This window comes from Capra hircus, chromosome 25 (genome assembly GCF_001704415.2).
Source record: "Capra hircus breed San Clemente chromosome 25, ASM170441v1, whole genome shotgun sequence".
NCBI classification, from domain to species: domain Eukaryota; kingdom Metazoa; phylum Chordata; class Mammalia; order Artiodactyla; family Bovidae; genus Capra; species Capra hircus.
The window spans coordinates 10,115,123-10,185,991 of record NC_030832.1 but is presented as its reverse complement, the minus strand read 5'-3'; the positions used below and the strand labels follow the sequence as shown (position 1 = coordinate 10,185,991).

The 70,869-nt window shown below is 48.0% G+C and overlaps 1 protein-coding gene across 3 annotated transcripts; it reads left to right on the top strand.

Moving 5' to 3' along the window:
• Window positions 32,745–68,495, top strand: LITAF (lipopolysaccharide induced TNF factor). Of its 3 annotated transcripts, none has more exons than XM_018040819.1 (4): window positions 32,745–32,837; window positions 59,043–59,267; window positions 62,860–63,016; window positions 67,036–68,495. In XM_018040819.1, exons 2-4 carry the CDS (start codon window positions 59,048–59,050, stop codon window positions 67,142–67,144), a joined length of 486 nt encoding a protein of 161 aa, XP_017896308.1. In that variant the 5' UTR covers window positions 32,745–32,837; window positions 59,043–59,047; the 3' UTR covers window positions 67,145–68,495. The 3 variants fall into 3 exon arrangements, with proteins under 3 accessions (XP_017896308.1, XP_017896309.1, XP_017896310.1); XM_018040820.1 differs by lacking the exon at window positions 32,745–32,837 and adding an exon at window positions 32,886–32,939 and having other exon boundaries at window positions 67,036–67,287; XM_018040821.1 differs by lacking the exon at window positions 32,745–32,837 and adding an exon at window positions 40,828–40,906 and having other exon boundaries at window positions 67,036–67,287.

Genomic DNA, 70,869 nt, shown 5'->3' with positions numbered 1-70,869 from the left:
GTTTTGGAAATTAATCCTTTGTCAGTTGCTTCATTTGCTGTTATTTTCTCCCATTCCGAGGGTTGTCTTTTCACCTTGTTTTGATTTTCTTATAGATGAGACCTGTCCCTCTGCCTAAATCACCTTCAAAAATAGGAGAGTAAAAAGCTAAGAATGCCCCATGTTTATAGGTACAGTCTGCTCACCTCTCCTGTTTCTGTGACTGGCCTGGTCCCTGATGGAGGCTGTGTTAGCAGCCTCGCACCCACAGAGCAAAGCCCTATCATTCATGTGGTGAGCAGAGCCCTTGGAGCATTGGCTTTCACCTGCTAACACCTTAGAACTCCTTCCTCTGAGCCCAGGGTGGTGGCCGGCTCTCAGCCCACATCCTCTCACCCATCCTCACAAGAGCCCTGCCCCCTCCCCCCCAGAAATACCCCATCTCTCGGGAAGCACAGGCATCACCCATGTTTACTACCAGCAACAAAGTTATCTTGCTGTGAGCCCATCCATGCAACAAAGCCCAGAGGAACCCCTCAAACACACTGGTTCTCCCATTTCAACTGAATGTCCTGCAATTCAATTCTTTTTTTTTTTTTCATATTTATTTATTTGCCTGCACAGTGTCTTTGTTGGGGCACGCAGGCTTTCTCTAGTTTCAGCGATCGGGGCCACCCTCTAGTTGCAGGGCACAGGCTTCTCTTTGTGCTGGCTTCTCTGGTTGTGGAGCATAGGCTCTAGGTGCATGGGCTTCAGTACTTGCAGGGTGCAGGCTCAGTAGTTGTGGCGCACAGGTTTAGTTGCCCCAGCAGCCTATGAGATCTTCCTGGACCAGGGATCCAACCTCCGTCCCCTGTGTTGGCAGGAGGATCCTTTACCACCAGGAAGTCCCAGCAATTCAGTTCTGACACTAACTAGTGCCACTAATTAGACTCCACAACTAGAATTAGACCCCCACAGGTTAAGGGCTCAGGCCCACAAGACAGTCCCCGCTTCAGACCCCAGCCATAAATGGGGTCCCCAGGTTACCTGCACTTCTGTCCCACCTCCTAGAGATTTGAGGGGTCTCTCAATGCCCCCCATTCAGTTTGATCACTTGCTAGAAGGGCTCGCAGAAGGCAGGAAAGAGCTGTCCTTACTATCACCAATTACCGTTTATCATAAGGAGACAGGTGAACCGGCCGATGAAGATGATGTGAGACACAGGGTCTGAAGGGTCCTGAGAACAGGGACCTCTGACCCCTTGGAGCTGGGGGTGTGCCACCCTCCCGGCACATGGATGTGTTTGCCAACCCAGAAGCCCCCAGAACCCCATTATTTAGGGTATTTTTAAAATTGAGGTTTGAGTACACAGGCACAAGTGATTAAATCGTCAGTTGCTGGTGACTGAACTCAATCTTCAGCTTTTTCCCCAGTAGATGGGACTGAAAGTTCCCATTCTCTAGGCACTTGGCTGTTTTTTCTGGCTACCAGCTCCCCTCCTGAAGCTTTTTAGCCCCAGTCCCTGGAGTTCCCATTAACAAACAAAAGACACTCTTATCACTCAGGAAATTCCAAGGATTTTAGGGGCTCTGTGCCAGGAATGGGGCAAAGACCAAATAGATATATTTGGTATCTATAAAAATAGATATACATACATATATTTTATTATACCACACACACACATCTCTACTTATCGACTGAGTTGCTGCCCAGGCCATTCAGACGGCAGGGCAGAATGGGGATCCCAGAGTTGCTTCTCTTTCTGGGATCCCTGTTCCTTCCTTCTCCCAGCAAGTATGTTTACTGAGCATCCACTTTGTGCCAGGGCTGAGCTGCCTGGGTGGGGGTGGGGGTGGGGGTTGGGCCTGGCCCCAACTGGTACCACTCTATGAGGTCCTGGAAGCCAAGCGTCCACTGGCATAAAGTAGCCACTGAAGTCCCTGCTGTGTCTAGACTAGGGAACTCCATAGAGACTAATGGCCAAGTCAGTGGTGGCCAAGGGCTGGGGAGAGAGGGGAGTGATTGCTAATTGGTTGTTGACTAAAACAGCCGGTTTCTGGGTTTTGTTTTTAACCAGCAAATGGGTTTATCGAGGAATAGCAAAGAATTGCAATTCAGGACAAGCATGTTACAGCTTGTAACCTATAACCAAAACTATAACCAAGTCCAGAGACACAAAGACAGGACCATTCTTTATTTATAGGCGAGAAAGGAGAGTTGGGCTGGGCTATTATAAACAAAGAGCTCATTGGAGGAAGCTGGGAGTTCTAAGTGTAGTGGCTTTTCATTGGCTGAGTTGTTGCAGCTTCTCATTGGCTGGGCAGTTGCCGGGCAAGGAGAAAATCTTCTTTCTTCTTCGTCCTGGGGTAGTAAGGTAACAACTTTCTTTCTGTTGGAGATGCAAGGTACATCTCTTCCTGTTTGGAGTCTGCAGGTGGCAACCTGTGAGAGGGTGTGAGAGCTCCCCCTTCTTGCCATCCTGAATCCAACATAAAGGAGGTTTCATCTATTCATCAGGGTACTTGGGGTGATAGAAATGTTCCAGAACTAGGTAGTGGTGATGGTTGCATAATACGGTGAATGTACCAAAAGCCAGTGAATTGTTTAATTTAAAATGGTTGATTTTATGATGCCTGAATTTTACTGCAATTTAAAACAATAAAATGATGAACCTAATATGAATAATGTATATTTTAACCCAATCTATCCAAAATGTTATTTTATTTATTTATTTATTAGAAAGATTTATTTTATATGTTTATTTTGACTGCAGTAGGATTTTGTTGCTATGCACAGACTCTCTAGTTATGGGGAGCAGGAGCTACTCATTACGGTGGCTTCTCTTGTTGCAGCTTGTGGGCTCTGTGTTTGTGGCCTTCAGGATTAGTTGCTTCCACAGCATGTGGAATCTTCCCGGACCAGGAATCAAACACGTGTCCCCTGCATTGGTAGATGGATTCTTAACCACTAGACCACCAGGGAAGCCCCCTAAAATGTTATTGTTAGAACATGTAATCAATATAAGAAGTTATGAATGAGATATGTTATATTCCTTTTTCCATGTAAAGTCTTTGGATTCTGGCATGTGTTGGGCACTGCACAACGGCTCCATTTGGACTGGCCACATCTCAAGTTTTAGCAGCCAAGTGGGGTTGGCTACTCCCTCGTCAGACAGTGAGGCTCTAGAAGGAAGCAAGCCTTCAGAGGAGCCACCAGAAAGTAAACTTCTCACTGAAAAGCCCCTCCCTGTGTGTGTGTGATTTGCTCATGGAGCCTCTGGAGTCTTGTCTGCTCTGGTCAGTCCTCCCTACCAGAGATGGGGAGAGTGGAGGGGGCTGAATGGAGCCCTTTCTCCCAAAGAGATCCCTGCCCAGAACCTGTGAGTGGGATCTTTGCAGATGTAATTAAGACCCTTGAGGGAATTGCCTGGGGGTCCAGTGGTAAAGGACTTGGTGCTTTCCCTGTCGTGGCCTGGGTTCAATCTCTGATCAGGAAACTGAGATCCTGCAAGCTGCGTACTTGCAGAAAAAGAAAAAAAAAAATCGTAAAAAAAAAAAAAAAGATTCTCAAGAGCATCCTGGATTATACAGGTGGGGGCCCCAAATCCAATGACAAGCATCCTTATAAGATGAAGAGAGGATGCAGATACAAAGATGATGGAGGCAGAGATTAGAGAGATGCAGCCACAAGCCAAGAACACTCCAGGACTGCCAGGTAAGAAGGAAAAAGTTTCTCTCGACCCTCTTAGGGTCCCTGGCTGGGTGTGGAAGTTGAACTGACAAAGATGAACAGGAGAGAAGGACTCATGTTTGATTGAATTTTTGCTTGTATAGAGGAGTCTTTACAAGAGAATACAGACCAGAAGTGGTCAAAACAGGAAGATTTTGTACCTTTGAGACAAAGAAACAAGTGAATTTGTGAAGAACGGGGAAGACGAAGGGGTTTGGGTTTGGGGTGGGAAGTGGAGAAATAACTAGGAAAAGGTGAGGTGAACAAACCTTGTTCAGATTTCGCGACCCCCAGTTCCCTGCCCCTGGTGATAAGAAAGCCCCCCCCTTCCTCCTGGTACAGGGAGGCCACCTCTCCGATGGGAATTGTTTTCTCCTGTTTCAGGGAAGAAGGACAAGGTCAGGGCGATCTTTCTGCTTCTGCTTGCGGTATTCAGCGTGCTGGGGTACAGTATTTTGGGGTATAGTGTCCTGAGCTCCATCAATTGGAAGACCCCAGAAGCTGGGAGAGGGGCAGGGAGAAGGTTTTCTCCACTGCCAGGCCTCTAGAAGGGACCAACCCTGCCAGCACTTTGATTTCAGACTTCTGGGCTCCAAGACTGAGAGAAAATAAATAAATGTCCGATTTTTAAAATTTTATTTATTTATTTTTGGCTTTGCTGGGTCTTCGTTGCTGAGTGTGGGGTTTCCCTAATTGCAACAAGTGGGGGCTACTCTGGAGAGGTGGTGTGTGGGCCTCTCACTGCAGCGGCTTCTCTTGTTGGGGAGCATGGTTTCTAGAGCGAGTGGGCTTCAGTCTTGGTGGCACGGGGGCTTAGTTGCCCTGAGGCGTGTTGGATCCTCCTGGGCCAGGGATCAAACTTGTGCCCCCTGCATCTCAAGGTGGATTCTTAACCACTGGACCACCAGGGAAGCCCCATTTTTTTTTTCAAAGCCACTCAGTTTGTGCTAACTGCTATGGCCATCCCAGGGAGGGAAAAAGAAAGTGAGAGACAACTGTGTTCACGTTCCAAGCAGCATCCCTCCTGCTCCTTCCTAGGGTCAGTGCAAGCCTGGGTTTCAAATCCTGGGATCTGGGTTCAAATCCTGAACCTTGGAACCTAGGACCTCTTTCTGAACGTTTGTAAGCCTCAACCACCTCGTCTGTACAATGGAGATAAAGGTGCCCCCTGTTTTCTAGGGGTGTCACGGGAATGAGTGAGATGTACAGGTAAATGCAGACCCCAGGGCCTGGCAGAGAGCGAAGGGACCACCCCAGAGCGGCGATGTTCATCACTGCCATTGTTTCCATCTTGTTCAGTCGCTCAGTCGTGTCCAACTCTTTGCCACCCCTTGGGCTGCAGCACACCAGGCTTCCCTGTCCTTCACCATCTCCCACAGTTTGCTCAGACTCATGTCCATTGAGTTGATGATGCCAAACCAACCATCTCATCTGTCGTCCCCTTCTCCTCCTGCCCTCAATCTTTCCCAGCGTTAGAGTCTTAGAGATGAAGAAACTGAGGTTTAGCAAGTGACGTGGCTTTGCCCAGTCATCAGGCACCAGGAGTCAGGGAAAGGCTGGCTGTCTTGAGTCTGAATCCTGCTTTCTAGGACACTCTCTCTGTTCAGCCGTTCCTCCAGCTCCCCATTCCCCACCGCATGCTCTGGTTCCACCAGCCAAAGCTGCCCAGGGTTACCTATCTGCTCAGTCTGTCTGTACCACACCTTCCATCTCACTTTTTCTGGAAGACAGGGTCCTTCCTGCTCCTCCCTGCAGCAAACTCTGGCTTCAACCAGTGCTGCTTCCTCCAGGAAGCCTTCCCTGACTGCCTGCTCCCTCTGAGGGCTCTCCAAGGAGTCCATCCATGCTGAATCAGCAGGGTCCCTGCCCTCCAGGGGTTGGTAGTTGGAAGGGAGAATGTTACTCCACCTTTGCAATGCGTGCATGCGTGGTTAGTCACGTCTGACTCTTTGTGACCCCGCAAATCTAAATAGGCAGGACAATAGGGTCTGACCCCTCGAACCTAACTGTGACCAAATTACCCAGAAGAATGCAGCCCTGGGGACCTGCATCTGGCTGCATTGGGAGTTTTCCTGGTGACAGAGCGGCTCTGGCCTCTGCCCTTGTGAGCACCTTTCCTCTTTCCACCCCACAAGGATCAGAAGCGGAAACAAAAACAAGAGTCAAGAATTCGGTTGGGGATTTCCCTGGTGATCCAGTGGCTAAGACTCTGCACTCCCAATGAGGAGGGCCTGGGTTCGATGCCTGGTCAAGGATCTAGATCCCACATGCTGCAGCTAAGACCCGATACAACCAAATAAATAAATAAAAATATTAAAAATAAGAAAAGAGAACTCGTTTGGCTGGCCCTCTCATGGGAAGAAGGCATCTCTGCCCTAGTTATGCCACCACACAGGGCAGCTTTTGCAATAACCAAGTTCCTCTGTGCCTCTCCAGGGAACAGGATTCTAGGATGATGGAGAGGGACTCTTAAAAGTCTCTGGGAGCCACAGGGAGGCTCCCAAATTGTGTCTGAAGACCTCTGCGCTAGGAAGGTGGAAGTGAAAGTGTTAGTCGCTCAGTCGTGTCTGACTCTTTGTGGCCCCTTGGACTGTAGCCCACCAGGCTCCTCTGTTCATGGGATTTCCCAGTCAAAAATACTGGAGTGGGTTGCCATTTCCTTCTCTAGGGGATGATCCTTAGGGATCAAACCTACATCTGCTGCATTGGCAGGCGAATTCTTTACCGCTGAACCACCAGGGAATCCGCAGGTGATCCGCGGTCCAAAGACAGTTCTCAAGAGAGATCTTGATTGACGCTGATTCTCATAGGAAAGACATCGGTGCTTTTCTGTTTCTCTTTTAATACTACTTTTTTGTGAGTAGGCACGTTGCTGTGCTGTGCTTAGTTGCTCATTCATGTCTGATTCTTTGTGACCCCATGGACTATAGCCTGACAGGCTCCTCTGTCCATGGGGATTCTCCGGGCAAGAATACTGGAGTGGGTTTCCATGTCCTCTTCCAGGGAATCTTCCCATCCCAGGGATCAAACCCACATCTCCCCCATTGCAGGTGGATTCTTTACCGTCTGAGCCACCAGGGAGGGTGGAATTGCTCCCAAACAGGGCTGACTCATCCCTGGGGCATTTTAGCTCCTCCTCACCTCCCCACCCTTCCCAGGGCCTCAGACAGACAGAGGAGTGGGGAGCACGGGTGGAGAAGTTGGTCACCAGTTCTGAGCTGGAGGGGGAAATGGGAAGCTGGGGAGACCCTTCTGTTACTTGCTAGGGCTCTTCTGGGTTCCCGATCCAGGTCTGTCCTGCCTGGGCCTTGGGTAACTTTCTGTCCAGGTTTCCTGTGCCCATGAGAGCCCTGCCAGCTGGGTTAGTGCCACCACGCACCGGGCACGTGTATTCAGTTCTGACCACAGGTGGCCCCACAAAAGGTTAGCCAGCTCTTCCCATAGAAACCTCCTGGGGGTTGCCTATGGCCCTACCTCCCTCATTCTCTACCTGCCTTGCAGAAAACGCAAGGGGATGGCTAGGGAGGAGCCTCCCCACTGACCTGAGCACCGCCCCCTGCTAGGCTGACCCCTGGGCAACCCCAGCTCCAAAGAATGAGAGGACACCAGAGTCCAAGGCCACCCAGTTCCCAGAGTCACAGCGTCTGACTTACCGTGCTGGCCTTGTGCAAGATACACTCTTCCAGTTTCGGCTGTGTGGGCAGTGCTCTGAGATCCTCAGGCTCCAAGGCTGGGTTTCTGTCCTCCCCACAGCCATGTGGCCGTGCTGGACACCCACCGGCAGAGAAATCTCTTACCCAGGCCAGGTGGCGATTTCAGAGCTCCCAGGAGACAAAGAGGCCTTTGCGATGATACCAACACGTGTGTGTGTGTGTGTGTAGGAGCAGGGGGAGTGCTCTCTTACTTCCCATTCTGCTCAGCAGACAAAAGGCCTGGGGGAAGTTTGGTCCTGATTAGTTGCTAGTTTAATAGCTGTTTCCAGGCAATGGTGGGTGGCAAAAAGCTTTTACAGACATGCCCTCTGAGGGCAGGATTGCTAGAGTTAGCAAGGAAAAATAGAGATGCCTAATTAAATTTGACTGACGGAGAACTAACAGGTGATTTCTTTAGTGTAGGTATATCCCATGCAATGTTTGGGGGCATGCTTATGCTAAAAAGATTTCATTGTTTGTTTCTTTGTTTGATCTTAGCCCTGGGGATATTTTTTATTCATTGTTTATCTGATGTTCAAATTTAACTGGGTATCCCCTATTTGTTTCTGGCGATCATATCTGGGAGGTAGGAGAGCCCACAAATTTGGGAGCTCTTACTCTCTTGACTTCTCCTTCCTCCCCGACCCTGTTAGATTTAGTTATCTGTATGGGGAGTGTCTAAGTGTTTCAATCAGGACTGACATTGTAATGAGGTCTTGCTGTGTCCCCCACATACAAACTGGCCACTGATTCCCATCCCCCCAGCTCCATCCAAGAATAAGGCCCTGGCCACCTGAGCCAGGTGGTTCTCCTTCTGGTACATAATGGGTGACCCCAAATGGGTATACACACAGCATGACTCTGAGGAGAAGCTCCTCAGCAGTTGTGCAGTGCGCAGCCTGCACAACCGTCTGCAGCAACCCTGTTCCCACTTCTAGATTTTCACCACCAGCAATTTTCTTTTTCTCATTTACTTCTCACATGGGTGGCCCAAAGACATCATCCCTTTCCCCCCTCTATCCAACTCCCTCTATCCAAAGAAAACTCAAACCATCCGGGAAGGCAGTGCAGCAATGTTGAAAAACGGTTGAGCGCCCAGGCTGTGCACAGAAGGGCTTTTGATTCTTGGGACCGATCTAGCATCTGCTGAAGGGGCACTCCCTTCCCGCTGCCCAGGGTGCCAGCCGGGGCTCAAGGCACTGGATTAGAGGTTTCCTGCCTGCCTGCCCGCCTACCACATCCTTTCCCGCTCCTAGCCCTGGCCCCGCCCCACCCTCCCCAGACCTAGGCGTAATTTTAGAAATGTAATAGATGCTGCTGTGCACATTCTTGGCCTGGAGCCTGTGGGGGCAGGTCTGAAAAGAGTACGGACTTTTTTCCCCAGGCCATGTTGATCGAGATCCTCTGTTTTCCCCCAGGGACAGGTTTCTGAGGGGCCATTGTACAGGGATAAGCCCCCCACACACACTTGCTTCTTTGGGGAGTCCCCTCACCCCATCCCACCCAGGCTGGATTATTTGCAGGGTCAGTGCCAGCTTCTCTTTGACTTTCCTGAGGTCCTCAAAGCCACCAGGAGCAGTGGGGACTACAGGGAGTGGAGCACAGGTTCGAGGGTCCCAGGTGATGGGGGCCATGAGGACCTCTTTGCAGAGCACTGGGGTCATTTGGTCTCCTGGAGCTATAAGTGATAGACTGGGCCCTCTGGGTCTAGGGAAAGAAGGCTGGCCCAATTTTAGGACTGGGGGCCAGGACAACTGTGAGCACTTTTGCTTTTCCCAGGTCAGGAAAGCCTACTTGATTTTGATTCCAAAGAATTGTCCCATTCCTGGAATGGATGCTCTCGAGGTTTCTGGAATGAATGAGAAGTGGCTTGCGGGGGAGACACACCCAGAGTCTAATGTCCAGTGACTAACGTTTATAGTGCTCTCAAATGGCAGGCTCTGGGCTGCATGCTTTAGCTTCTTCAACTTCCCTTGAACCCTAGCAGATGGGCGAGGACTGTGGATGTACCCATTTAACAGGTAAGGAAACTGAGGCTCTGGGAGGTGAAGTGATTTGTCCATGGTCATGTAGCCAAGCAGTAGCACAGCCCACACTACTAAAGCCTGAATCCTCTGCCTTGGGAGTATCCCTCGACTCGGTCTTTATTTTCTAAGAGTTTTATTGAGACATCATTCACATACCAAGCAACACCCCATGTATTTATTTATTTGGCTGCCCTGGGTCTTCACTGCTTGCTTTCTCTAGTTGTGGTGAGTGGGGGCTACTCTTCATTGCAGAGCACAGACTCTAAGCATGCAGGCTTCAGTAGTTGTGGCTCATGGACTCTAGAGCGCAGGGTCAGTAGTGTGGCACACGAGCTTAGCTGCCCTGTGGCACGTGGGATCTTCCCAGACCAGGGACCAAACCTGTGTCCCCTGAATTAGGAGGCGGATTCTTAACCATTGGACCACCAGGGAAGTCTCGATTCACCCATTTAAAGCATACAGTTCAATGACTTTTAGTACACAGAGAGTTGTGCAACCATCACAGTTTTAGAACATTTTCATCATCTGCGGAGGACACCCTGCCCCCTTTAGCTATTACCCCCCACTTCCCCCACCCCCTACCCCCTACCCCTCAGCAACCACAACTCTACTTTATGTCTCCAGCTTTGCTGATTTTGGACATTTCATGTCAACAGAATCATACATTATGTGACCTTTCGCGTTTGGCTGTTTTCACTGCCCATGATGTTTTCAAGATTCATTCATGTTGTAGCATGAAGCAGCCTTCATTGCTTTTAGGGCTGAATAATATTCCATTTGTGTGAGTAGACCGTGTTTCTCCCCTTGTTTGTGGATGGCTATGTGGGTTGTTTCCACCTTTTGATTATTGTGAACAATGCTATTACAAACATCCACATAAGCGTTTTCAGTTCTCTCAGGAGTCCCCCAATCTTAAGTAAGCTGTTCAGATGCCCACCTATGGGCATTTTCATGCTCAGATTCCCCAACCTGGGATCCCAGCTGCCTAGTCCAGCCTGAGTGCAAAACCCAGCTTACGGTCCAATGTCTTGCAGTGACCACTCCCTGCCCCTCTCTGTCTTGTCGCCCGTGTGCTGTGTGACCTTGGTCCACGTGCTCAGCCTCTCTGGACCCCAGGGCCTTCATCTGTAAAGTGGGGATCTAATTATGGCTCTATGGGGCTGCCATGAGGATTGAGATGGTAAGAGCTCTAGGGGCAGAAAGCCTGGAGGAGGTGGTGGGGTGGGTGTTTGTTCATCCCTTACGCCAACTCTTCTCACCCTGCCAGCTACCGCCCTGAAGAAGTCCCTGGCTGCTGTCGTAAACAATCTCATCCTACTTTTAAGGAGTGCAAGCTAGAGCAGAAGTTCTTAACTGGGTGAGCTTGCCCCCTGGGGACATCTTACAGTGAACACCTTTGGTTGTCAGAATGCTGAGGGGCTGGGGGGTTGATGGGGGGAAGCCAAGGATACTGCTAAACACAGGATGGCCCCCCACGACAATGCATGAGCCAGCTCCAAATATTAATATCGTCAAGGCTGAGAAACCCTGATCTCATGATATTATTGTCACTCATTCATTTTTCATGTGTGTATGTATTTACCTGTAACCTTGCCTCTTCCCAAAATGAATGAGAAGTAACTAACAAGGATATCAACAGAGCAATGAAATTTTTTTCTAATGTGGAAACTTAAAAAAAAAAAAAAAAAGGAGGGAAAGAAAATTAAAAAAAAAACACTCATGTTGAAGTAACCTTCCAGAGCTGGGATGTATATTTGGTCTGAGTTTCCTAGCAGCCAAAGCAAAGAGGGGAAATGATAGGATCAATTTCAAGATTCTCACTGTTTCAAAGCAGGGGAAGTCTGGCTGAAAACAAGAGTTTAAGAGGAGTCTGGCTTTCCTGGGCCTGAAGAACCCAGAGCTTTTCTTTTTATCTAGGGCACACAGCAGCATGCTGGGGCTGACAGCACTGTCCTCAACAACAGCCCCAAGGGGAACACAATTGTTGTTGCTGTTGAGTCGCTGAGTCATCGATCCCATGGACTGTGGCCCACCAGGTTCCTCCATCCATGGGATTTCCCAGGCAAGAATATTAGAGTGGGTAGCAATTTTTTTCTCCAGGGGATCTTCCAGAGCCAAGGACCGAACCCACATCTCCTGCGTTGGCAGGTGGATTCTTTGTCACTGAGCCATCCGGGAAGGCCCTAGGGAACGCAGTGGTGACTATCGTATTCTCCAAAGCAGGCGGTGATGTAAAGCTGAGGCCAGTTGGGCGAAGGCAGCCTTTCCTGTCCTAGTGTGGTGGTGTACTTTTCCAAATTGAAGGCAGAAACCAGGGCCAATGCTTTAGGCAGTTACAGGGATGGCAACAGGGGCTCTGGAGTCAGACTGCCTGGGCTCTGGAGTGACTCCCAAGTAGCTGTGTGGCTGATGGCCATTCTCTAAACCTCTCTGAGCTCACTTTCCTTATTCATAAAATGGGGCCCAAATGTACTGACCTTATAGAGCTGTTGGGAGAATGAAGTGAGATAGTATATAACGAAGGCTGACCCCAGGCCTGGCAGAAGTAAACAATTAGTTCAACTATTATTTCTGTGCCCCGGATGGTGCTGAGTAAATATTTTGAAACAGCTTCATTTTTTTTTTTTTTTAATAAGTAATGAAAGATTCAGCCTTGGGAGTGGGAATTACGTGTTTGGGCTTCAGTCCTGCTCTGGAAGGCAGTGAAAGGGTGAAAGGTCTTGGCTAGGGAAATCCTACAGCCAGATACAGTCAGGTCCGATCCCACTGTTTTTCTGCTTAAAATTTCTGACTCCTCATCACTTAAGGGTGGCCTTCAGAGGCTTAGTCCCAGAGCCTGGGGGCCCATCCCTGACTTACAACCAATCTCTTTTCTACAGACCGCCTCCATCCTACGTCCCAGTAATTCTGAACCCCAGGCGATTGTCAGCCTGCCAGGCCTTTGCCTGTGCAGTGCCCTCCACCTGGAATGCTCTCCCTCCCTGTCTCCCTCACTCATATGCTAAGATTTGACTTGATCATCAGCACCTTTAAGAGGCCCTTGTTGGATTTCCTACCCCCCAGGGAACAGTAATTCTTCTTTGTATCCACCTCCCTCCCCAGCCACTCCAGAGTCAGCATTCAGAACACAGATGCCTTCACTCACTCACTCACTCATGACTCAGTTACTCACTCATTCATAAATTTGCTCACTCATTCGCTGATTCAATCACTCATTCATTCATTCCTCAGTTACTCACTGATTGACTGATTCATTAATTGTTTCATTCATTCAGTCATAAATCAACCATTGAAAGCTTACTGTTGACCAACCCCTTTTCTGGGCACTGGGGTTAAAGCAGCGAACAAATCAGACGAAAAGTCCCACCCTTGGGTCTTTGTGACTCCAACCCTTAATAAATTGCCCCAACATAGAGTTCTCAGACTCTGTGTTCTGACTTCTCCGATCCCGGGGTTCGATCCTTGGGTCAGGAAGATCCCCTGGAAGAGGAAATGGCAACCCACTCCAGTATTCTTGCCTGGGAAATCCCATGGGCATGGAAGCCTTGGAGGGTTACAGTCCATGAGGTCGCAACACGTCAGACAGGGCTTGGCAACTGAGCATGCATGCACTGTGTAACACAGGGAACTATACTCAGTATCTTATAATAACCTATAACGGTAAAGAATCTGAAAAAGAATACCAGTTCAGTTCATTTCACTCAGTCATGTCTGACTCTTTGCAACCCCATGGACTGCAGCACGCCAGGCTTCCCTGAGCTTGGCTCTGGGAGTTGGCTCCATCACCGACTCCTGGAGCTAGCTCAAACTCATGTCCATCGAGTTGGTGATGCCATCCAGCCATCTCATCCTTTGTCGTCCCCTTTTCCTCCTGCCTTCAATCTTAACATAAAATATATGAAAAGAATAAATATAAGTATAGTATAAATATAATTATGTAACTGAATCAGTTTGCTGTAACTTGAAACATTGTAAATCAACTATACTTCAATTAAAAAAAATAATACCACCAAGTTCAGAATAAACTGCATCAATACCAAAGGGGGGAAAAAAAAAGAATTTTGCCACTAGCTTCAGGAGTTTACATTCATCAGCCTTGGTCTCACCTCCTTCAGGAAGCCCTCCCTTACCACCCTACCCAGATGCACCTGGAGCTTCTACATCCTTTCCATATGCCCCTTTTCCATTGACTATAATAAAAGTATTTGGTGTTCTCCTTTAAGGTCTGTCTTCCCACTGGACTTAAACTTGATCTTGGGCATTGTTCTCCTGGGCCTGCCACAATGGCTGGCAGCTGGCAATGATCAATAAATATTTGTTGAATGACCAAACAGGGTCGGGGCAACCTGAGATGACTTGGCTTCTCCCTCTGGGGCCCAGAGGAGGTCCTCCTGAAGGAGGGAAAGTGGGTCAGGAGTCCCTCTGCAGGGCACCGATGGGGTGAGTGTGGAGAGGGGATTAACTCTTAGCCTGGGAAACTGTGCCAAGTGCCCGTCTGTCTTCATGCTGCTAGGGGACAGTTGGGTGTGTGTGAGGCTGACCTTGCCCAGCAATTTCAGTGTAGCACCCGGTGCAGTTTGCTAGTGACCCATGCCGGCTTCACTGGTTTATCCTTGCTGTGTGGCCTCAGAAAAGTCACTTGACCCCTCTGTGTCTCGTTTTTGTCCTTTGTAAAACGGGACAACAAAAGACATCACCTCTTGGCGTTGCTACCAGGGTTAGCAGGATGAGAACATCCGTGGGGCCCAGCTTGAGAAATACTCTACCAATGTGTGTTGTTGTTTTGATTATTTTTTCCCCCACATCTGGCCACCCAGCAAGTGTTTACTGAGCACCTACTATGTGCCAGATGAGCTGAGTGCCAGCTGCTGGAGACTGTGAACAGGATCCTGTTTCGAACAAATCAGATTCCTTTAAAAACATTTATGAGACTGTCAGGGAAATATAAACCCAGACTGGATGACATGGAATGAAATTCAAAAGTTCATTTTGCGAGAGGCACATTGTAGTTTTGTGGTTATCCTTTTCAAAAGAGACCTCATCTTTTAGACACTCAACCTGGGGTGTTTACAGATGACATGTGATGTCAGGGATTTGCTTTGAAACAATCCAGTCTGTAAAACTAATCTTTTTAAATGTATCTCTGTGTTTTTTATTTTTATGAACTGTATCATGTGGCTTGCGGGATCTTAGATCCCCAACCAGGGATCAAGCCTGGACCCTTGGCAGTGAAAGTACAGAGTCCTAACCACTGGACGGTCAGGTAATTCCCTAAAATGATTCTTTTTTGAAAGCTTATTTTTTAAAAAATCCAGTGGTGGAGGGAGGTCGTTGCTGTGGGGTTACATAGACAGTATCGGATGGACTGCAAGTCGATGATGAGGAAGGTGTTTGTAATGGTCCATGAGTTTCACAAAATGGCATCTGTTAACCCCATGGATAATTACACACCCTGGGTTGATCCAGATGAGCCGGAGACAACCACAGATGACCTTAGCTCCCCGACCAGGGCTGGAACCCACACCCCCTGAAATGGAAGGCAAAGTCCTAACCACTGGACGGCCAAGGAAGTCCCAAGAGTGTGGTCTTGATCCTAAGTGGGCAGCCAGTGATGGGTTTCGGTGGGGACCGTGGCGCCGCTGGCCCGGTGCAGTTGTGAGAAAACTAAGTAACTTGCTGAAGGGCTCAGAATAAGCACACCGCTGGCGACTCCAACAGGCCCTTCTTTTTTTCTCTTTCTTGTCCTCAATCCCCCCTGTCCAACACGGGACTGGGGAGGGCTCCATACCCCAGGAAGGGGGTGGGCACAGGGCGAACACCCGCCAAGCCTTAAAGAAGGCATGCAAGGGTCTTGCCTAGAAGCAGGAAGCCACAGCTTTTCAGCTACAAGGAACTCCAGGCCTTATGAGGGCTTTGGGGGCCCCTGAAGGCAGAGCCGACACAAGTCCGTATCCCCATTCATCCATCTGCCCCGTCTGGACAAACCACAGGCCTTGTCTTCCCTGCTCAGCATTTCCCCAGGACTGAAGGTTTGTGTCCCCTTCAAATTCACATGTTGATGGGAATTCCCCGGTGGTCCAGTGGTTATGACTCTGCTTTCAGTGCCCAGGATGCTGGGTTCAATCCCAGGTGGGGGAACTGAAGTCCCACAAGCCATGCCGTGCTGCCAGAAAGAAAAAAACTTAAAAAAAAATTCATATGTTGAAGCCTAACCTCCAATGTGAGAGAGTGTTAGGAAGAAGGGCCTTTGAGAGGTGAGTAGGTCATCATGATGATGAAGCCTGCCAATGCTGGAGACACAGGTTCGATGCCTTATCCGGGAAGATTCCACATGGCTCTGCGCAACTAAGTCCGTGTGCCACAACTATTGAGCCTGTGCACACAAGAGTCTGTACTGCTTAACAGGAGAAGCCACCACACTGTGAAGTGTGTGCAATTCGCCGCAACTAGGGAAAATCTTGCACAGCAACAAAGACCCAGCACAGCCAATAAAAAATTAAATTATTTAAAAATGAATAAGAGAGACCCCAGGGAGCTTCCCTGACCCTCCCACCGTGTGAGAACGCTGAGAGAAGACAGCTGTCTATGACCCAGGAGATGGGCTCTCCGCAGACATCAGCTCTACTAGCACCTACCAGAACGGTGAGAACCACACGTGGGTTGTTTGTAAACCATCTCGTCTGCAGTATTCTCCTGAGAGCCCGACCTGACTAAGCCTCCAGCAGAACGCGGTCGGGACCACATCGCCCATGGTCACAGCCTACCGATACAGTCCATCCTCCCAGCCCTGGGATGCTGAGGGTCTGGGTTCCACGTTTCCACTGGGGGAGGAGACAAAAGGATGCCCACCCTGCCCTTCGAGTCCTCCAAGGGCCAGCCCGCTCCGCTGTGGCTCAGGCCCTGGCCGGTTCCCAAAGAGGAAGAGGAAGTCTCTCTTTCCTACAGGGCTCTCTCTTCCTGACACAGGGCGCCTGGAGCACAGATGTATCACGTCAGAAGCCAGAGGTGGTAGTGACTTAATCACCCAAGCCTGCAGTTCCTTAAAAAGGTGTGGGTGTCAGCCTTTTCAGAAAGCAGTTTGGCAGAGGGTTTTTCAGGGGCCTGGAAAGATCTATGCTTTCTTTACCAGCGATCACACGTCTGGGAAATTGCTCAAAGGAACCGATTGTAAAACAAGGAAAGAGAGACCGAGTGCCCGGTGATATCTACTGCCACGAGATTTGTCATAGATGTCAACATGTATGTTGACACCCCTTGTGGATTCTTAAGTAGGCGTTTAGAAGGAGTTATGGGAGCTCTTCATAAAAAACATAGAAAATGCTTGGATGATACAACACTGAACTGAGAACACAATATGAGGATGGTGGGTGAGGCTGGTGGTGGAGGGGGGTTCTGTTGATTTTCCTAATGGTCTGTGATATTGCCCTATTGCTCTAAATGGCAGGAAAACCAGCCTGCATGTGGCGAGGGGGTTTCCAGCCCCGCTCCCCAATTGGCAGCCCCATCCCCAGGGCTCTGCCCGCCAATCCAGCCTTAAAACTGGTGCGCCTGATCCATTTTCGAAAATGAGACTGACATCGTAAGGCGTGTTTCCTTTTTGGATGATCCTGTGGCTTTGTGGAGCAAGATAGGTGGAAAAAAGCCAGAGAGGCCCTTGTAGCCCACTGGGAGGCAGAGCCCTTCGGGGCAGGGTTTTGGTCTTTTTCACATCAAAAAACTTGTTGACAACTCAAACTGCACAGCCTCTTTCCTGGAGACTGAGGCAGGAATGTTTATTTTTACTGAAAAGGTTTAAAAAGGTCTTTATTTTATTGCAAAAGCAATGCACGCTCATTGTTTAAAAAAGAAAGAACCAAATAGTATAGAATTGTATAAAACAAAGCCCCCCGCCAACCCCCCTCTTCCCTTCCCAGGGAAACCCCTCTTGGCTGTTTGTGTCTTTCCTTTTAGATAGGTTCCATATCCGGGGTTTTCAAACTATATTTAGCTACAAGCCACAGTGAAAAAATAGATTTTGCATTGTAACACAGTACCCAGGGACACTGGACAATCGCTAGAAGTCTGATGAAACGATACTTGTTAAGAGGAATGCTAGCGGGGTTGTCTTCTGTTCCGTGTTATTCTAGACAGTCTACTCCATTCTATCCCATTTCCTTTAGAAAAGAAAGGTGGCTGTTCTTAACCCAGTCCCATGGTTTCATATCCCGCCGCTAGGTGCAAAAGTACTGCTGTAGACGTCACTGACGCACAGCATCATTATTCTCGGCTCCCCATTCTACTACTTGCTTTTTGCACTTAAGGGTACTGCAACCCGCTTTCCATAAATGGACACACAGAGCTGTTTTCTTCCTTCTTAATGGCAGCAGAGGAAAACACATCAGTGGTTTTTGGTGTTTGTCCATCTCTTTCTTAACGGCCATTTTCGTTGTTTCCACACTGGGCTGACACCAGGGAGGTTTGGGGGTTGGGGGAAACGCCCAGCTATGGGGCCATCGGGGCGGTGATTCCCAGCATGGGATCCGCAGGGCGGGGAGCAAGCATGATGGTTGCTGATAATAACCTGGGGTGGGGGCGGGTACGTTGAGTTGTGCATCTAGGGGCACAGAGGACCTCTACACCCAATGACCACACAGGATTTTGTTCATGTCACACCCTGCTTACCATGTTGAGAAATACACATGTGGGTTTTAGAATGAGATGGATCCCAAGTCACTTCTTCTTTCTCTTCCTTTGTTTCCTCTTTTGTCCCTTGACAGCTTTGGAGGAGGGGACCCTCCTCAACCCTGATTTCAAAGGTCTTCCTTGTCAATGGCCTTTCGGTCTGAAGTCCTTGAGCCTTCTCTGTTGTGTGACGTGGTGGGTTATTTCCCAGGGGGGTCAAAACTGGCTCCGTGCACTTGTGAATACGAGCTGGACTGGGACCCCACAGCTGCAATGAATTAGAATGGGCACTTTCTCAGGTGGTGCTAGAGGTTAAGAACCCACCTGCCAAGGCAGGAGATGGAAGAGACACAGGTTCGATCCCTGTGTTGGGAAGATCCCCTGGCCAAGGGCACGGCAACCCACTCCAGTATTCTTGCCTGGAGAATCTCATGGACAGAGCTGCCTGGTGGGCTACAGTCCATAGGGCCACAAAGAGTCGGACACGACTGAAGCAACTTAGCACTTTATTTGTAGTTCTATCTTAGGTTCAGATCCTGGTTCTGACACTTACAAGTGGGAGAAACCTTGGGTCTTGGCTGCTTCATCATTTATAAAATGGTGTTTAGAACTTCTGCTCAGGGAAACAAGATAGAATAATGGGTAAGCACATGAATTTTATTTATTTATTTTGCCCACGGCCGCATGGCAGGCAGCATCTTAGTTGCCTGACCAGGGGTGGAAATTGTGCCCCCTGCAATGGAAACATGGAGTCTTAACCACTGGATCTCCAGGGACTTTAGAAAGAACCTGTCTGGATTTTTATCATGGCTTCACACTAACCCGCTGTGTGACCTTGGGCAAGCTATATAACCTCTCTGTGTCTCAATTTCCTCATATGTGAAATGGGGAGAATAATAATGCCTACGTCCTAGGGTTCTGGTGAGGATTAAATGAGTTAGGCTGATGCCTGGCTCTGCATTTATTATTATTGTTATTATTAAGAAAGATGGGTTGTTGTAAAGATTAAACAAGATGACCGATGTACAAGTGCTCCTATTGGATCTGGCATGTAGTAAATGATCAAAATTTAAAAAAAAAAAAAAAAAGAGTTTTAAACAGAGGATACTTTTGGTTCAGAGTGCAGAAGGTCTGGTAATGAACGTTTAGCCCTGGCTCTTGATGAGCTAAGGCGGGAGAAGAAATCTTAGAGGCTGGGGGTGGGGCAGAGGGGTTTGCAAATGTTTGCTCCATGTTTCAATATCTCCTTTCAGTGGCTCAAGAAGGTGGAGGAGGGGATGGTGGCCTGGGAAGTGCGGGGTTAGTGGTGGGCGGGGAGACAACCTCCGTCTCTAAGAGTGGGTAGGTAGAAGGGGAAGTAGTGTGATTCGTCTTTTTTCTGGAAATGCTCCTGATGATATTCCCAGGTTAGGGCTTCAGGGTTGCGTGTGCTTGAGGCCCAGGGTACAGAAAGGGGAAGTCGGGGGTGTCAGGGACGTCGAGGTGCTCCCTACTTCCCCTCCAGATTGCCTTCTCTTCATTCCAGTGCGAGGCTTGCGCTAGACATGTGAGAGACATCCATGAACTGCACACAGTCAGATGTGGAATAGTAAATGTTGCTGTTGTTTAGCCACTGAGTCATGTCCGACTCTTTGTGACCCCATGGACTGTAGCCCGCCAGACTCCTCTGTCCATGGGATTTCCCAGGCAAGAACACTGGAGTGGGTTGCCATTTTCCTCCTCCAAGGGATCGTCCCGATCCTGGGATCAAACCTGTGTCTCCTGCATTGGTGGGTGGATTCTTTACCTCTGAGTCATCAAGGAAGCCCCAGAATAATAAAACGATGTCATTAATTAGAAGCTAGTAAGTGTTACGGATGGAGAAGGGAACGACAGTCCACTCCAGTTGTCTTGCCTAGAGAATCCCACGGACAAAGAAGCCTGGCGGGCTACAATCTGTCGAGTCACAAAGAGTCGGATACAACTGAGTGACTAACACAAGTGTTACAGAAAAGAGGGGGTGGGGTTAAGAGGGTGAAGGAAGGGCTGTAATTTCAGAGAGGGCGGCCAGAGTTGCCTGGTTGAGAAAGTAACACTTAGGCAAACACTTGAATGAGAGAGCAAGCCATGTTGATACCTGGGGTGCCAGTGGTCCCAGCAGAGAGAAACAGCCAGTGCAAAGGCCCTGAGGCAGGGTGATGCTGGAACAGCAGGTGTGTGACTAGAGTGGAGTGAGTGAGACTGAGAGTGTTTGGAGAGGAGGGCAGAGAAGAAGGGAGGGTTAGATCATGTGGGGCCCTGGAGGCCTTCGGGAGGGCCGGACACCTCTCTGGACTGTGGGGAAACTGAGTCAGGAACTCAGGATAGGTCGTGAGTATATTGCTTGGGTGACATTACTTTCTTTTCACTTTTTTCTAGCGGATCAAAAGTGTAAGTCCAGAAACAAAGGGCTCATAGGCTTTGTGGGTACTTGGTTTTTGTGGAAGGGGAGCCTAAAAACAACAGCGACAAGTTTAAGATTAGTGGATGCAAACTATTGTGTATAGCAGAGATAAACAAGGTGCTGCTGTATATACAGGGAACTATATTCAACATCCTGTGATAAACCATAACGGAGAAGAATATGCAAGAGTGAATATACGTGTGTCACCGAAGCACTTTGCTGTACAGCAAAAATTAACACGACATTGTAAATCAACTAGACTTCAATTAAAAACAGCAGCAGCAGCAACTCAGTGATGATAGCATATGAACGTCTGGAGCCTTCCTATGTGCCAGGCATGGTGCCAGCCACGCTGTTTCTTTTCACAAGTTCAGCTCTGCCGTAGCCTCACTGGGCGATGTTGGGACAGTGGAGAAAACAGAGTCTGGAAGGGGGAGGGGTTGCCTGAGGTCCTGCTGCTCAGAGGGAGCCAAGAAGGGGACTGGAGCCCAGGCCTCGGACTTCACATCTGGATGACTTCAAGGCGCCATCCATTTCCTCAAACAGAGGGGGCCCGACTGCCCACTTCCCACCTCCAAGCCCTGGTCTGACCCTCTGGCGGTTGGGCAATTCCAAGTTTCGTGGACCCACGGTCACAGCCCCCAACCTACGCTTCTCCTTCCAGCCGAAAGAGAAACCAGCCTTGAACCGATGGACAAACACTCACGTTCAGGTTCAAATTCCAGAAAATGCAGGATCAGTCCAAGCTGTGGTGTGCCCAGGAGTCAACCCCAAGTGAGTGAGATTCTGCAAGTTGAGTGCAAAGGTGGCACTGGTGTTGGGGCACCCGGGAAGACGGGGGAAAGACGAGAATCGGAAGATCTCATTCACACGTCGAATTTGAAGGAAAAAAAATCACCAAACTCAGAGAAACAGGGAAGGGATGGATGGTTGCCAGAAGGTGGGGCTGGGGTGTGCGTGAAATGAGATGATGGTCATTCGAAGGTGCTCAAAAGGTACAAACTTCCAGTTATAAAATAAATAGGTCCTGGGGAGGTCATGTATAGCATGGTGACTATAGTTAGCAATAGATACAGTATCAGATATTTGACAATTGCTAGGACAGTAGATCTTAAAAGCTCTCATCACAATGAAGAAGAGACACGTAATTATACATGGTGACAGATGTTAACTAGACTTACTGTGGCGAGCACTTTGCAATGTGCACGACTATGGAATCGTTATGTTGCGCACCTGAAACTAATATAATGTTATTTGTCAATTATATCTCCATTCAGGAAAATGAAGGGAAAGTGGCAGAGGGCTCCAAGGGAGCAGAGGAACTTTCATGGGGACCTTGGCTGGGGGTTGTGTGGGGAGTAGGGGAAATTAGCTATTCCCTTTCTGACGGGGGAGAGCCGGGTTTTGCTTCAACCCACACAGAACTGCTTATTTCTCTTTTGTGGGTTGCATCTCTATGGGAGGCTACAGTGGAGGGAAAGTCTCTGAGGTTCAACAGCCTAAAAGATACAGGTCTGGGTGATCTAGAAGGCTGTAAGCTCCAAGAAGCTCTCCGTGGCGAGGTGACTAAACAGGGACATGGAGCCAGGCAGCCTGGATTCAACTTGCCGCTGCTACCATTGCTGTGTGACTTTTGGCGACTTGCTTTGTGTCTCTGAGCCTCGTCTGTAAAGTGAAGATGATCACCCTCATCCTCACATGATAAGACTGCCCTCACAGGGCTGTTGGGCATACCATCTTTAAATAAAGATGATTCCGGGATTCGTGCTCTACCCGCACCGCCCCTTCTCCCCCCGCAGGGCTGTTGGAACGGATCCCAGAGAACGAAGCTCTTTTGTGCCATGAAGACATTTGTTTCCTGGAAGCTGCAACAATTAGAAAGCGCCAGGGATGACTGCAGAGTCACAGGGTACTCATTATTGATTTATCATCTATCTCCTGCTCCCAGCCAGAACTCCAGGGGAGCTGGGACCTTGCCTTCGGCTTTGTGATCCCAGCTCGAGGCCCCTGCGACAGTCCTGGCACCCAGATCACAGCAGCTGAGGGAGTGAGAAGGCTGTGTGACAGCCTCTGGAGTCTGCTGGACTTGGTTCAAATCCCATCTCCAGGCACCTTCTTGCTGTGTGACTTGGGGCTTGTTACTTAATCTCTCTGGGCCTCCGATGCCTCATCTGTAACACAGGAGAGTTTTTGTAAAGAGGAAAGGAGATAGGGACTTCCCTGCTGGTCCAGTGGCCGAGAATCCGCCTGCCAAGGCAGGGGACTCGGATTTGATCCCTGGTCTGGGAGGATCCCACCTGGCCGGGGCCCTGTGCCACAGCTGCTGAAGCCCTAAGCGTGCCCTGGAGCCCATGGTCTGCAGTGGGAGAGCCATCGCGGTGAGACGCCCGAGCGCCGCAGCTAGAGAGTAGCCCCCTACTCGCCGCAACTAGAGAAAGCCCACGTGCAGCAACCAAGATCCAGCGCAGTCAAAAATGAATTTTTTTTTTTTAAAGAGAGAGAAAAGGAGATAATGGATGCAAAAAGGTCCAGTGTCCAGGACCCCGTGGGGGTAGAGTTAGTGTCTATCCTCTTCCTCCTTAGGCACTGGGGGTTCATTCCACATTCTTGAGCCATTGCTGTGGTCCAGGTGCTGTTGTTTAGTCGCTAAGTCGTGTCTGGCTGTTTGCAACACCATGGACTGTAGCCTGCCAAGCTCCTCTGTCCATGGAATTCTCCAGGCAAGAATACTGGAGTGGGTTGCCATTGCCTCCTCCAGGGGATCTTTCCCACCCAGGGATCGAACCCCTGTCTCTTGCATTGACAGGCAGACTCTTTAGCACTGAGCCACCTGGGATGCCCACACAGTGAGGGGGTGTCTTGTTAAATAGAACCTCAGGCATACAGCATGTCATTCAGGTAATGTTATTGGGGGGATCGGGCCTCTCCTCCTGAGGACCCTCTTTCCCCTGCATTTAATCATCCCCCCACACCCCCCACCAAGGAGGTCACCAAGGTCTGCCTCTCGACAGACCAGAAAAGGCCCCACCTGCTGCTTCTCCGGGGCCTGGTGGAGACAGAGGCCTGGCTAGCTCGGGCTAGTTCCCACACCTTGAGGGCAAAGGCTGACCCACGTAATTATGGGGTTGGGTTAACTCAGCCCGGCCTCCATGTTGGCCACTGTCTGTAGGTGCCATCGCTTTGGCTAAAGGCCTACCGACCAGGCAGACCGAATAGAGAACGCCCAGTTAAATGTGAATTTCAGACAAACAATGAGTAATTTTTTTTTTTTTAGCTTAAGTATGTCTTGGGCAAGGCTGATAATATATCACAAGTCTGCAACATTGGAGATATTACTTGCTATTTATCTGAAATTCACATTTAACTGGGCATCTTGTGTTTTTATTTGCTACAGCTGGCAACTCCACCAAGGCCTCTCTCTGCCCCTGAATTCACCCCATTTCAGCTCCATCTTGGCAGCAGCAGAAGCAAAGAGCATATCCAGGGCCAGAGCCCAGCCAAGGGCAGAGAGCCAGGCTCTGGGCACAAGGAAGGCCTCTCATGTCCCCAGCCTCGGTTTCCCCATCTTTGTAACTCAGCAGGAAAAATCTTGGCTGCTCACGCCTTTTGCAAGAATGAATTGTGTGATGTGTGTGTGTGGGAAACATGTTTTAAAAGTGAAAAAGGTGTTGTGGAAACACTAGTTACCATAATTCCTTGTTATGAATAACACAGGTCAGGCAGTGGAGGCGGTTTCTGGCAGCTGGGTTCTTTTTTTGAAAATTCGTTTTTCGAAACCAGCAATTGCTGTTTGTTCTTAAAAACGTTAGAAAATGGGAAGTAGCAAAATGAGAAGAAAAATCCCTAATTATTCTCCTCACTTAGAGACAACTATTTATCTTGTCCTTTTTTTTTTTTTTTTTTTTTTTTTAATTTCGCTCTTTGGCAGGATCTTAGTTCCATGACCAGGGATTGAACCATGCCCCGTGCACTGGAAGTGCAGAATGTTAACCACTGGACTGCCAGGGAAATCCTTAGCACAGCGTTTTGTGTGTATGTGCTTTTATTAGTTAGTGATAAAATTAATCAGAATTATTTATCATGCAGGGATGTATGGTTATTTGGTTAAAATCCCAGACAATTTAATCATAGGATCTAGGTTTATCCCATCTCCCATCCAGATAATCTCATTCTTGTATGGGCAGGCATTTGGATAAGAAAGCAAAAGACAAAATTAAATCAATAACCAAAAACCATAAACAAAGGACATCTTGCGCTACAATCTCTGGCATTTTTAACTTTAGATTTCCAATGCATTCATGTTAGTTACATGCCATTCCTGCCATGTCACAGCGTTTTTTCATCCTTGAAAAAGTGTGAAGATTTTTTTCCCAGGTGTATGTGTGTGTAGTTTTTTTTCTTTTTAAACACAAAATAGGATTATATCCTACATTCTTTTAGGCAACCCGTTTTTCTCCCCTGGCTGTTGAAATTTCAGAAAACACCCACAGGAAGTCTCTGCACCTCTGTCCAGTTCATGTGATACCTGGGGTGTTGGCTTGTATGTGTCTACTTCCCAGATCTTGCTCTGGGCCCTTTTGGGTTAGAACTGCAAAGTCTTCAATGGGAAGAGAAACAGTCACAGAAATGTGTATAAACGTGAACCCTGCCTCTGCTATGTCCTAACAGAGCATACGTGAGATGCCTGGTTTACTTTTTAAAAATTGCTATAAATTCATATAAGATTTAACATTCTCACCATTTTAAACTCTACAATTCAGAATATCCCATTGGAGAGGGGAATGGCTACTCACTCCAGTATTCTTGCCCAGAGAATTCCACGGACAGAGGAGCCTGGCAGGCTACAGTCCTGGGGTCACAAAGTGTCGGACACCACTGAGTAACTAACACTTTCACAAACTCTACAATTCAGTAAACTTCACAATTCAGCATGTTGTGCAACCATTACCATGATTAGCTTCCAGAATATTTTTAGCCCCTCCCAAAAGAAATCGCATACCTATCTCCCCGCTCCTTCCTGCCCTTGGCAACCACTAATCAGTTTTCTGTATCTATAGAGTCTTCTGTTCTTGAAACTTGATATGAATGGAATCATATACCATGTGACCTTTCGCATCTGGCTTCTTTCACGTAGCATTGGGTTTTCAGGGTCTGTCCAAACTATAGCAAATGTTAGCGTTTCATTCCCTTTTATGATCAAATACTATTCCATCATAAGGATATACCACTTTTTGTTTATCTGCATCAGTTAATGGACATTTAGGTTATTTCCATCTTTTGATTATTTGGAATAATGCTATGAACATTCCTGCACAAAGTTTTGTTTGGAAACCTGTTTTCAATCCTTTTGTGTATATACCTATGGGGTAGAACAGTGGTTGCACCATTTTATAGTCCTGCCAGCAATGTGTGAAAGTTTCCATTTCTTCACTTGCTCCCCAACACTTGTGTATTTTCCATTAAAAAAACATTTTTTTTTTTTTATGACCACCATAGTGGGTATGAAGTGGTTTCTCGCTGTAGTTTTGATTTGCGTTTCCACGATGACTAATGGTGTTGAGCATCTTTTCATGTGCTTGTTGGCATTTGTATATCTTCTTTGTAGAATTGGCTATTCAAATCTTTTGCCAGTGTTTTGTTTAACTTAAATTTGTGTGTGGTAAAATATACATAATGTAAAATTTATCATTTCAACCATTTTCAAGGGTACAGTTCAGTGGCATTAAGTGCGTTCACAATATTGTGCAGCTATCATCACTCTCCATCTCCAAAGCTCAAAAAAAAAAAAAAAAAAGGATATTTTTAAAAAGCAGTTTTAGGGGCTTCCCTGGTGGCTCAGTGGTAAGGAATCTGCCTGCCAACGCAGGAGACACAAGTTTGATCCCTGATCTGGGAAGATCTCACATACTGTGGAGCAACTAAGCCCGTGCACCACTATTGAACCTGTGCTCTGGAGCCCAGGAGCCAACACTACTGAGCCCACGTGTTGCTCAGCAGTTGAGCAACTACTGAAACCAGCAAGCCCTGGAGCCTGTGCTACCCAGCAAGAAGCCGCTGCAATGAGAAGCCCCTACAGAGCAATGAAGAGAAGCCACAGCTAGAGAAAAACCTGCACAGTAACGAAGACCAAAACAGCAGTTTTAGTTGGATTTGTAGAAACTTAGGAAGTTATGGGAAGTTCCCGTATTCTCCTTGTCTCCACAAATACATAGCCTCCCCCATTATCAACATTCCCCACTAGAGTGGTGCTGAGACAGGGCTGGGCCCTGGGCCCTGGGACCCTTTGCTGCAGTGCTTGCCTCTGGACAAACTCTCCTTGAGCAACAAAATACAAAGAAACTATATGAGACTAAAAATAGCTAAATGCCTGTACACTTGGGGCAAATTTTGGACAAGATAAAGAAAAGATCAAAAACATCCAACTACCACATCAGAAAGTGAAAGTCGCTCAGTTGCATCCGACTCTTTGCAACCCCATCGACTGTAGCCTGCCAGGCTCCTCTATCCGTGGAATTCTCCAGGCCAGGATATTGGAGTGGGTTACTGTTTCCTTCTCCAGGGGATCTTTCCAACCCAGGGATGAACCCAGGTCTCCCATATTGCAGGCAGATTCTTTACCATCTGAGCCACCAGGGTTCTGAAGAGTTGGGATTAAAAACAGGGTATTGTGCATACGCCGAGTATACAACACCACCTAAGGGTGTGCAAACCACCTAAATCACCCTCCAGCCTGACCTCTGGGCTTACTCCTACCCTCCCTCCGTTTCAGGAACCAGCTCCCCTTGGGGAGGAGCAAGGGAACCTATTACTTGTATTCCATCCCTCCTGCTGTAGCAGAAGCCCTGAAAAAGCCTTGCCTGAAGTTCTCATCTGGCCTCTTAATCAATTTCTATTGACTAGGGAAGTCCAAGGACCCTGGTTGATAACAGTGCATTTGTTACAATTGATGAACTTGCACTGACATCTCATCATCACCCAAATCTATAGTTTATATTAGGGCTCACTTTAATATATATATATGTATTATTATTTTTTAACATTTTTAAAATCTATTTTATTGTTGCCTGTGAGGTCTTTGTTGCTGAGCTCGGGCTTTCTCTAGCTGTGGCACGCCAGGTTGCTCTCTAGTTGTGGTGCACAGGTTCTCATTGTGGTGGCGTCTCCTGTTGCAGAGCACCAGCTCCACAGTGAATGGGCTTCAGCAGTTGTGGCGGACAGGCTCAGTAGTTACAGCTTGTGGGCTCTAGTGCATGGGTATGCATGTAGTTGTGGTACACGGGCTTAGTTGCCCTGTGGCAAGTGGAATCTTCCAGGACCAGGGATGGAACCTGGGTCCCCTGCATTGGCAGGCAGATTCTCAACCACCGGACCACCAGGGAAGTCCTTAATATCTTTATTTATTTATGTATTTGGCTGTGTCAGGTCTTAGTCGAGGTACGCAGGGATCTTTTGTTGTGGCTCGAGGGCTCAGTAGCTGTGGCACACAAGCTTCGCTGCTCTGAGGCACGTGGGAATATACATATACACACACACATCGTAGAGAAGGGAATGGGAACCCACTCCAGTATTCTGGCCTGGAGAATCCTCATGGATAGAGGAGCCTGACTGACTATAGTCCGTGGGGTCGCACAGAGTCAGACATGACTAAGCACAACATAGCATATATACACATAAATATGTGTGTGTGTATGTCGCTCAGTCGCTCAGTTGTGTCAGACTCTTTGCAGCCCCACTGGACTGGCAACCTATGTTGCCCGCCAGGCTCCTCTGTCCATGGGGAGTCTCTAGGCCAGAATGCTGGAGTGGGTTGCCATGTCCTCCTCCAGGGGATCTTCCCAACCCAGGGAATCTAACCCAGGTCTCCCACATTGCAGGTGGATTCTTTACCATCTGAGCCACCAGGAAAGCCCATATATATATAATTTTATCTTATTCATTTTTGGCTGTGCCGGGACTTCATTGCCGCTCAGGCTTTTCTCTAGCTGTGACGAGTCGGGGCTACCCTTTCTTGCAGTGTGTAGGGCTTCTCATTGGGGTGGTTTCTCTTGCTGCAGAGCACAGGCTCTGGGGCACGGGGGTTTCAGTAGTTGCGGCGTGGCTCCTGGGCTCCAGAGCACAGGCTCAGTAGTTGTGGTGCACAGACTCAGTGGCTCTGCGGCATGTGGGATCGTCCCAGATCAGGGATGGAACCTGCGTTTCCTGCGCTGGCAGGTGGATTCTTAACCACTGAGTCACCAGGGACCCCCAGTGTCCCCTCTTGCTATTATACATGCTAAGTGAAGTCACTCAGTCATGTCCGACTTTGTGACCCCTTGGACTATAGCCTGCCAGGCTCCTCCGTCCATGGAATTTTCCAGGCAAGGATACTGGAGTGGGTTGCAATTTCCTCCTCCAGGGGGTACATTCTAAGGGTTTGGACAAATATAATGACATATATCCACAAATATAATGACATAAATCCACAAATATAAGAACATGGATCCACAGATATCCTCAAATATAATGACATATATCCACAGAAAGTCAGACACAACTGAGCGACTGGGCACACGTGCCCGCATCCATCATAATATCATATAGAGTATTTTCACTGCCCTAAAATTTCTCTGTGCTGTGCGTATTCATAGTTTTGCATTTCTCTGGGACTTTTCCACCATCCCAATGCCTAATTAAAAAACTGAGTTGATGTCTCTTTGTTGTTGATGTGTAAGGTTGCTTTACAAAATATGGATCCTAGATCCTGATTAAATGATTTGGAAATATTTTCTCCCATTCTGTGGATTGTCTTTTCACTCTCTTGATATAAGCATACCTTGTTTTGTGTTGTTTTGCTTTGTAAAGTGCAAATACTTTATTGCACTTTGCAGACACAGCAAGTTATTTTTTAGAAATTTAAGGTTGGTGACAACTTTGCTAAGCAAGTCTATTGAAGTCATTTTCTCAACAGCATTTGCTTACTTTGCGTCTATCTCTCTGTCACATCTTGGTAATTCCTTAAATCTTTCAAACTTTTTCATTACTATTATATTTGTTATGGTGATCTGTGATCTTTGATATTACTACTAAGACTCTCTGAAGACTCAAAGGATGGTTAGAAATTTTTAGCAATAAAGTATTTTGAAAATTAAGATATGTACTTTTTAAAAGACATAATGCTATTGCACACAATAGACTATAGTACAGTGTTAGTATATATTTAATATTCACTGGGAAGCTAAAAAATTTGTGTGTGGCTTTATTACAATTTTCACTTTCTTGCGGTGACCTGAAGCTGAACCCTTAATAAACCCAAAGTATACCAGTAGTGTCCTTTCATGCCCAAAAACTTTTCAATTTTGATGAAGTTAAATTTATCTTTTTTTTTCTTTTTGTACCTTAAGCTTTTGATGTCATATTTAAGAAACCATTGCCTAATCCAAGATCACAGAATTCACACTTTTGTTTCCTTCTAAGAATTTATGCTTTTGAACTGTGGTGTTGGAGAAGACTATTGAGAGTCCCTTGGACTGCAAGGAGATCCAGCCAGTCCATTCTGAAGGAGATCAGCCCTGGGATTTCTTTGGAAGGAATGATGCTAAAGCTGAAACTCCAGTACTTTGGCCACCTCATGAGAAGAGTTGACTCATTGGAAAAGACTCTGATGCTGGGAGGGATTGGGGGCAGGAGGAGAAGGGGATGACCGAGGATGAGATGGCTGGATGGCATCACTGACTCGATGGATGGAAGTCTGACTGAACTCCGGGAGTTGGTGATGGACAGGGAGGCCTGGCGTGCTGTGATTCACGGGGTCGCAAAGAGTTGGACACGACTGAGCGACTGAACTGAACTGAAGAGTTTTATAGTTTTTCCATCTTGAATTCATTTTTTGATATGGTGTGAGGCAGGGATCCAGCTTCACTCTCTTGCGTGTGAATATGCAGTTGCCCCAGCACCGCTTGCTCTAAAGACTCTCTTACCATGAAATGGTCTCAGTATCTTTCTCAAAAACCCGTTGCCCACATATGTGTGAGTTTATATCTGTTTGCTTATTTTTGATTTTGTTTTTGTTGCATAGCATGTAGGATCCTAGTTCCCTGACCAGGGATCGAACCTGCGCCCCCAGGATTGTAAGTGCAGAGTCCCAACGACCACTGGGCTGCCAGGGAAGTCCCTCTATAGTTTTTATTATTATTACTTTATGTTATGTGTATATATTTTTTTCCTCTAGAGTTTTAAAACAAGAAAAGATTAGCATCACTAATAACATCTTATCTGGCAATTTCTCATGCTGAAGGATTGAATTACCCTCCTTTAACTGAGTAATATGTCCATGGCTGCTAGTATTTGGGTCCACTTGGTGAAAGGTGGTAAGACCTTTGGTCAGGGAAGAAGGGGGACAGTTTGCTGTAAGACCCTGGACAAGTTACTCTCTGCCTGGATCTCAGCGTGAAGTTGGGGGGTGGTGAGAGGTTCCACCTCCAGAAGAGTTCTGGAATCCAAGTCTATGAATCCACAGGGGGCGCTTAGGCTTTCTGCCCCGACAGCATTTCTCTAGGTAGCCACAATAGGGTTCCACCCATTCTGCAGGACTCTGTATTTGGCGCTTCCCTGGTCCTCAAATGGTAAAGAATCTGCCTGCAACATGGGAGACCTGGGTTCAATCCCTGGGTCAGGAAGATCTCCTGGAGAAGGGAATGGCAACCCACTCCAGTATTTTTGCTTAGAGAATCCCATGGACAGAGGATTCTCACCTCAAAGCCACACCATCATCAATGCCCTGTAATGACTTTCCAGGGGGCCTTGCTAGCAGGATCAGGGCTGCTGTTATTACTGTAGCAGGATAATAGAGGCTCTTGTCAGAGATGCAGCATCTATTGAGGGGCAGTGAGTTGATGGATGTTGATATAGTGGGGGCAGGAGGAGAAGGGGACGACAGAGGATGAGATGGCTGGATGGCATCACCGACTCGATGGACCTGAGTTTGAGTGAACTCCGGGAGTTGGGGATGGACAGGGAGGCCTGGTGTGCTGCAATTCATGGGGTCGCAAAAAGTCGGACACGACTGAGCGACTGAACTGAACTGAACTGAACTGAACTGAAATAATAGTTACTCATTTCCAGAGCTTTCAGTGATTGAGTGAGAAAGTAGCAGGGGCCACAGGACACCCTGGGCGCATGCAAAGTATTGGGTTGGCCAAAAAATTCATGTGGGTTTTTCTGTTTCATCTTAGGGAAAACCTGAATGAACTTTTTGACCAGTCCAATAGTTAGCAGCTGCTGCTGCTGCTAAGTTGCTTCAGTTGTGTCCGACTCTGTGAGACCCCAGAGACGGCAGCCCACCAGGCTCCACCATCCCTGGGATTCTCCAGGCAAGAACACTGGAGCGGGTTGCCATTTCCTTCTCCAATGCATGAAAGTGAAAAGTGAAAGTGAAGTCCCTCAGTCGTGTCTGACTCTTAGCGACCCCGTGGACTGCAGCCTGCCAGGCTCCTCCGTCCATGGGATTTTTCCAGGCAAGAGTACTGGAGTGGGGTGCCATTGCCTTCTGCGAGTTAGCAGCTAGGATAGGTTTAATTTAGCACAATCTGTGCTGAACGCTTTGCTTGCATTGTTCAGCTAAATCTCTGTGGATCTTACGAGACAGGTACTGTTATGCCCATGTTACAGACAGGAGACTGAGGCCAGAGCAAGTGGGCACATGGCCAAAGGCACATGGGTTTTCTTGGGTTGCCTGGATGCATCTGAATGCACAGAATTGAGGTATGGGGAGAAAAGGGCCGACTTCCGGAGGGCAGGGAGCGCTGGATGCCTTGGCAAGGGATCTGGAGGTGATCAGCATTGTCTGAGAACCGGGAAGGAGAGCAAATGCCGAAGATGGGGACCCAGGGGCGCAGGGGAGAGCAGAGTGGGAATGGAAATCAGGAGGGGAGTTCAAGGTTGTGCGGGCACGTGGCGCGGATCCACGAGCAGGAGCAGAACCCGAAAGGGGAGACACTCTCCGAGAGTGGGGTCTGGGCTGAAACTAGGGGGTTCCAGGGAGTGAGCGGGGTCTAGGGGTGTCAAGGGGGTGTTCCGAGGGTAGCGGGAGATCGGAGCGGTGGAGGGGAAGGGTAGAAGCCAGAGAGTCGCAGGTCCCTGGTGGGGTTTCTAGCTTGGGGGAGGCGGCCCCCCGCGAGTGGGAAGGATCGGGTCCAGGCGGCGCATAGAGGCGGGGACAAGCCGGAAGCGGGAGCCGGAGCGCCCCGCCCCGGCCGGTCCAGCTCCCGCCCCCCGCCTTCAGGCGCTCCTCCCCGCCGTCTTCCAGCCAGTCCGCCCCCCAGCTCCGTCTGCTCAGACCTCCCGGCTCGACTGGCGGCGCGCGCGGCGGTGAGTGAGGAGCGCGTTGGCTGCCGGCGGGGGCGCGGGCTGGGGTCGCCGACGGGAGGAGGCAGCGACCGGGGTGCTGATCCGCGGAGCGTCGAGCTGGTGGTGGGTGGAGAGCGGGGTCGGTGCGGCGCCAGCACCCGCTCCGGACTCCGCGGGAGTGGTGGCGGTGTCCCGGAACCCTGGCGGGTCCCCGGGGTTCGAGGTGGTTGGAGGGCGTCGGAGTCCCGCCGCGATCTTCCACGCGGGGCCGGGGAGGCCGGGCTTCCAGTCACTTGGCGCTTGTTCCCGCCGCAGTCCAGGCTGGGTCCGGTTCCTGATCCCCGAAGTGAGCCGATCGCCCGCGGATCGCGCGCGGTGGGGTCATCCCGCCCTCACCTGAAAGCGCGCCCCGTGTTGCTCGCTGGGGTCTCCTCCTCGGGAGAGGATACCCCGAAGCTTTTCAAGAAAGTTTTGTCTCGCTTGGTGGCTGCTCTCTCAAAGTTGAAGTTTCCAGACTCATTATCGCCCGGCTATTCAGAAACAAAACCAACCAACCAAACAAAAAAAGCCCAACAGATTTCCGACGCCGATCCCAGAAATTCGACTTCTGGGGTCCACGATATCTGCTTTTCCCCGCCATCCCCCGCTCCAGAGGGTTCCCCATAGTATTCAGGACCGCTCTCAGCGGACACCGGCGGGCCTAGGGAGCCCACGAGAGATGAAAATTCCTGATACAGAGCAAACGGAGCCAGGGCCCTGGCTAGACCCCTCGCGGGGAGGGCGTGTGGGGGGCGGGTAAGGTAGGCACAGGGGTCGGCCGGGACCCGGTCCACTGCCGCTGCCAGATACATGCCAATGGCACAGGCCGGCGAGGTGGACATTGGCCCTCCACGCCCAGCTAGGTAGGTGGCCTCTTTCTCTTTGGTTTCCAGGTCACTGTGATCTGGGCAGTGGAGTCATTGTTGTGCCAGAAACCCTTCATCAAGGTCAGGACAGGAGGTGATGGGGAAATGGGGAATTCTGGACCGGCTGTGCATTCCAGGGATCAGGCCAGCTGGTCTTTGATTAGTTTTCTGGTGGCTTTTGTGCTTCCGATAAGTGGGGCTGATGTCATTGCATGTCGGACTGAGCTTTGGTGGCTGGGAAATCCAGTTTCTGGAAGGTACAGGGCCTTCCCATCTTAGTGCATCAGAGTAAGACTCGCCCACCCATCTTCCCAAGGGGAATAAACCCTTGGCTGGGTGAGCTGGTGCTGGTTCAAGGGCTGTCTGGAACGCAGGTTGGCCCTGCAGTTCCCCTGGGGCCCTTTTAAGGAAAGATGTGGTTTGCATTAGTGTGTGCTTGACTGCCTCCCTTATCTTCTTACCCCCCACCCCACCCCCTGGCCCTGCCCAAGCCATCTCTGATTGACTCTTACAGTGAGACTCACCTGGATGCGGTGTCCAGCGTGAGCTGGTATCTGGGACTCCACCAGACTGTGTGGTTTTATCGAAGTTGACTTGGAGGCCTGCAAGCAGGACTGGCTCTACCTGGCGTAGAATAATACCCATGCTGCTCCTGGCTTACCTCAACCAGGCCTGGCACTGGGGTTTAAAGGTGCCCCAGACTCTCTAAGAAACGTCTGTTGTAGATCTACGATGGGAGGGGCCCATCTTCCCCCTTTCCTGTTACTTGAAGGCATGAATAATAGATGCTTTTATTCACATTTGTGAAAGTATCCTCATTGTAATGTTTTTGTGGATTAAGTGACTCACTGATTGATCTGAGATGGAGGATCAATTTCCTAAGTCTCTAAATACTAGATTGAAGTCATTTCACTGTCTCTGGTGAGTAAACTTTCCTTTGTTCCTTTAGTCCCTTTTACTGGATGGTTGTGGGGAAATAAAATGCTACTCTAGCCTTGTAAAGAACACAGAAGAACTGTCTCTAGGTTCTGAGGGGTTTATGCTGCAGTGGAAAGTGGAAAAAAACACAGGTGGATAGTGCTCAGCAATGCCCTTTACTCTGGAAGGATTGAAAGAAATGGAAAGGAGTGAGCTACAAGTCAGGGAAAATTTCATAGGAAAGCAGAGACCTGAGAATACACGCCATAGAAGGTACGTGTATTCCAAATGAGCAGAAGAGGCTCAGCAAAGCTTTGGAGGAAGTGCAGGCTAGCCCATAGTTGAGGACAGTGGAAGAGAAGCCGCTGAGAGCAAAGGAACTGGAAGGCATTTCCAGCCCAAGTTCATTTTAAAGGAGATAGACAGGGTGTGCTTCCTTGCTTTTACCCACCACTGGCAGTGCTATGGTGCCACTCTGAGAATGGGAGTATGCCCATCAAGGACTTAAAATTCTCCCGCTGAAAATGAATCAACCCCAGCTACAGTGATGGTGGAAAAAAATGAGTTCCATGACTCGAAGTCTTAGAGTTTTGACACTGTGACCTGTCTTCTATTTGTTTGTGCTTTCACTGCAATGAAAATAGCTCCCTGGGCAATGTGGTCTGTCTCACCAAGCAAGTAGCCTTCCTTAACTCATCGGGGTTATTTGAGCTCTAAGTGGTCCTTTCCTGGGTCCTCACAATTTCATCTTACTGTTTGCACCTGCACTGGAGCTCAGGGCAGTCGGGATAACACTTTTGTGGCCAATGAATTTGTCTTTTGACTGCAGATTATTTCTGTAGAAGAACTGTGTGTACTTTCATAAGACTTAGGGCCTGGACAGAAGAAAGTAAATATCACGGGTGTCTCAGTGGCAATTCCCTGTTTACCTAGTAGGTAGGAAGTTAATTCACCAAGATCGGAAAAGTCAGAGGCACTTTCTTCTTCGTGGGTGTTAACGTCAGGGAAAATAATGGTGAAGAATTTAAGCTATTTAGCTCATGGGGGTTTCTTCTTTTCTTTAAAAAAAAAAAATTTATTTATTTTGGGAGATCTAACCCATGCCCCCTGCAGTGAAAGCAAGGAGGAAATCCTGACCACTGGACTGCCAGGGAATTTCCTCTCATGGAGTTTTAGAATTGACAATGTTCCTGAGGTAAATGTAAGAGCTTAGCATTGACTCACCCTATCCTTGAGTCCAGGGAGCTTATTCATAAAGGCTGCATTGGTATTTTTTAAAGTTATGTAAAAAATAACAATATTACAGAAAGCATGAAAGATAACGAAGCGTATCCGGTATAATCTCAGCCTGTGAATGAAACAGCTAGCATCAGTTTTCCTTATTTGGCGGCTTCTTGTCATGGTGCCTGCTTCTTTATGAAGTTGTAATCAGGGTACGTATAATTTTGTCTCCTGATGCAGCCCTATTAATGTTCTCATTGTGCTGTTTCATCAAAAACCGTCATTCATGTGGAAACTGGGGATGTGGTTTCACCAGGAATCCAGGGGGGGAATTGTTTCCCTTTGATTCTGGGGGCGCAGCCCAGCTCCCCAGTGGAAGCATTTTCCATTCCACAGATCACTGTAATTTGTACTTAAGCCATATTTGAACCTGACTCTCAGATTGTGGTCACTTTATCTCTGCCTGGCGAAAGAAACTGAATTCGGAAGATGGAATGTGAAAACATGTCTCTGAAATCTTTTCCCTGTGAGCTTCTGTATTTTTAACGGAGGTAGGCTGAATTTATTTGGGGTTCATTGGCCTAAGAACCTTAGTGTAATTTCTCACTTCCTCTCCCGAAGAGAGTTGGAGATCCCAGTTTCCCTTTTTGTCTAAATTCTTCCTCCTAATAGATTGTAAAGAATAGTTTTCTCCGGAGACCGTGAAAGACCAGCTCTCTTTGACCTCCTCAGCTGGTTCTCCACCTTGTGTACAAACTAGGCTATTTTCTTAGGAGGCCCGACAATTTGCATGTGTGTGTGTCCCTCTTTTTTGCTCAGGAATGTCTTTTTCCCTGGGGTCATTTCTCTAATGCCTGTATTCTTTTCTGGGGCCTGGACTGTGGGGGCAGGGAATGGAATGGAATAATCTTCCTCTTTCTGTTCCTGAAAGAACTGATTTTAGAGGATTAAGTGGGTGGTGAAAAAGCTGCCTTATCTTCTCTCTGAAGGCCTTGCCCTTTTGTGTGTTGATCTAATACCTAAATCCAGAAAACTGTTCTATACACATCAGGAGGATGTATTTTTAGAAGTTTATCACCTACCTGTGGCCACCTAACCTATTTGTGCTGAGATATATAAAAAGGAAATGGCAACCCACTCCAGTATTCTTGCCTGGAAAATCCCATGGACAGAGGGGCCTGGTAGGCTACAGTCCATGGGGCCGCAAAGAGTTGGACACGACTGAGTGACTTCAATCAATCAATATATATATATATAATATATATATAATATATATATAGTTTATCACCTATTTGTGGCCAGGCATCAGTGTGCAAATGCTGGGAGGAGATTCATTAAACTTTAAGGCTTATTCACTTAAAATGGGGGTATCTGTGTATCTGTCTGTCTGCCTATCTACCTGTGTATCTATCTAGTAATTGGTAATCATCTATCTATCTACCTGTGAACCTATCTAGTAATGGGTCAGAGAGAAATACTAGAAACCCTGATCATCACCCTGGCCTCCACTTAAGCCTTCCCATTTAACCAAAATACCTGAGGGGAAATAAAACTTTCTTTAAAAAAAAAAAAGTAAATTAAACCTTAAACTTCTTTTTAATGGCAGCTTGATTTTTTTTTAAATTAAAAAAAGACTTATTTATTTGTTTTTGGCTGTGCTGGGTCTTTGTTGCTGGGCAGACTTCTCTCTAGTTGCAGCGAGCGGGAGCTACTCTTCAGTTGCGTACGTGGGCTTCTCATTGCGGTAGCTTTTCTTACTGTGGAGCATGGGCTCTAGGCAGGCGTGCAGGTTTCTGTAGTTGTGGCGCAAGAACTTGTCCTGAGGAACGTGGGATCTACCCGGACCAGGTATTGAACCTGTGTCCCTTGCATTGGCATTCAGATTCTTAACCACTGGATTACCCCGGAAGCCCTGTTTTGTCTTTAAAAACCAAACTTGTGTGCTTTTGGGTAAGGCCTGCCCTGCTTCAGTTCATCTTAAAGTTGGTTTTTTTTTTGTTTTTGTTTTTTTAATATTTATTTATTTGGCTGTGTGGGATCTTAGTTATCGCATGCGGGATCTAGTTCCCTGACCTTGGGCCCTCTGCTTCGGGAGTCTTGGCCAGTGAACCGCCAGGGAAACCTCCATCTGATAGTTTAATTTTGGATTTGCCAGAAAGTAGAATCCCAGGGACGGGGGAGCCTGGTGGGCTGCCATCTGTGGGGTCACACAGAGTCGGACACGACTAAAGTGACTTAGCAGCAGCAGCAGCAGTTAGTGCAAGGAGTGTTCCATCCACCTCTCCCCTAGTTTCCCCGCTGTGAACGTCTTCCCTCATCTGTGAACATCTTACATCATCACTACAGGACTTGTGTGAAACTAGGAAATGAGCTCTGGCACCTCACTGTCGCTCACCCTCCAGACATTGTTTGACGTTTCTGCTAAAGTCTCTTTTTCTGTTCCCAGAGCCCATCCAGGGTACCACACTGCATTTAATCACACCATCACCAACTCTCCTCCTGTCTCCTCAGTCTTTCCTTGTTTCTCATGGCTGTTTCTAAGCTGTAATGGGCAAAGATTTCGTAGAATTTCCCTCACATTGGGTTGGTCTGATGTTTGTCTTGTGATTCTACTGGGGTTACCGGTTTTGCGGGAGAAGGCCACAGAGATGAAGGGCTCTTCACTTCACGACGGGGTACAACATGATACCCAGAAGACATCGCTGCTGCCAGCTTTCCCCGTAGCAGAGTTCCTCTTTTTCCTCTTCTCATAGACCATTAGCCTTTCCTTCCTCCAGGGGATCTTCCCAACCCAGGGATCAAAAGCAGGCCTCCCGCATTGCAGGCAGATTCTTTACCAGCTGAGCCACCAGGGAAGCCCAAGAATACTAGAGTGGGTAGCCTTAATCCTTCTCCAGTGGATCTTCCAGACCCAGGAATCGAACTGAGGTCCCCTGCATTGCAGGCAGATTCTTTACCAACTGAGCTATCGGAGAAGGCCTCACCCAGGAGAGGAAGGGTCAAGATTAAGCTCTACTTCTTAGAGGGAGAAGAAACTTCCCTGTAGCTCAAACGGTAAAGAATCTGCATGCAATGCAGGAGACCAGGATTCGATCCCTGGGTTGAGAAGATCCTCTGGAGAAGGGAATGGCAATCCACTCCAGTATTCTTGCCCGGAAAACTCCATAGACAGAGGAGCCTGGTGGGCTGCAGTCCGTGGGGAGCTAAGATCCAACATGCCTTGCGGAGCATATTAAAAAGCAGAGACATTACTTTGCTGACAAAGTAGATGGACAAATGTCCATCTAGTCAATCCTATGGTTTTGGGTTTCCCTGGTGGCTCAGATGGTAGAGCATCTATCTACAATTCGGGAGACCTGAGTTTGATCCCTGAGTCAGGAAGATCCCCTGGAGAAGGAAATGGCAACCCACTCCAGTACTCTTGCCTGGAAAATCCCATGGACAGAGGAGCCTGGTAGGCTACAGCTCAAGGGGTCACAAAGAGTTGGACACAACAGAAGAGACTTCACTTTCACTTAGTGGGAGGGTGCTTCTACACGTCATTTGGAATTCTTAAAGGAAATTTGTCTTTTCTTCTGTATTTAAAAAATACATACTCCTCTGCTCAATGTTATGTGACAGCCTGGATAGCAGAGGAGTTTGGGGAAGAATAGATACATGCATCTGTATGGCTGAATTCCTTTGCTGTCCACCTGAAACTATCACAATATTATTAATCAGCTATACTCCAATATAAAATAATAAGTTTAAAAAAGTAAAAAACATAAAAAATACATACTTCTCTAGTTCTCTACTTCCAAGTAAGTAATCAGAATGTAAATTCATAATAAAGATAATGAACATACTATACATTATTCGTGAAACTTATTAAGAGTAAATCAGAGTTCTCATGCAAAGAATTTTTTTCTGTTTCTTTGGGTTGAGACTACGAGAGGATGGCTGTTCACTAAACTACTTGTAATCATTTCATGATGCGTAAGGGAAATCATCATGTTGTACACCTAAAACTTACACAGTTGTTGTTCATTTGCTCAGTTGGTGTCCGACTTTTTGTGACCCCGGGGACTGTAGCCCTCCAGGCTCCTCTGTCTATGGGATTTCCCAGGCAAGAGTACTAGGGTGGGTGGCCATTTCCTTCTCCAGAGATCTTCCCAACTCTGGGATTGAACCCACGTCTCCTGTGTTGGCAGGTGGATTCTTTACCACTTTAGTCACCTGGGAAGCCCCCCAAACTTATACAGTGCTATATGTCAAACTGGAAAAACTATGCCCTGCCGATACACTCTTCGAGCTTACGCCATAGATTGCCCCATCATATATGGGCTATATATGCAACCCACTCCAGTGTTCTTGCCCTGAGAACCCCAGGGACAGGGGAGGCTGGTGGGCTGCCATCTATGGGGTCGCACAGAGTCGGACACGACTGAAGCGACTTAGCAGCAGCAGCAGCATGCCATCTTTGTGCATGAAATCTCTGGCTAGGAGGTAGTCTGTGTGTTGCTTTCCCCAAAGCTCCGTGGAGGGAGAATCCAGAGAAACAAGGATCCCAGCCCTTCCCCAGAGGGGTGTGATGTGGGCTAGTTAGGGAAACAGAATCTAATTTGCAGACAGGAAGCAATTAGGACGAATGAGGAAGGCGTGCATCATCCAGGGCTGGGCTTGTTATGGATGGGCCAGGGGAAGGCTGAAAAGACTGCAGGAGGTTAATGCTTACCACCCTGTTCTTACCTGAAGTCTCGCTGAAGGAAACACTGTTTTATAATTCTCAAAGACATGACAGTTATAAAACCCACAGTCATCTGGAATATGGCCAGAATTGAGGAAATAAGCAAATAGGGGCCTCCCAAGTAACGCAGATAGTTATCGTCAAGCAAATGCCCAGCTTGTTGACTTTCCTTAAGGGTGGCTTCCAGGAAAGCTAGTAGCTCTTACTTTACACGGAGTTCTTACCCACGGGGAGCCTTCAGAAGTCTTGAAACAGCAAAGGAGGGGACGGGACGGGGGCTGTGCGCAGCCTGGGGTGTCACAGAACCACAAGACTCCGAGGTGAGTGTTTTCTTATCTTTTTTTTTTTTTTTTTTTGCAGACTCTTAAGGAGGCAGAGAGAAATAGGGGATCATTTTAGAAAATGATTAAGAGACTTTCGGGGGAGGGATATTGAAAAGGGGCCTTGGTCAGATGATAGCAACACCAGGAGTTACTATCCTGGAGTTTTTGTTATGTTGATTGTGTGATCTGGGGAGAGAAGCCCTTGGCGATGGGCCGTTGGGCCTTTGATGTGTGTTTATACTGACGGGGACTTCTTGGGTGGCTTTTGCTGTGGCTGCTTTCCCCTGATATTCTAGGTTTTGAGGCTTATTTTTAGAATCTGAATTATCCTTGGCAGGAGTTGAAAACTTGGAGGGGGCTTTTCAAGCCGCTTTTGGGCTGCTGGTTAATGAAACAGAACCTGCTTAGGGGGCGGGGTCCCTCCCTGAAAGATCTGGTCCCATCCCCACCTCGCGCGGACCAGGCTTATTTTTTGTTTGTTTTATTTTGGTTGTGCAACATGTGGGGATCTTAGTTCCCTGACCACGGATTGAACCCATATCCCCTGCAGTGAAATTGTGGTCTTAGCCATTGGGGCCGGACTCTTGATGGTGCAAAGGCTCCTGTAACCTGGCCTCACCCTCCTGGCCAACCTCTGTCACTTCCCCGTGGAGCACAGGTGTGCCTGCCTCTGCATCCCCCTCCTATTTCCCTTGTCTGCATCCTTCTCTTGTCTCAGACCTTCTGCTTGCCTTAGAATCTGGGCTCAGTTTCCCCTTTGTGCTTGCTCCCATGTCTTCCCAGGCTGGTTCACTTTCCCTCCTCAAATGGGTTCCTTAAGGCCAGTGAGGGAGGGCCCGTGCCACCCGGCCCACAGTCCCACATCCATCCTCAGCTTTTAGAACTCCCTGTGTGAAAAGAGAAGAGTTTTACTGTGGCCAATAGGATGTTATTAGTTCAGATTTGGGACTGAGATAGAGGAAGCGGTGGTGTGCATGTCTTCTCACCAAAGAGAAGTAATCAGTAACCTGAAAATCTGTCTGTAAACCCTTAGGGAGGGGCCAAAGGCCAGCTGAGGGGCATGAAAGACCAGTCATGGGACCAAGGACTGATGATGTCATTTCACCCAGAAGTGAGAGGATGTGAGAAACCAACCTGGGAAGGGCAGATACGGGGTTTGCAGAAGAGGCTCTTTGTCCCTATTTAAAAAAAAGTTTATTATATTTTAAATTTAATTTAATTTTAAAGCATTTAATTATGTTATAATTAATATAAATTATAAAGAATAGATCATAGAACTACAAATTTATTATGTTATAATTATATTTAACATAAATAATTTCTTAATTTTTTGACTATGTAGTATGGCTATGGCTCAGTATACAAAAGACCAAGTCTAAGAGTGAAAAGCATTCATCCAGCTACAATCCCCAGTGTACCTCCCTCCTCCTTTTACAGGCAGCCACTGTTATCTGTTTCTTCTCCCCCGCCCCACCCCCCCTTTAGGTTGGGTGGTTCGGTGAAAGCGCTGAGTCCTAACCTCTGCACTGCCAGAGAATTTCCGGTTGCTGTATCACTTCCTTGTGTATCCATTTGGAGACATTTCATGCGTATTTTATAAGGAAATGTGTATCCTTCTTCCTTGTACACCAGTGATGGCCTGAGATGATAGACACCATTTGGGCTTTTTTCATGCAGTGATCTGTTAATATTGCAGGGACATCTGTGTTTCCACACATGAAGTTCCTCTTTCAGTCTTGATGGTTGCACGCCATTCCCTGCTGTGGGTGGAGTGTAACTGGTCTACCCACTTCTCTGCTGACGGACAATTAGGTGGTTTCTAGCAACAAGGCAGTGGGTACCCCTGTGTGCTCAGCGTTTGTCACTACCTCAACGCATGGCGTCAGCTCCGATGCACGTACCTAGAGGAGGAATCTCTGGGTTAAAGGACTCCTGCGTATTAAATTTTGGTAGGTGCTTCCATGGTGTGAGACTCAGTTTACCTCCCCACCAGGCCTGGGGGAGAGGCCAGCTCTGTGTTCAAACAGTTTGCTCTTTGCTAAAGGTGAAGATGGCAGGTGTGGGGTTGAGGAGTTGAGGGGACTCTCGGGGTTGTGTGCAGACCCCCAAGTCCCTGGGGTCCTTCCATGGAAGGGCTGACCCGGAAGAAGATGGAGGTGCAAGGCCAGGCTAGTGAGGAAGTCCTTCCAGAGAAGGTGCCAGCAGCCTTGGGAGAGGAGGACAGGAAATGGGAAGTGGGCTTGGAGGGGTCATGGCCGAGGGAGGAAGGAGATTGGTGGCCCTGGGTGAATCCAAGGACGTGGAAGAGAAGCTCACAGGCAGAGGGGCTGAGGATGCAGGCTGGGGTAGCGGGGGCTTTTATTTTTACCTTTCTTGTTTAAAATATTTATTTATTTATGGCTGTGCCGGGTCTTTGTTGCTGCTCGGGCTTTGGCTAGTTTCGGAGAGCAGGGGCTCCCCTCTAGCTGTGGTGCGCGGGCTTCTCGTTGCAGTGGCTTCTCTTGTTGAGGGGCCCAGGCTCTGTCTAGGGTGCACGGGCGTCATCGCCTGTGGCTCCCCGGCTCTGGAGCTCAGGATCAGTAGTTGCGGCGCACGGGCTTATTTGCTCCATGGCATGTGGGATCTCCCTGGTTCAGGGATCGAACCTGTGTCTCCTGCATTGGCAGGTGGATTCTTTGCCACCGAGCCGCCAGGGAAGCCCTGTTTCTACCTTTTAATGAGGAACAATTTGAACAAGCTTAGAGATTGGGAGGGGCTTCCCAGGTGGTACTTGTGTTAAAGAACCTGCCTGCCCGTGCAGGAGATGCCGGAGACGCGAGTTCGATCCCTGGGTCAGGAAGATCCCCTGGAGGAGGGCATGGCAACCCACTCCAATATTCTTGCCTGGAGAATCTCATGGACAGAGGAGCCTGGCGGACTGCAGTCCATGGGGTCGCAAAAAAATCAGACACGACTGACTAAGCACAAGCAAGCCTGAGATCAGGAGAGGAGCCAGCTGAGAGGGCAGGGCTGTCAGAAGGGGTCATTGCTGGAGCAGCGTCCCTGGGATGTGGCAGGGTGTGGTGGGGTGGCCACTCTCGTGGGCTTGAAGTAGAGGTTGAGCCTGAAGAAGGGTTCCTGCTGAGCTGAGGGTGGGTGGACAGATGCCTGGGAGCTAGGGTGGGAGGTTGAGGGGCTCAGGTCTCTGGTGGGGGGCACTGCTGTGGGGGTGGGAGAGACCCCCTGGGAGTCCGCAGGGCTGGTGGGAATTGGGCCACCCAGCTAGGAGTGGGCAGGTTTGTTTGCTCTGCCTACTGTAAGAGATTACAAGCCTAGTAGCTGAAACAACGCGTTTATGATCATACAGTCTGGAGGTCAGGAGTCCACAATGGGTGTCACTGGGTGAAACTCCAGGCGCTGCTCTCCTGGAGGCTCTCGGCGAAAGAGAATCTGTCTCCTGGTCCTTTCTAGCTTCTTCGTTTTGTTGTTCATTCGCTCAGTCCTGTCTGACTCTTTGGGACCCCGTGGACTACAGCACACTTGTCCTTCCCTATCACCCGGAATTTTCTCAAATTCATGTCCATTGAGTCGGTGATGCCATCCAACCATCTCATCTTCTCCTCCTGCCTTCAATCTTTGCCAGCATCAGGGTCTTTTCCAGTGAGTCAGTTCTTCACATCAGGTGGCCAGAGTATTGGAGCTTCAGCTTCAGCATCAGTCCTTCCAATGAATATTCAGGACTGATTTCCTTTAGGATGGACTGATTTGATCTTCTGTCCAAGGGACTCTCAAGAGTCACCTCCAGCACCAACGTTCAAAAGCATCGATTCTTCTGTTCTCAGCCTTCTTTATGGTCCAACTCTCACATCCGTACGTGACTACTGGAAAAAACCAACTAGCAATCACCTATGTATCTTGGTCCATGGCTCCCTGAGCCTATTTCAAAGCCAAAAGGGCCGCTTCTGTCTTTGAGGCCCTCCTGCCTCCGTCTTCTAAGGACCATTGTGGTTGTCTTGGGGCCACTTGAATCATCTCCTCCTCTCAAGGGCCTTAACCTCGTCACAGCTGCACAGTCCCTTTTGCCATTTAAGGCAACGTATTCTGGAACTTCCCTGACAGTCCTGTGGTTAAGACTTCGTCTTTCAATTCAGGAGGTGCAGGTTTGATCCCTGGATGGGCAGCTAAGATCCCACGTGCCTCCAGGCCAAAACCCAAAGCATAAAACAGAAGCTACATTGGATGGCATCCCTGACTCAATGGACGTGAGTTTGAGCAAGCTCTGGAAGATGGTGAAGGTCAGGGAAGCCCGGCATGCTGCAGTCCATGGGGTTGCAAAGAGTGGGATATGCTTAAGTGACTGAACAACATATTGTATCAAAGTAAATAAAAACTTAAAAAAAAAAGTCCACATTAAAAAAAAAATCTTTAAAAGATAAAAATAAGTATTAAAAAAAAAGAACCACATGTTCTGGGAATTGAAAGTGAAAGTGTGAGTTGCTCAGTCGTGTCCAGCTCTGGAACCCCATGGACTGTAGCCCTCCAGGCTCCTCTGCCCATGGAATTTTCCAGGCAAGAATACTGGAGTGAGTTACCATTCCCTTCTCCAGGAGATCCTCCCGACCCAGGGACTGAACCCCCAGGTCTTCTGCATTGCAGGCGGATTCTTTGTCGTCTGAGCTGCCAGGAATGAGCCTTCTGTGATGAGGATGTGGACAACTTTAGAGGGTGTTACCCTCTCTAATGCGGGTGAGGGTGGGAGGATCAAACTGTAGGCGGTTTGGACAAACAAGTAAAGGTGTGAAGGAAGTGGCCTGAGAAGGGGCGAGCATGGTGTGAAGGGATCTGCATTCTGCCTTCTGCCCATCTGTGTCACTGCGAGCAAGCAACCTCCCCCTCCCTGGACTCAATTCCGCCTCCCTGTAAGTAGTTAAATCTAATGCTTTTGTAATGACTCAAGTGCCCAGTGTTCTGAGTACATGCAACCCTGTGAAGGTGGGGGTCCGATTATAATTCCATTTTCCTGATGAAGAGACCGAGGCATGGAGAAATGAAACACGGTCACACAGCCTAGAAGTGACAAGAGCTGGATTTTGAACTGAGGTTGTACGCTTCTTTCTTTCTTTCTTTCTTTTCGGCTGTGCTGGGTCTTCGTTTGCTCCTCGGGCTTTTCTCAAGTTGTGGGGAGTGGGGGCTGCTGTCGTTGCGATGTGCAGGCTTCTCACTGTGGTGGCCTCTCCTGTTGCAGAGCGCGGGCACATGGGCTCTGTAGTTGTGGCTCCTGGGGTGTAGACACAGGCTAATAAGTTGCGGCACACGGGTTTAGTTGTTCCACACGAGGGATCTTCCCCGACCAGGGATCGAACCCGTGTCTCCTGCATTTGGTAGGTGAATTCTTTACCACCGAGCCACCAGAGAAGCCCTCCAGGTTTTTGCTCTTAAATATTCGACTTGTCTTAAAAATCCTATCATCCAAAAAAAAAAAAAAAAATCCTACGGTCTTAACTTTCTTTGGGCCCTTTGTGTTCCCCTCTATGTGCCTCACTTGCTCGAATTCTTCTGTGTCTTCTCTTTTCCCCAGATCATGGTTGGGTATGCAGGTTGTGGTCCACGTCATTCCCTCTGACCTCTTAGAGATGGGTGGTACCCAGCCATGCTTGTGAATAACAGGACCCACGCAGGTGTTTCTGAAAACCCCACACATAGCGGTATCAGGTACCAGGCACACACATCCCACCTGTAACATCTCTGAGCTCAGTGGCCACGCTTCTCCACCAGGTCAGTTCCTGACTGGAGTTGGCAGTCAAGCCCGCGTGTCTTCTGCAATTGCCTAGGGAGAATTTACTCAGCATCAGGAGTCACCTCTCTGTCCTTTGTTTTTGGACCCTGCTTGCCTGTCGGTCATTTCACCAGAAAGAATTGGAGTTGGGAAGGAAGAAAATCACCCAAGGCTCCTTAAAGCCCCTAGTTTCTGCCAAGCTCCCCCCGCCCATCCTTGCTGGTTATAAAGCACTGAGGGTGGAGGTGCTTGGGGCAGTGTGAACTCTGTCCCCCTTCTTCCTGTCCACGCATGTCAGCAGCAGTTGCTGACGGTCATGGTGTCTCAGGGTAGAAGGTCGTTAGTCTCTGAATTTTCTTGACACCCGTGATGAAAGACTGTCATTTCTGGAGAATGCATGACGCACCATCTGGGTTAGATGAAGTGGCTTCGGAGCCACACCAAGGACCAGGTGATGAATGTTGAGTGACAGGTATTACTGAGTTTGGGCTGGTGGCAGTGAGGCGCCTGCCCAGAGTCCAGATCTTGGGTGGATGGTGGAGCCGAGGGTAGCACCCCCTCCTCACTCTCTTCTGAAATCCCAGCCAGAACTGGGAGTGGTTGTTGGCAGAATCCATGTGCACCCCTTCACCAGAGCCCCAAGATGAAACTTACATTGAAGAGAAAAAAATCAACTAATCTTGAAGTTTGGAGGGTGTGGCTTTTTTTTTCTTTCTGTTTTTATCTTGTTGATGTTTGCTTCCCTTTTCAAGTTCTTTGTGCCCACATCTTGATCTTGCGCCTTGACATCCCTGTTGAGAAGAAGTATCACTCTCTCCAAAGAACTCTGGAGGAAACAAAGGATTCCAGACCAATTAAGTGATTCTAGTTCTGGAGCATATTTGCTGATGCTTCTGCCAGATCCTCACACTACCTTGAACTGTGAGGACCATCTATTACTGAGGTCTGTTGTTAGTAACATCTTCCTATCTGTTGCTGTTCAGTCGCTAAGTCCTGTCCGACTCTTTGCAACACCATGGACTGCAGCCTGCCAGGCTCCCCTGTCCTTCACTAGCTCTCGAAGTTTGTGCAAATGCATGTCCGTTGAGTCACTGATGCTATCTAAACATCTCATTCTTCGCCGCCCCCTTCTTTGGCCTTCACTTTCTCCCAGCATCAGAATCTTTTAACATCTTTCTATTTAAAAAGCTTTATTTTGGTTAGATTCTAAGTTGAAGCTCTTAAGGTTACGTTCCTTCCATTTATGTATACTTCCAAATCTGGATGCCATCCAAGATGGGTTTTGGTGTCCTTCTTATGCATAGGTATCATCTCCAAATATATGTGGGAATATCAGGGTGGCCAAATTGTTCTGGTTTGCCTGGGACTTTCCCAGTTTAAGTACCAAAACTGTATCCGGGGAAACTGCTCCATCCTGGGTAAACTGGGACAGTGAGTCACCCTGCGAAGCACCCATCATGTTTTGAGCTTAGTTCTGAGTGCTGAGGGTGCAGATGTTAATAAATTTCAATCCCTGTGACAAGTAGAACAGAGAAATATGTGTAATGACAGCTAGCACTTGCTAAGGGCATGCATGTCTCTCACTGCCCTGGGTCCTTGTCACAAGTGGATTCATTTAATTCTTCTAAGAGCCTCGTGAGGAAGAAACTGCGAGTGCGCCCATTTCACAGATGGGAAAACTGAGGCACCAAAGTCGTGCTCCGGGGAACTCAAAGGCGACCGACCACAGGCCATCTGGCTTCAGACTATGCACCACTGATTTCTGCACCATGTAGAGAGGTTTGGGAGGAATTAGTTCTTCCCTGGGAAGCCAGAGATCACCTCTTGGAGGACAGGCGAGCAAGGATATGATGGGTGAGAGGAATTAGCAGACCTGTGGGGAAGGAAGGAAACCGGCAGGGGGGTGAGAGGGGGCAAAGAGGAAAGAGCCTGTTCTGGGCTCATTTGGGGCCATCCAAGCAAGGCTGCAGACATGTCAAAGATTTGCATCTGTGGTGGGAGGTGAAGGGAGAGGGGCAGGGTGCGGAGTAGCAGCGCAGCGTGTCCTGAGAACCTCTGGGTGACCCAGGACCTTTGGTCACCTTAACTGGGAGACGCATTGGCAGCTATCTGAAAGACCCCAGTGGTTTCTTCTAAGTAAACGAGCCAGTGGATGGCTGAACTAAGGCCAGTGGATTGGAGCTTAAATTACAGGCCTTGGCTTGTAATATGGAGACTGTAGAGATTTCTGGCACTGCCGTTTTTCTTTCTTTCTTTTTTTTTTTTTTTTAGTTTTTGCTTCATGGCTTGTGGGATCTTAGTTCTCTGATCAGGGGTGGAACCCATACTCCCTGCATCGGAAGCACCACATTCTAACCAGTGGGCCGCCAGGAAATTCTGCTGGCACTGCCTTTTCTTCTTCGTTTTCTAACATTGTTGTTGTTCCTCACGTTCACCAAACAGTAAAAGTCACCATCTGAAAGTGCACAGTTCAGCAGCATGCAGCCCACTCAGGGCGCTGTGCAGCCATCGCAGTTCCAGAACATCTCCATCACCCTCGAAAGGAGCCCCGTCCTGGTTCCCTCCCAGCACCCTCACCCCGCTCCCCCAACCCCTGCGCCCCCAGTTGCTTTTCTGTCTGGATTTACCTGTCCTGGACATTTTGTATAAATGGATGGAATCATACGATGATTTCGAGTCTGACTTCTCTCGGAGTCCTGTTTTTGAGGTTCATCCCAGCGATGTTTTGGAGCTGCCATATCAGTGACCGAGCTGGTTGGCTGACCATCTCTAGGCTTCCTGGAAGTCCAGCCCCTGCTTCTGAATTTAGGATTCCAGGCAAACACCGCCAGGCTGGGCCCCCATGCCCTTCACTGAGCACCTGTATAGTCACAGAGTAAGTTGACTCCCAGAGCTTGAGTGAGCTCCACTGGGGTGTTTCGGGGAATTCTAAGACTGTTTAGGCCAAGTATTTTTAGGAAAAAAATCTGGTGCTGAAAGTGACTTGGAGTTTTTTCTTGCGTCTTGAGGTTTCAGGATCAATTCATTAATCGCAGCTCAAGGAGAGAAGATGGCTGGGCCCGTCGGCATGGCTTCTCTCCAGGATTTTGAGGGCTTTTTCCTCCTGTCTTTCAACAGAGGGGATATTAAAAAGCCCAATCTGAGACTCAGATGGCGTGGCATTTGCTTTCTCTTCCCTGGGAGCTGCAGCAGGTGGTAGAGGTATCTCAGCTCCAGGTGGTTTTTTAAACAGACGTGGGATTTCACAGGACTTCCCAGGTGGCCCAGTGGTTAAGACTCTGTGCCCTCACTGCAGGTGGTGTGGGTTCAATCCCTGGCCGGGGAGCTAAGATCCCACATGCTGCATGGCACGGCCAAAAAATAAAAATTAAACAGATATGGCATCTCAGAATTCTGAGATCACCTCTTCATTGCTGCTGCTCTAAGTCTCTTCAGTCACGTCCGACTCTTTGTGACCCTATGGGTCATAGCCCGCCAGGCTTCTCTGTTCATGGGATTCTCCAGGCAAAAATAGTGGAGTGGGTTTCCATTCCCTCCTCCACGGGATATTCCTGACCTAGGGATCGAACCTGCGTCTCCTGCATTGCAGGCAGATTCTTAACTGCTGAGCCACCAGGGAAGCCTGAAAGTGAAAGTGAAAATCGCTGAGTCATGTCTGACTGTTTGCTATTCCGCTGGAGTGGGTAGCCGTTCCCTTCTCCAGGGATCTCCCCAACCCAGGGATTGAACCCAGGTCTCCTGCATTGCAGGCGGATTCTTTACCAGCTGAGCTACCAGGGAATCCCCATTGCTTGCCTCCTCCAACAAGAGCAGGAATTGCTCTGTGGATATCTACCGTAGGTTGATCAGTGACTCCTGGACCCCTGATCATCGTTAAAGAAGCAGATCATTTTGAGTTGAAAGTCCTCAGTGACAAAATTAGTTGGGAGTCCTTAATTTGTTGTTGCTATTGTTCAGTCACTTAACTCATGTCCGACTCTTTGCGACATTATGGACTGTAGCTCGCCAGGCTCTTCTGTCCAGGGGCTTTTCCAGGCCAGAACACTGGAGTGGGTTGCCATTTCCTCCTCCAGGAGATCTTCTCCACTCAAAGATCAAACCCATGTCTTCAGCATCTCCTGCATTGATGGTGGATTCTTTACCAACTGCGCCACCTGGGAAGCCCTGGAGTCCTTAAATGGGCAGGTGTTTTTTTAGAATCTTGTCTTTGGTATGTGGTGTGAAAGTCTGGAAATTAATCTTCAGAAGTGTGAGTGAGGTAGAGAAAAAAAGAGGTGACCTGTCACCTCGGGTTCAATTGATTTTCCTTTCACATTTCTTTGAGGGGTAAATTGTGTGAAATGAGTTGCTGATTGTATCTGGATCTCCCAGCCTGGGAGGTATTTTGGTGAGTTCTAAAGAGCTCCAGAGTCTGAGGGGCATGGGTTCTAACCCCAACCCTGCCAATTTCATCTGTGTGACTTTGGACAAGATGCTCAACCTCTCTGGGTGCCCAGTTTTTTCATTTGTATTAAAGTCTATTTTGTCTGATAATGAGTATTGCTAGTCCAACTTTCTTTTGATTTCCATTCGCATGGAATACCTTCTCCCATCCTCTTACTTTTCATCTCTTAAGTGTCCCTGGCTCTGCGGTGGGTCTCTTTTAGACAGCATATATATATGGGTCTTGTTTTTGTATCCATCCCACCAGTCTCTTTTGGTTGGTGCATTTAATCCATTTACATTTAAGGTGATGATCGATATGTATGATCCTATTACCATTTTCTTAAGTGTTTTGGGTTTACTTTTTGTAGGTTTTTTCCTTCTCTTGTGTTGCTTGCCTAGAGAACTTCCTTTAGTATTTGTTGTAAAGCTGGTTTGTTGGTGCTAAACTCTCTTAACTTTTGCTTGTTTGTAAAGCTTTTGATTTCTCCATCAACTCTGAACGAGAGTTGCTGAGTAGAGTATTCTTGGTTTTAATTTATTTCCTTTCATCACTTTAAATATTTCATGCCATTCACTTTGGTTTGTAGAGTTTCCATTCAGAAGGCAGTGGATAACTTTATGGGAGTTCCCTTGTATGTTACCTAGTTTTTCCATTTGTAGAACAGGTTGATGGTATTGTAATTTTTCATTCCTGACTCAGTGTTGTGGGGATGGGATGTTGGCAGGTAAGGATGTGAATTACAGGGCCCCTTGCAGTAAAGGAAGAGCCCGTTATGGTTCATCTTAATGCAGTTATGAATCTGCGGTGGTTGGGGTATGAGTAGTAGATACTGCTCAGCCAGGTAGGACCTCTGTATTCAAAGATGTGAAAATAAGCCTGCTTATCTGCAACCCCTGAGCACCCTTTACCTTCTTCCTGGGGTGAGGACCCAGCAGATTCAAGACCCAGAGGAGTGGCCAGTGTAGGAGGAAGCAGACGCCAGTGAGCCCAGCCCTGCTTGGCCCCCGTACAGCAGAAGGGAGTGTCCCCCCGGCTGATCCCCCCTCTCTCCCTCTACCTCCCTTCCTCATGGCTCATGAGACTGAAGTTGCAAGAGGGCTGGGCCTGCCTGGAAAAGAACACGCAGATGTCAAGGACCCTAGGGCTTGGTCGGTAAAAGGAATGAATTTGGATAATTGCATTTATGACACCAAGAAAAGAGGGGTCACATATCAGAAGGACTCGATGAATAAATGTGGGTGACTGGGGATACTCAAATATTAATACCTCTTTCCAAATAGTGGGTTCTCAGTGAGGACCTATGAGGAAAAATCAGTTCTTAGGGGAGGAGAAAGGGGGCAAAAAAAACCTTAGATATCACAGTGATGTGTGGCCCTCCAAAACTCAACCCTGCCCAACCAAGTCTTATTTCTTTGTATTTAATTTCTCTTGTTAGGTGGAACTTAAATTATATTCAAATTCGTTAATTGAATTTGAATATAATTTATTTTTTTTTCCTTGAGGATGGGGGAGAGGAAAAGAGGGGAGGCAGCTGTTATGACAAGATTGGGAAGTCCTGCTCTGAACTGGGTTCGATGAATGAGCTACTCCCAGACTCAACTTCTGTAGGCCCAGGAATAAATAGCGGTTTAACCCTCCCTGACCATTTAAGAGAGTAACTTTCACCCACCCAGCAAATCACTGAGACTTGGAACAAGGGATGTTTTCAGTTAGGGACCCCCAGACTTCCAATAGGCATATTTGTGGATGAGAAAATGGGGGCCAGGTTGGTGCAGCTGGTCACGGGCCAATTTCCAAGGTCAAGCCTGGTTCTTCTTGCTCCAGGAATGCATCTCTTCGTGCTTCAGAAATGCCTCCTTTTTATAACTAGTGGTCGCATTCAGCTACATAACATTCGGCCCCAGTGCAGCATGGAAAGGCAGGGCCCCCGGTTCAAGAAGTATTTGGAATTTCAGGATGGCGGCCGCATTCAACTGAGCTTGGCAGGCCCTTGTGCCCATAGGGTCCCATGGGACTACATGGGTCGCGTGCCCAGGAGGCCAGCCCCAGTCACATTTTCCATGTTTAAAAAATGAGTTTGAAATGCCTCTCTCTGGATTTGGAAGGAGCTAAATAAAAGAGTCATTCTGAGATGGTGCAAAGAGAAATCTCCAGCCCTTAACATTTCCCTGATTCCTGTGGGGGCAGGTGGAAGGTGGGTGGAGAGTCCCCTTCAATGTGTCCTTTTAAATGGACAGTCGAGAAAAGCCACTCTCAGGGGCTTAATAACAAAGTTAAACAACTGGGGAGGGAGGAGGGAGACCCCCTTGTTTGTGCCTTTATTCCCCCCACAAAGCTCCCCGTAACTATGGCAACCTGAGTTCTGCAGAGGCCTGTACCCAAGCCACCCGGGGGCAACCAAAGGATTCTCAAGGCTGTGCTTTTTTTGTGGCAGAACTGTGGCTTTGCTGTTTTGTTAAACTCAGAGTTGCTTTCCTGTGGTTTCCAGTTTGTCCCACATGTCTTCCATGGAGTTGTGCCCTGGAGCGATAAAGTGTTCTCTGGTGGCAGTGGAGGGTGTCTGCATGTGTCCGCATGTGTCTGTCTGTGTCTGTATGTCCGTCTGCCCTTAAGTGTTTCACATTGTCGGGGAGAGGAGGAGCGGATGGAGGCCAGTTGAACGACCACCCATTCTGGAAGGGTGGTTAAGTGGGTGGCTCGGTGGGCCTCCTGATCTTGGGGGAAATCAAATAAGAAATGGGGGATGGCGAGAGGGGGGCCAAGAAAAAAATGGAGACTCACTGAAGTGGCATTTCCTGGCCTGGGGCCTTGGGGAAGAAAGCAGGCTGTGGAATTTATTTAGAAAGCTTTTGAAGCAGCTGGTTATGTTTTTTCTTAAAAAAAAAAAAAAAAAACACAACACACACACAACCCATTCTAGGCTGTTGGCTCTTGTTCTTTGCAGAATTATGAGCGTGTTTATGTGGCTGTTTGATCCAAAAGCCATGTTCCCGAGAGACAGTGTCCTAAAGTTCCAGAAAATAGGACATGACTACAAGGAAGCTGATGATGCCTAATAAAAGAGGGCAAGGGTGGGAGGGTGTTCATTTCCAGAACAGCAACCCAGGGCCTTCCTTCCTTGAGATGTCTTGGAAAGAACCCCGCCTCCCCCCAGCTTTCTCCCTCCTACATGTTCTCCCTCAACAGCACAGTTCACAATTCCCGGCCGAGTTTCTTCCCTTTTGGAGGAGAGAGGCAATCGCTCAGTTATGTCCAACTCATTGCTACCCCATAGACTGTAACCCACCGGGCTTCGCTGTCCATGGAATTTTCCAGGCAAGAATACTGGAGTGGGTTGCCGTTTCCTTCTCCAGGGGATCTTCCTGACCCAGGGACTGAACCCAGGTCTCCTGCATCGCAGGCAGAGTCTTTATTGTTTGAGTCATCAGGGAAGCCCTTTCCCCTCGCAAAGCACTCTGCTTGCAACCATGGCCGAGTGTGCTGTTTTAGACTTTCTGGACGCCCCACCCCCACCCCCGAGATGCTTTCTGCCCTTGTGGCTTTTTAAATATGACTCATTTTTCATAATAAGTGGTGCGGGCAGCTCCGGGGGCTGCCTTTCCTGACACAGGAAGGGACAGTGAGTCCTTGATGGTCAGTACGGATGTAAATTACCTGGAAGCCCCAGGCGACTGTGTTCTCCCCTCCAGCCTAGTCCACAGATAGGGGCTGGGGGCTGCAGCTGGTGGGGGACAGCCTGGAGGGGACAGCAGCCGACTTCAGAGGTGAGCCTGGTAGAGACCTGTCCTGGGGCTGAGGTCTGTGGCCAGCTTCCCCGCCCACTTATTCTGTTTCTGGGTAGCAGAGGAAATTGACACAGTTATGAACTTTAACCGCTTTTCACAGTCTGTCTCAGGTTTAAACCCTAAACCTGTTTTCGCAGAGATGTCCTGGTCCTTCTGGTTAACTCCTCCTGTACTGTAGACCCCCAGCCCCCCCAACACACAGGGGCCTTCGGAACTGTGTTTCTTGTTTCCCTTACAGACCTTCTGCTTCCTCTGCCCTGTCTAGGGTGACCTTTCTTCTAGAACCTTCCGTGGCTCCCATCGCTGTCCCATAGGACCAGAAAGAGAGCCACGTAGGCAATTCAGAATTGTTTAGTAGCCACATTTAAGAATCCACCTGCAATGTGAGAGATCTGGGTTCAGTCCCTGGGTTGGAAAGGTCCCCTGGAGAAGGAAAAGGCAATTCACTCCAGTATTCTTGCCTGGAGAATTCCATGGACAGAGGAGCCTGGTGGGCTACAATCCACTGGGTGGCAAAGAGTCGGATATGACTGAGAGTGATGAACACAACCACATTTTGAAAAGTGAAAGGAAACAGGTGAAATGAACTTTAAAAAGCATGCACGCTAAATCGTGTGTTTGTGACCCTGTGGACTGTAGCCCACCAGGGTCCTGTGTCCATGGGATTTTCCAGGCAAGAATACTGGAGTGGGCTGCCATTTCCTGCTCCAGGGGATCTTCCCGATCAGTGATCGAACCCGAGTCTCTTGCGTGTCCTGCATTGGCAGGTGGATTCTTTGCCACCTGGGGAGCCCAAAATGAACTTTACCAACATACTAATTCTGGCTATCTAAAAATATCATTTTGATGTGGAGACATATAAAAAATTATGGATGAGATGTTCCACATGAACATTTTTTAAATGTTTTGACATCCAGGGTGTATTTTTACATTTACATCACATCCCAAATTGGATGCTAAAATTTTATCAGAAACATTTGATCATGATTCAGAGTTCCTTCAGTTTGCTGTTGAAAAAGTAGATTCGCATACCCAAGGCATCCCAGACTTACATAAAAGTGTTCTGATGAATGGATTGTGTATCCTTTTGTTGTTATTGCTGTTGTTCTGACTTCGCTGCACAGCTTGTGGGAATCTTAGTTCCCCAACTAGGGGTGAAAGCTGGGCCGTCAGCAGTGAAAGTGTAGAGAGTCCTAACTGCTGGACTTCCAGGGAGTTCCCCGTATCCTACTTCGATTTTCTTTTTTTAAGGTTTATTTAGTTTTTGGATGTTCTGGCTCTTCGTTGCTGTGTGCAGGCTTTCTCTAGCTGTGGCGAGCAAGGGCTGCTCTTCAGGGCGTGCACGGGCTTCTCATTGCAGCGGCTTCTCTTGTTGTGGAGCACAGGCTGTAGGCGCGAGGGCTTCAGTAACTGCGGCTCCCAGACTCTAGAGCGCAGGCTCAGCAGTTGAGGCCCACGGGCGTACTTGCTCCGAGGCATGTGGGATCCTCCCAGATCAGGGATTAAACCTGTTTCTCCTGCGTTGGCAGGCTGATTCTTTACTACCGAGCCTCCAGGGAACACCACCACCACCCACCCCACTCCCATATTCTATCTTCAATTTAAATCACTTAAATATAATTTAGCCATTCTGTTCCTCGGTCACATTTCAAGTGTTCAGCCAGCCTTGTGTGGTTGCTGGCGACCGTAATGGACAGCCCAGATAGAGACCATTTCCCCCATTCCAGAAAGTTCCCTTGGACAGTCCAGGCTTATAGAATAAGGTCCAAACATCTCCATAGGACTTTCAAAATTTTCTAGAACCCAGCCCCGACCTGTCTGGCTTTTCTGATTGATTTTTCTGCACTTTCATTTTCCCATGCCTCTCTTTCCACTTTGAAAGCCCTTTCATCTCTTCCCCCAGAGAAATCTCCTCTTTCGGGCTGGGCTGAAAGCAGAGTGTCCTTGAAGGAGTCTCCCCCTTTCCCTGCGGCAGAATGAATGGTTGCCTCTGCTTCCCACGGGCTCTAGAAGAAGAGGCAGGGTGCGTGGGAAGCAGCACCGGGCCAGCCAAGCCCCTGGCCCGTGGCTCACCGCCCTCAGAGCCTGGGGCCTCGTTTCTCCTGAGACAGGTTTGAATGGATCTTCTAACACAGCCTTAGCCCTTCCCCGCTGGAAAGCAGAACCAGACAAAGGACGGCACTGTGTCCTTCTCCAGCCGCCCCGGGGGCGGCCGAGCTTGGGACCGCAGACAGGAACACGCCCCGGGTCCAGGCCATGTAATTCTAGGCAGGCATCAGCTCTGCGGGGGGAAAAAAAAAAAGACTTTTCTTCGCCCTCACAAAAGGAAATATGTGCTCTGATTCTCGTCTGTCAAAATGTGAACTGCTTGGTGTGTGTGCCTGGGTGTTTACTTTTTTAAAAAACTATAACATATTGGAGAAGGAAATGGCAACCCACTCCAGTATTCTTGCTTGGGAAATCCTATGGACCGAGGAGCTTGGCAGGCTGCAGTCCATGGGGTTGCAAAAGAGTCGGACACGACTTAGTGGCTAAAACAACAGCAACAACATATCATATTAAAGAATATTTTTCCTATTACTTAGGTTATCATTTGTCATCAGATATATTAAAAGCTACAAATACTCCCCAGAATAAATTAATGAATGCATGATAAGAAGTAAAATAAAAACCTCTAACACATATACAAAGAAGGGCACATAATTGTACCACTCTAGTTTTCACAAAGTGGACATTTCCTATGTAACCACCCCAGATGAAGAAAGAGAACATGACTTACCCCCTTCCCCTGCTTCTAGACTCCACTTCCCCTTCCCAAATTAATCACTTTCTTGACTTCTAGCCCCAAGGTTCCTTTCTGGACTTCAGGTATCTAGCATTACATGGTCGGAGAAGGCAATGGCACCCCACTCCAGTACTCTTGCCTGAAAAACCCATGGATGGAGGAGCCTAGTAGGCTGCAGTCCATGGGGTCGCTAAGAGTTGGACACGACTTCACTTTCACTTTCACTTTTCACTTTCATGCATTGGAGAAGGAAATGGCAACCCACTCCGGTGTTCTTGCCTGGAGAATCCCGGGACAGGGGAGCCTGGTGGGCTGCTGTCTATGGGGTCGCACAGAGTCAGACACAACTGAAGCGACTTAGCAGCAGCAGCAGCAGCAGCAGCAGCAGCAGCATTACATGGTATGCATTTCTTGGCATCTGGCTTGTTTTGCTCAGTATTCCTTTTGCCATAGTTTGTAGTTGGGTTTTGAAGGCCTTTGTGTTTTCCATCCCCTGAAACACTGGTAAAAGTTGCAGCGGTTAATGAAAGAAAGCAACAAAAGAAAAAACTAGCTGTGAAAGGTTGTGGTTAGGTGATGGTTTCAAATGTGAAAAAGCTTCTGCTCACATTTGGCTGATGTTTGCCTTGGGGATTTTTTTCTCTCTCTCTCTTTTTTCCCCATAATTTTTTGTCTTTGTTGCAGCTCGGGATTTTCTCTAGTTGTGGCGATGGGGAGAGGGCGGTGGGCTACTCTCTAGTCGCGGTACATGGGCTTCTCATTGTGGTGGCTTCTCTTGTTGCAGAGCGCAGGCTCAGGGGCCTGCGGGCTTCAGTGGTTGCAGCGCGCAAGGTCTAGAGCACAGGCTCAGTAGTTGTGGTGCATGGGCCTTGTTGCTCCGAGGCATGTGGGATCTTCCTGTTTTAGGCAGATTCTTTACCACTGAGCCACCAGGGAAGCTCCTGCCCTGGGAAATTTCTAGGTTTGGGTGATTTTTCTCTTGTCATTATCTACCTTTTATTTATTTAAATGAAAATGCAAAGAATGTGCAATACCCAAGGCAATCTTTTTGTTTTCGGTTAGCATGTGGGATCTTAGTTCCCTGACCAGGGATTGAACACGTGCCCCCTGCAGCAGAAGTGCAGAGTCTTAACCCCTGGACCACCAGGGAAGTGCTTTTTAGCTTTACGTAGGGAATCTCTTGTTAAGGTGGTCCTTCCTGGGTCTGGAAGGGCTGATGGTCATTCCCTTTGTGGCTTTTGAACAAGGCTGGATACTGGTCATTTCCTGATCATCTGTTTATCAGGAAGAAAATGAAAGACTGAGTGTGGAAATGAAGAGAGTGGACGGGGGCGAGGATATCCATGGAGTTGCTGATCTGGTGTCTTCTGGTTTTGCTTTAGGTAAAATGTCTGTTCCAGGATCCTACCAGGCGGCCGCTGGGCCCTCCTCGGTGCCAACCGCGCCCCCATCCTATGAAGAGACGGTGGCCGTCAACAGTTACTACCCCACGCCTCCAGCACCCACGCCTGGGCCGAACACGGGGCTCATGACGGGCCCGGATGGGAAGGGGATGAACCCACCTGCCTATTACACCCAGCCAGTGCCTGTCCCCAATGCCAATGCAAGTACGTACGTACAACTTCCCGGCCCCTTTCCCTTCCACTGCAGAGGGCACAGGTTCGATCCCTGGTCAGGGAACTAAGATCCCACATGCCACTTGGTGCATCCAAAAAATAAATTAATTGGAATCCACCTGCAATGCAGGAGACCCAGGTTTGATCCCTGGGTGGGGAAGATCCCCTGGAGGAGAGAATGGCAACCCGCTCCAGTATTCTTGCCTGGAGAATTCCGTGGACAGAGGAGCCTAGTGGGCTACCATCCATGGGGTCATAGTCAGACATGAGCGACTACCACTTTCACTTTCAAATTGACAAAAATAATTTTTTTTTTTTAAAAGGAGAGCTACCAAAGCGACTCTGCCGGAGTCTAGGCAGTCAGTCCAGCTCTCCCTGTTCTGAAATTTCACATCTGGTCTTGGGTTCTGTGTCAGGGAGGCTCTTGGCTTTTCCATAATATAAGGCATGGTTCGTGAGCTTTCCCAAGTTGGACATCAGCCAGTCCTCTGGTGTTCATCACAGGGGGATGACCAACTATCCCAGAAAAATGTAGGAATGGGAGCTTGATTTGGGAGGCTTTCGCCCTTGCTCTGAGGTTCGTCTGGAGAACTCCTGCCCCGAGGCTAGGGCTGGAATAGGAGAAGGAGAGAATGCAGTGGTGGAGGAGGAATGGGTAGGCTACAGCCCACCCCCAGCTCATCCTGAGTGCAGGCCGCTCCCCTGCCTTCCAGCACTGTCTTCATGACCTTTCCCTTTGTCACTTCCTGCTGCTCAGGTATGTTGCTGATTCAGTGTCATAAGCAGCTCAGAGAGTGGATCCAGGCATCAGGCTGCCTGGGTTTGTCAGCCTCCTTGTGCCTCAGTTTTCTCCATCTGTAAAATGGGGCTCATCAAATACCTACAACTGAGGACTGTTAAGGGTAAATAAATCTCTATGAATAATCCTGGGATAAACACAAACTGTCATTGGGGGCCTTCCCTCATGGTCCAGTGCTTAAGACTCTGTGCTCCCAGTACCGGGGATTCAGGTTTGATTCCTGGTCAGGGAACTAAGATCTCACATGTTGCGTTGCCAAAAGATAAAAAAAAGTCGTGGTGAAGTGACTTTGCTCCAAATGGAAGATGACAAGGCTTTAGACTATTTTATAGATCCTACTCTGATCAGTAAGTAACTCATTCTTGCAGCCCCAAAAAACTTACTAAAATTTACGTTAGTGCTGAATTGTGCTTTAATACTGCTCCTCTGCCAACAAAGGTCCGTCTAGTCAAGGCTATGGTTTTTCCAGTAGTCATGTATGGATGTGAAAGTTGGACTGTGAAGAAATCTGAGCACCAAATAATTGATGCTTTTGAACTGTGGTGTTGGAGAAGACTCTTGAGAGTTCCTTGGACTGCAAGGAGATCCAACCAGTCCATTTTAAAGGAGATCAGTCCTGGGTGTTCTTTGGAAGGACTGATGCTGAAGCTGAAACTCCAATACTTTGGCCACCTCATGCGAAGAACTGACTCATTGGAAAAGACCCTGATGCTGGGAGGGATTGGGGGCAGAAGGAGAAGGGGACGACAGGATGAGATGGCTGGATGGCATCACCGACTCAATGGACATGAGTTTGGGTGAACTCCGGGAGTTGGTGATGGACAGGGAGGCCTGGTGTGCTGAGATTCATGGGGTCACAAAGAGTCGGACACGACTGAGCGACTGAACTGAACTGAACTGAACAGCTCCTCTGCAGGGGATGGTGTGTGTGCAGGAGCTTTCTATTAATAGGTCTTTCTAGGAATAGTAAGTCTGGTTAGCTCTGGGTGGTAATGTCCCCTAATACAAAGATCACAGAAATGGCATTTCAACAACATAAAAAAGAACAGAAGGAAGTTACTTTGACAGAACTATGAGCTTCAACAACTTGGCCAAAAATCAAAAAGAACACGCTAAGCCCTGAGGGCTTTGTGATTTCCATCACCCTCGGTGCTCTTCTGATGCTTGTGGATGTTGTCCACATCATTTTCTCTTTTTAGCATGATGTCACATACCCATTGCATGTATCAACATGGTCCTCTGACTTTAAAGAACTAGGTCAGTATTCCCTAGCTTGGGAAATGCCAGCCTTATCTCTGAACCTTGGAGCTAGTTAAGGAGCCCATGTGAAATGAAGGCTTGTGTATGGAGGATTCACTGTGTCCCAGCACTGGATGAGGTTCTTTACCATCTTTGTCCCGTTTAATCCTAGCAATGGCTCTTATTATATTTTTTCAATAACAGCTTTATTGAGATAGAATTCCCATATCATAAAGTTCACTCTTTTAAAGTATACAGTTCAGTGGTTTTAGCATATTCACAGAGCTGTGCAACCGTCAGCACTCATTCCAGAATGTTTCCATCACCCAGAAAGAAACCCCACTCCCGTTAGCAGTCACCCCCTCAACCCCCCTTCTTCTAACCCCTGGCAACCACTAATCTATAGATGAAGAAAATTGAGGCCAAAACCCATCACATCACTGTTTCTGAAATTACCATGTGCAGACCACCTTCATAGAACCACTGAAAAGCTTAAAAATTGGTTTGGGGACCCTGCCCCAGACCTGCTGAATCAGACTGTCTTGAGGGCTGGGCCCAGGAATCTGCATTCTGTTAGCTCCCCACTTGAGTCCAGAGACAGTCGAGTTTGAAGCCTGGTGGAGCTGAGCCTAGTCTCCCCAGAAACAGAGTCCCCCCCACACCATCTTGTGTGTGGAGCTTTCAAGAGCCCCTCAAATGAAAATTCTGAAAGTCTGCTACTGTGTTCTCTTTTTCCCTTTTTGTCATCTTTCTCCTTCTAACTCGGTCCCCAATTTATTTTGGTAAATACACATAAACTTGATTGCCTGAAGCATTTCAGTGGCATTAAATATGTTCCTAGTTTTGTGCAATCCCTACCACCTCACATCTCTGGAACTCTTTACATTTTACAAAACAAACTCTATACGGATTGAATGGCTGCTCTAATCCCTCTTATCCCCCAGCCCTGGCACCTACCAGTACACTTTTTTTTTTTTTAAAATGTGGACCATTTAAAAAACCTTTATTGAATTCGTTACAATATTGCTTCTGTTTTATGTTTTGATTGTTTGGCCTCCAGGCATGTGAGATCTTCTTGCCCATGTGAGATCTTCGCTCCCTGACCAGGGATCGAACCTGCCCCCCCTGCATTGGAAGCAAAGTCTTAACCACTGGACTGCCAGGGCCCCATTCTTTTTATCTCTGTGAATTTGGCTACTCTAGTTGGCTCCAATATGTGTACTCATACGGTATTGGTCTTTTTGTGACTGGCTTGTTTCTCTTAGCCTGATGCCCTTAAGGTCCATCCACATTGTAAAATGTATCAGAATATCCGTCCTTTTTTAAGGCTGAGTAATATTCCATTGAATGAATGGACCACATTTTGTTCATCCAGTCATTCACAGATGGACATTTGGGTCACTTCTACGTCTTGGTTCTTGTGAACAGTGCTGCCCTGAACACAGATGTGCAGGTATCTGTCGAGACCCTGCCCCTCTTGGTTTGCACTAAACGGACGTCTCTCTCGTTTCCTGATTGGCCGCTTTGTTCTGTCCCTCCCCTCAGTTGCCGTGCAGACAGTCTACGTGCAGCAGCCCGTCTCCTTTTATGACCGCCCGGTCCAGATGTGTTGCCCTTCCTGCAACAAGATGATTGTGACGCAGCTGTCGTACAATGCAGGCGCCCTCACCTGGCTCTCCTGTGGGAGCTTGTGCCTGCTGGGGTAAGTCTGGGGTCCACTCAGACCCTGAGCGCTGCCGGATTCCTCTCCTCCAGGCTTTCTTCTCTGTTCCGGGGTGTGCCCTGTAGAATGTTGAGCTCGCATCTCTGGTCTCTCCCCACTGGATGCCAGTAGCTCCCCTGCCCCTGTTGTTACAACCCAGAAATTGTGCCCAGTTGAGGACTCCTGCCCTTGATCGTATCAGCACCTAGAGGTTGCTCACCCGTCATTTGTTCTCAGACCACTCCGGGCATGTTGGGACAAGCGAGGTAGCTGGGTGCATCTGTGTAGGACGATACCCTTGGGGATTTCTTTTTCTTCTAGAATTTCATGACCTAAGTAATAATGTGTGTTTGATTCAGAGAGAAGCTTTAAACAATGTGTACATTAAAAAACTTTATAGTCGTCTCTTCAAAACTTCTTATCCTTTTATGACCCCCAGTAGTTTTCTATTATCGCCACAAGGGGAGTGTGTAAATATTTATGTCTGAACCAAGGGTATTATGTTGAAAGAGATAATACTTTCTGTTCTGGGAGAAATTTGAGGAAGCACCGCATAATTTTTTTTTCCCCCTCCAACAAAAGCAGGCAGCCTCCGTACTCTTGGTTGTGTGAGTCACTCGGCAAACCTCAGGCGCTCAGTTTTCTTCCTTGAAGGAAGCGGGGTTTGCATGTTTCTTTTCAGAAGCCTTGCTTGGCTGTTTCCTCATTTTCTGCTTGTGACCTAAGAAAGAAAAGGAGTGATAGTTCTCTTCCTAATTTCAAAGAGAGGCTCAAAGCCCCTAAGAGCTTAGTTGACTTCCTTGAGGACTTGCATACAGTGGGGAAGAAAGGGTGCTGAAGATGGGACATACAAGTTCATCATCTTTTGGACATTCCTGTTGAAACTGACTTTATCTTTGAAATCAGGGGAGGACAAAATGGAAAAGTTTATCCCATGTCGGCCCCTGGCTTTCGAATGGAGGCAGCTTTTTCTGTCCCTTCCTTTTTCTTCCTTATGTGCAGTGGCGTGTTCTCAGGTCCTGCTTCTCTCTGCTGTGTGGCTGTGGGCAGGTGACTTCATCTCCTGTGCTCCGGTTTCCTCGCCTGGAAACTGAGAGTGCTAATGCCTCCCTTGGGGGCGGCGGGGTTTGTTGAGGATAAAGTTGGTGAGTGTGTGTGCATTGCCCCTTGGAGCCAGAGGTTAGGCTTATCTCTAAACGCTGCCCTTATGTGAACCCAGGTAAGCTTAGGCAATAGGAAATTCCATTTATGAGATTGTTTCCTCATCGGGTTATTTCCAGATCCTGCTTTATATAAATCAGCACCTTCCTGTAAAATGCTGTTGTTTGTGTTTTTTTTTAAACTGTGTTTTTGGCCAACTTTGGTTATAAGGCTGTGGGGTGTCTTCTGACACCAGCCAGTGCTCCAGCACCAGGTGGGTGTCCAGTGATTCCATTCAGTTCAGACACTAATGACCTGGAGTCAGTACAGACCCCCACAGCTTAAAGGTTCAGTCCCATAGCCGGCCCCCCACTTCAGATGCCACTCAAAAGTCCTGGATCCCCGGGCCTTTGGACCAGTCAGGGATCCTGCTAGTTGCTCCTCAGGTTTGATAATACGCTAGAATGGTTCGCAGAACTCAGAATGGCACCTCACTTTCATTTACCGGTTTATTATGCAGGAGATAAACGGACAGCCAGATGAGGGGCTAACAGGGCGAGGTCCAGATGGGTCCTGAGCGCTTCTGTCCCTGTGGAGCTGGGATGCAGCCACCTTCTGGGGACATACATGTGTCCACCAACCCAGAAGCTCTCTAAATACAGTTGTTCAAGAGCTTTTATAACCTAGTCCTCGGCCCCTCACCCCTCAACCCCCATTCCACCCCAGAGGTCTGTGGTTGGGGCTGAGAGTTTTAAGCCTCCAGTGACTTGGTCTTTCTGGTGACCAGCCCATCCTGAGCCTGTTTGGGGACCGACCCCAGACACCCTCCTTAGCATACACTCCGGTGTGATGGAAAGCGATTCCCTGTGAATATGAAGATGCAGCTCTGTCACTCAGGAAATTCCAAGAGTCCTGGAGCTCTGTGCCAGGAATCAGAGACAAAGACTGCGTGTTTTCCTTCTTGCACCTCAGGCTGTAGGGAGGTCCTTCCTGTGTGTGCCGATGATGGCTTATGTAGGTTAAAGGACATAATTTGTGGGACTTTATTTGGTTGCTGCTGTGAGAAGCAGCTTCTCCGTATGGAAAAGCGATCAGTCCAAGACAAGAGTCGGCAAACTACAGCCCAGGGGCCAAATCCAGCCCCTTGTAAGTTTTATTGGAACATGTCATGCCCTTTATGAACAGATTATCTGTGGCCGCTTTCACGCTTCAGCGACAGAATAAGACCCGTGTAGCCTGAAACACGTACTCCCTGGCCCTTTGTAAGAGAAGTTCGCCGATTGCAACCTAAGACTTTGAAAGATGCCCCAGTGACCGAAGAGTTGATAATATGCCCAGGGCGGTCTGTCTGTTGCGACAGCCTTGGCAAGAGTTGGAGCTGCCATAACAAATTACCATAAACCCGATGGCTCCAGATGAAAGGAATTGTTTTCTCTCACCATTCGGGAAGGTTCCCAGGTGGCACTAGTGGTAAAGAACCCACCTGCCAATGCCAGCGGAGAAGGCAATGGCACCCCACTCCAGTATTCTTGCCTGGAAAATCCCACGGACGGAGGAGCCTGGAAGGCTGCAGTCCATGGGGTCGCTAAGAGTTGGACACGACTGAGCGACTTCACTTTTACCTTCCACTTTCACGCATTGGAGAAGGAGGTGGCAACCCACTCCAGTGTTCTTGCCTGGAGAATCCCAGGGACGAGGGAGCCTGGGGGGCTGCCGTCTCTGGGGTCACACAGAGTTGGATACGACTGAAGTGACTTAGCAGCAGCAGCAGCCAATGCTAGAGATGTAAGAGACATGGGTTCGATCCCTGGGTCGGGAAGATCCCCTAGAGGAGGGCATGGCAACCCGCTCTAGTATGTTTGCTTGGAGAATCCCATGGACAGAGGAGCCTGGTAGGCTACAGCCCTTAGGGTCTCATACAGTCGGACCTGACTGAAGGGGCTTAGCGTTCTGGAAGCCAGAAGTCCAAAATCAAGACACCGTGCTCCTTGGGAAGGCTCTAAGGGCAGAATCTATCCTTGCCTCTTCCAGCTTCTGGAAGTCCAGGTGTTCTTGGCTGTGGCTGTGTCTCTCTTGTCTCTGTCTCTGTCTTTCCATGGGGTTTGTCTCTCTCTCTATATTTCTTTCTTCTTTTGAATATTTAGTATGACAGAGTTTTCTTATTAGTTAGTTAATTTTATTTTTGGCTGCACTGGGTCTTTGTTGCTGCACACAGGCTTTCCCTAGTTGCAGTGAGCGGGCGCTGCTGCTTCGTTGTGACTCTCAGGCTTCTCCTTGTGGTGGCTTCTCTCTGCGGAGCACTGGCTCTAGGCACTTGGGCTTAGTTGCCCCACAGCATATGGAAATCTTCGCCTGACCAGAGATGGAACCCGTGTCCCCTGCATTGGCAGGCAGATTCTTATCCACTGCATCACCAGTGAAGTCTCACCTCTCTGTATGTCTGTGTGTCCTCTTCTCTTATCAGGACCTCAGTCATTAAGTTTAAGGAGCCCACCCCACATAATTGGGGAAGATCCTATCTTGAGATCCTTAATTACATCTGCAAAGACCCATTTTTCCAAATAAGATCACATTCATATGTTCCAGGGGTTAGGACTCTGACATATCTTCCCAGGGGGTTCAGTGGCAAGGAATTCCCCTGCCAATGCAAGGGACCCAGGAGACACGGGTTTGATCTCTGAGTCGGGAAGATCCCCTGGAGGAGGGCATGGCAACCCGCTCCAATATTCTTGCCTGGACAGTCCCATGGCCAGAGAAGCCTGGTGGGCTACTGTCCATGGGGTCGCAGAGTCGGACACAGCTTGAGCACGCACATATCTGTTTGATGGCTGCCATCCAGATCACAGTAACACGCTGTGTGTGTGGCCTTTTTGTTCCAGGTGCATCGCAGGCTGCTGCTTCATCCCTTTCTGTGTGGACGCCCTGCAGGACGTGGACCACCACTGTCCCAACTGCAAAGCTCTCCTGGGCACCTACAAGCGTTTGTAGGACTCGGCCAGACCTGAAGGGAGCCATGTGCTGCAGGAAGGCCTCTCCGACTCTTCACCCAGCCCCTCTGCTCCTGGTGAAGGCTCTACCTTGGTGGTCTCGTGTCTCCAGGGGCTCCACCTTCGTGTCTTCTTTTGGGGGGGAAAATATCGCAAAAATCACACACCTCCAAACCCCAGAAATGACTGCTCGGAGTCGTGCACAGACATGCAAAGACATTCTCCTTGAGTGCTGGGTCCAGGGTTTTCTGTCTCCCTCCTCCCTCTGACCGTGACCCCAAGTCATTCCATCTTACTGAGATCGTTGTCCCGTCTGAGTATCTTCTGGTGATTTGCCACTGGCTGGCTTCTTTTCTTGCTTCAGTGGGCCTTTCTGTCAGTGGTCTCCAAATCAGAAGCCCCAGACTGCCTTATTTTTGAAACTGTTCTGGCCCCAGTACGGCTGAACCAACCTTTAGTGCCTACCACCATAGCCATCTGTTTCCACTTCTGATGACAAAAACCTTATAGGCTAAGGGCTTGGCTCTCAGATTCTGTAGCTGCAGGCTTTTAAATAGCACATGAATTCACTTTAATTTCTTAATTTGTCTCTGAGTACAAGCAGGGGTTATTCACACCCACATAGCCATGAGGTCATAAACACAGGCTAGAAATAGAAGGCTGGATCTTATCACTAATCTGCCTCCTTGGGACCAGATCCTCAGCCACTTTCCACGAAGGGCTTTTTTCTGGTCGAGTGATTGTTTTTTATATTAACACTTTTTGTGACCTTCTTTTGGTCTTAAACACCTTTGAGCATAATTTTGAAAGAAGAGACTTATGGAAGCATTTTCTGTAACCATATGACTGTATCATTTTCCTATTTACCAGCGCACACTCACTTTTTTTTTTTTTTGCCTTAACAGGAAAAATAATGGATAATTTCATCCACTGTCTTTTCTTGGGTTTAGTGTGGTTCCTAGAAACCTCTATAATGGAACTCATTAAAGTTGGGCCCTTTTGGGGTTCCCAGTGGATGTTTGGAAAGACAAAGCACGTTTGAGCACGTCTGGGTACCATGGTGCTGAAAAGCGTGGGGACCCGACTGTTTCAAAGGCATCTGAAGTCTGGATTTTATTTTTCAGAAATACAGTTGTGTAACATCGGAAGACATGATTCCTAGGACTGAAGCAGCAAGCTAGAGTTCTCAGTTTGCTGCTGTGTCATCTTTGAAATCAAGACAAAGCCGGGCTCGAATTTCAAGAGTCCCCGTTTTGATAATGAATAGGCACAAGGAATGCATATGAATAATACTCTGTAGAAATCAAAACCTAGACATTGATCAAAAATCTGTATATTGGGTGAAAATTATAGTCATAACCCATTGATTCATTTAATGTTTTGAAACTTCCAGGAATTATTTTTACAGTGACTATAGATATACTTCATAGTACTTTGTTCTCTGCTTTTCAAAAATAAAGTCTTTGGTTCACTCCGTGAACTATTTATCAATTCTTGCCATGTGAAGAAAGGTCTTATGTTGTGTTTCCAGCTGTTGTTACAAAGAGCCTTTATTTGTCCCATAATAGTACAAAGTCCTTCATGATAGAAAACTTCAGACTGGATGAATATCCTGCGATGTCAACATGACCGATGGTGAGTTGGGTGGATGGCTAGTGAGTCAGATTTGAACATGAGGTTGTTGGAACCCAGTAAACGTCATCAGTGGCAGCAAGCCGTAGCTTTCAAGTTTTAATAAGATGCACAGAAGGAAGCTGTTCTCATTCATGCTCTGAACAAAACATGCTTTGTTAATTGATTGGGGTAGATGTGAGATGCTAGAAGGAGGGCATTGTAACTTGCCAGGACTACAAATGTCATCCCCTCTTTTCCTACCTGGTGGTAAAACTTCATTTTGGAAGGTGACGGTAAATCATGTCATTGCCGTACGACTTTGTCAATTTAAACCCTAACTTCTGGTTTTGAAAACTTGCCACTCACCCCAATCACGAGCGTGTATTTTTCTTTCTCTTGACAAAATTGAAGGCCATGCATATTTAGCAGTTTTGCTCAGATGGTGGCATATAAATTGTCTCAAACTGTTATCCATTACATATGCAGAGTCTTCATAATCTTCTAAACAAGAGCCCTTATTTCAAGGACTGTAACATATATAGTCTGCAGAACTTGAAAAATAACATCGGATGCCTGGCGCTTGGAATGTTCAGTAGACATTCCATTTTATTGTTCTAAGTAGAGGCTTATCTGTATATTTTTTACAAAGTGACTATTTTGTGCTGCCGTGTTTGTTGGGGACTTGGGAGTATGTTGGAAGCACTGCATCACATTCAGTTGTTGCAAGAGCTTTATTTTATATCTACTTGGACGTCAAAGAAGAATTTGTATGAATTTCAAACCCTGAATGGCTGTATATCTTGTTTGTATACTGTGAGTCCATCCAGGCCTTGTACATGCAAGTTTGGGTTTGTGTCCTATTAACAAAAAGAAATCAGTTTACCGCGTCTGTTTTAGCCAGCTTAGAGCACGTGACTCATTCCTGGCCGACCACAGCATTACCCATGAAAATGTTTTCTCTGGGACAACTGGCTCCGCAGTTGCTACCGAGAACACTTCTATGGGGCCCTGAACTATTTATAAAATGTGGCTTCATACACTCACACACAAACTTGGCTCCAGTTTTCTCCCCAGCGACAGCCTCTCGTGTTTGGGATATTAAAATCCTGCTTTGACTTTCTGCGCTCCAAGATCTCTGTGTAGGAGTAAGTGTAGACGTTGGAATTTTACTTACAAAATTCTGATTTGCATTTTGGATCCTATTAAAGTTATCTCCTGTATTTATGACTCAGATGTTGACAATGAGTCGTCTGTTTTTCATGGGCGCACGAGTGAATTGAAAGTAGATCCAGCAAGGGCGATGAAAGAGAGAAACCCGGAGGTTTCTTTCTTTTTTTTTTTCCTAAGTCTGAAGAATGTTAAAGAAACAAGAATCTGAGGCTTGGAAAGACTGGGAAAAAAAAAGAAAAAAGTTCATGGCCAAGTGTACAGTTGAGTGCATTTAACTGTTTTGTGGCTGTTCTCTGCAGTTTGAGGAAAAGTGTTCACACATATAAATACCTTAAAAAAATTTTTTTCACCCTTTCAGGTTATTTTTTTAGAGCAGTTTTAGGTTTGTAGTAAAATTGAGCTGAAGATACAGAGATTTCTCATGTACTCCCTGCCCCATGCATAGCCTCCCCCATTCTCAGCATCCCCCACACTTAATACAATTGATGAATCTACACTGATAACGTGATTATCATCCAGCGACCATCTCAGGCATCAGGGTTCACTCTTGCTGTCGTACGTTCTGTGTGTTTGGACAAATGGTGGATGACATGTACCCACCATCTCAGTATTTTACAGAGTGTTTTTATAATACAGAGTATTTTACAGAGTGATTTTACTCCTAAAAACCGTTTCCTGTTCCTGCCTGCCTCCCCTAGCCCCTAGCCACTGTTCTTACTGGCTCTATAGCTTTGCCTCTCCCAGATTGTCATAGAGCAAACATGCACATGGGGATCAGCCTTCCCAGAGTGGCTTTCTTCACTTAAAAGAGCATGCACGTCAGGTTCTGTACGTCTTCCCATAGCTTGGCAGCTCGTTTCTTTATTATTCAGGTAATATCCCTTCTTTTTTTGTTGTTGTTGTTCGTTTGGTTGGATTTTGGGGCGTGCCTCACACCCTGCA

Bases quoted from the DNA above. Each gene is read 5' to 3' on its own strand.
- LITAF (XM_018040819.1), top strand. From the start codon at position 59,048: ATGTCTGTTCCAGGATCCTACCAGGCGGCCGCTGGGCCCTCCTCGGTG. The intron at 59,268-62,859 runs GTACGTACGTAC...CCCTCCCCTCAG, and splicing joins TGTCCCCAATGCCAATGCAA to TTGCCGTGCAGACAGTCTAC. The intron at 63,017-67,035 runs GTAAGTCTGGGG...TTTTTGTTCCAG, and splicing joins GGGAGCTTGTGCCTGCTGGG to GTGCATCGCAGGCTGCTGCT.